The following is a 72,089-nucleotide window of genomic DNA, read 5'->3' as shown; positions in this document are numbered from 1 at the left end:
TGTACCACACCCCCATCAGACACCCAGCACACCGCACACCACTGACAGTACACAATGTACCGCACCCCCATCAGACACCCAGCACACCGCACACCACTGACAGTACACAATGTACCACAGCCCCATCAGACACCCAGCACCACACACCACTGACAGTACACAATGTACCACACCCACATCAGACACCCAGCACACCGCAAACCACTGACAGTACACAATGTACCACACCCCCATCAGACACCCAGCACCACACACCACTGACAGTACACAATGTACCACACCCCCATCATACACCCAGCACAACGCACACCACTGACAGTACACAATGTACCACAGCCCCATCAGACACCCAGCACACCACACACCACTGTCAGTACACAATGTACCACACCCCCATCGGACACCCAGCACACCACACACCACTGTCAGTACACAATGTACCACACCCCCATCAGACACCCAGCACACCACACACCACTGACAGTACACAATGTACCACAGCCCCATCAGACACCCAGCACACCACACACCACTGACAGTACACAATGTACCACAGCCCCATCAGGCACCCAGCACACCGCACACCACTGTCATTACACAATGTACCACAGTCCCATCAGACACCCAGCACACCGCACACCACTGACAGTACACAATGTACCACACCCCCATCAGACACCCAGCACACCGCACACCACTGACAGTACACAATGTACCACAGCCCCATCAGACACCCAGCACACCGCACACCACTGACAGTACACAATGTACCACAGCCCCATCAGACACCCAGCACACCACACACCACTTACAGTACACAATGTACCACACCCCCATCAGGCACCCAGCACACCGCACACCACTGACAGTACACAATGTACCACACCCCCATCAGACACCCAGCACCACACACCACTGACAGTACACAATGTACCACACCCCCATCAGACACCCAGCACACCGCACACCACTGATAGTACACAATGTTCCACAGTCCCATCAGACACCCAGCACACCACACACCACTGACAGTACACAATGTACCACACCCCCATCAGGCACCCAGCACACCGCACACCACTGACAGTACACAATGTACCACACCCCCATCAGACACCCAGCACACCGCACACCACTGACAGTACACAATGTACCGCACCCCCATCAGACACCCAGCACACCGCACACCACTGACAGTACACAATGTACCAGACCCCCATCAGACACCCAGCACACCACACACCACTGACAGTACACAATGTACCACACCCCCATCAGACACCCAGCACACGGCACACCACTGACAGTACACAATGTACCACACCCCATCAGACACCCAGCACGCCACACACCACTGACAGTACACAATGTACCACACCCCCATCAGACACCCAGCACACCACACACCACTGACAGTACACAATGTAGCACACCCCCATCGGACACCCAGCACACCGCACACCACTGACAGTACACAATGTACCACACCCCCATCAGACACCCAGCACACCACACACCACTGACAGTACACAATGTACCACACCCCCATCAGACACCCAGCACACCGCACACCACTGACAGTACACAATGTACCACACCCCCATCAGACACCCAGCACACCGCACACCACTGACAGTACACAATGAACCACACCCCCATCAGACACCCAGCACACCGCACACCACTGACAGTACACAATGTACCACACCCCCATCAGACACCCAGCACACCGCACACCACTGACAGTACACAATGTACCACACTCCCATCAGACACTCAGCACACCGCACACCACTGAAAGTACACAATGCACCACACCCCCATCAGACACCCAGCACACCGCACACCACTGACAGTACACAATGTACCACACCCCCATCAGACACCCAGCACACCGCACACCACTGACAGTACACAATGTACCACAGCCCCAACAGACACCCAGCACACCGCACACCACTGACAGTACGCAATGTATCACAGTCCCATCAGACACCCAGCACACAGCACACCTCTGACAGTACGCAATTTACCACACCCCCATCAGACACCCAGCACACCACACACCACTGTCAGTACACAATGTACCACACCCCCATCGGACACCCAGCACACCACACACCACTGACAGTACACAATGTACCACACCCCCATCAGACACCCAGCACAACACACACCACTGACAGTACACAATGTACCACATCCCCATCAGACACCCAGCACACCACACACCACTGTCAGTACACAATGTACCACACCCCCATCGGACACCCAGCACACCACACACCACTGTCAGTACACAATGTACCACACCCCCATCAGACACCCAGCACACCACACACCACTGGCAGTACACAATGTACCACAGCCCCATCAGACACCCAGCACACCGCACACCACTGACAGTACACAATGTACCACACCCCCATCAGACACCCAGCACACCGCACACCACTGACAGTACACAATGTACCACAGCCCCAACAGACACCCAGCACACCGCACACCACTGACAGTACACAATGTACCACAGCCCCATCAGGCACCCAGTACACCGCACACCACTTTCAGTACACAATGTACCACACCCCCATCAGACACCCAGCACACCGCACACCACTGACAGTACACAATGTACCACACCCCCATCAGACACCCAGCACACCGCACACCACTGACAGTACACAATGTACCACACCCCCATCAGACACCCAGCACACCGCACACCACTGACAGTACACAATGAACCACATCCCCATCAGACACCCAGCACACCGCACACCACTGACAGTACTCAATGTACCACACCCCCATCAGACACCCAGCACACCGCACACCTCTGACAGTACACAATGTACCACACCCCCATCAGACACCCAGCACACCGCACACCACTGACAGTACACAATGTACCACACCCCCATCAGACACCCAGCACACCGCACACCACTGACAGTACACAATGTACCACACCCCCATCAGACACCCAGCACACCACACACCACTGACAGTTCACAATGTACCACACCACCATCAGACACCCAGCACACCACACACCACTGACAGTACACAATGCACCACACCCCCATCAGACACACAGCACACCACAAACCACTGACAGTACACAATGTATCACACCCCCATCAGGCAACCAGCACACCGCACACCACTGACAGTACACAATGTACCACACCCCCATCAGACACCCAGCACACTGCACACCACTGACAGTACACAATGAACCACACCCCCATCAGACACCCAGTACACCACACACCACTGACAGTACACAATGTACCACACCCCCATCAGACACCCAGCACACCACACACCACTGACAGTACACAATGTACCACACCCCCACCAGACACCCAGCACACCACACACCACTGACAGTACACAATGTACCACAGCCCCATCAGGCACCCAGCACACCGCACACCACTGACAGTACACAATGTACCAGACTCCCATCAGACACCCAGCACACCGCACACCACTGACAGTACACAATGTACCACACCCCCATCAGACACCCAGCACACCGCACTCCACTGACAGTACACAATGTACCACACCCCCATCAGACACCCAGCACACCGCACACCACTGACAGTACACAATGTACCACACCCCCATCAGACACCCAGCACACCACACACCACTGACAGTACACAATGTACCACACCCCCACCAGACACCCAGCACACCACACACCACTGACAGTACACAATGTACCACAGCCCCATCAGACACCCAGCACAACGCACACCACTGACAGTACACAATGTACTACACCCCCATCAGGCACCCAGCACACCGCACACCACTGACAGTACACAATGTACAAAACCCCCATCAGACACCCAGCACACCGCACACCACTGACAGTACACAATGTACCACACCCCCATCAGACACCCAGCACACCGCACACCATTGACAGTACACAATATACCACACCTCCATCAGGCACCCAGCACACCACACACCACAGACAGCAGACAATGTACCACACCCCCATCAGACACCCAGCACACAGCACACCACTGACAGTACACAATTTACCGCACCCCCATCAGGCACCCAGCACACCGCACACCACTGACAGTACACAATGAACCACAGCCCCATCAGACACCCAGCACACCACACACCACTGACAGTACACAATATACCACACCCCCATCAGGCACCCAGCACACCGCACACCACTGACAGTACACAATGTACCACACCGCCATCAGACACCCAGCACACCACACACCACTGACAGTACACAATGTACCACACCCCCATCAGACACCCAGCACACCGCACACCACTGACAGTACCACACCCCCATCAGACACCAGGCACACCGCACACCACTGACAGTACACAATGTACCACACCCCCATCAGGCACCCAGCACACCGCACACCACTGACAGTGCACAATGTACCACAGCCCCATCAAACACCCAGCACACCACACACCACTGACAGTACACAATGTACCACAGACCCATCAGACACCCAGCACACCACACACCACTGACAGTATACAATATAGCACACCCCCATCAGACACCCAGAACACCACACACCACTGACAGTACACAATGTACCACAGCCCCATCAGACACCCAGCACACCGCACACCACTGACAGTAGACAATGTACCACATCCCCAACAGACACCCAGCACACCGCACACCACTGACAGTACGCAATGTATCACAGTCCCATCAGACACCCAGCACACAGCACACCTCTGACAGTACGCAATTTACCACACCCCCATCAGACACCCAGCACACCACACACCATTGTCAGTACACAATGTACCACACCCCCATCGGACACCCAGCACACCACACACCACTGACAGTACACAATGTACCACACCCCCATCAGACACCCAGCACACCACACACCACTGACAGTACACAATGTACCACAGCCCCATCAGACACCCAGCACACCACACACCACTGTCAGTACACAATGTACCACACCCCCATCGGACACCCAGCACACCACACACCACTGTCAGTACACAATGTACCACACCCCCATCAGACACCCAGCACACCACACACCACTGGCAGTACACAATGTACCACAGCCCCATCAGACACCCAGCACACCGCACACCACTGACAGTACACAATGTACCACACCCCCATCAAACACCCAGCACACCACACACCACTGACAGTACACAATGTACCAGAGCCCCATCAGACACCCAGCACACCGCACACCACTGACAGTACACAATGTACCACACCCCCATCAGACACCCAGCACACCGCACACCACTGACAGTACACAATGTACCACACCCCCATCAGATACCCAGCACACCGCACACCACTGACAGTACACAATGTACCACAGCCCCATCAGACACCCAGCACACCGCACACCACTGACAGTACACAATGTACCACAGCCCCATCAGACACCCAGCACACCGCACACCACTGACAGTACACAATGTACCCACACCCCCATCAGGCACCCAGCACACAGCACACCACTGACAGTACACAATGTACCACACCCCCATCAGACACCCAGCACACCGCACACCACTGACAGTGCACAACGAACCACATCCCCATCAGACACCCAGCACACCGCACACCACTGACAGTACTCAATGTACCACACCCCCATCAGACACCCAGCACACCGCACACCTCTGACAGTACACAATGTACCACACCCCCATCAGACACGCAGCACACCGCACACCACTGACAGTACACAATGTACCACACCCCCATCAGACACCCAGCACACCGCCCACCACTGACAGTACACAATGTACCACACCCCCATCAGACACCCAGCACACCACACACCACTGACAGTTCACAATGTACCACACCACCATCAGACACCCAGCACACCGCACACCACTGACAGTACACAATGCACCACACCCCCATCAGACACACAGCACACCACAAACCACTGACAGTACACAATGTACCACACCCCCATCAGGCACCCAGCACACCGCACACCACTGACAGTACACAATGTACCACACCCCCATCAGACACCCAGCACACTGCACACCACTGACAGTACACAATGAACCACACCCCCATCAGACACCCAGTACACCACACACCACTGACAGTACACAATGTACCACACCCCCATCAGACACCCAGCACACCACACACCACTGACAGTACACAATGTACCACACCCCCACCAGACACCCAGCACACCACACACCACTGACAGTACACAATGTACCACAGCCCCATCAGGCACCCAGCACACCGCACACCACTGACAGTACACAATGTACCACACTCCCATCAGACACCCAGCACACCGCACACCACTGACAGTACACAATGTACCACACCCCCATCAGACACCCAGCACACCGCACTCCACTGACAGTACACAATGTACCACACCCCCATCAGACACCCAGCACACCGCACACCACTGACAGTACACAATGTACCACACCCCCATCAGACACCCAGCGCACCACACACCACTGACAGTACACAATGTACCACACCCCCACCAGACACCCAGCACACCACACACCACTGACAGTACACAATGTACCACAGCCCCATCAGACACCCAGCACAACGCACACCACTGACAGTACACAATGTACCACACCCCCATCAGGCACCCAGCACACCGCACACCACTGACAGTACACAATGTACAAAACCCCCATCAGACACGCAGCACACCGCACACCACTGACAGTACACAATGTACCACACCCCCATCAGACACCCAGCACACCGCACACCATTGACAGTACACAATATACCACACCCCCATCAGGCACCCAGCACACCACACACCACAGACAGCACACAATGTACCACACCCCCATCAGGCACCCAGCACACCACATACCACTGACAGTACACAATGTATCACAGACCCATTAGGCAAACAGCACGCCGCACACCACTGACAGTACACAATGTACCACAGCCCCATCAGACACCCAGCACACCACACACCTCTGACAGTACACAATGTCCCACACCCCCAGCAGACACCCAGCACACCGCACACCACTGACAGTACACAATGTACCACACCCCCATCAGACACCCAGAACACCACACACCACTGACAGTACACAATGTACCACAGCCCCATCAGACACCCAGCACACCACACACTACTGACAGTACACAATGTACCACACCCCCATCAGACACCCAGCACACCACACACCACTGACAGTACACAATGTACCACACCCCCCATAAGACGCCCAGCACACCACACACCACTGACAGTAAACAATGTACCACACCCCCATCAGACACCCAGCACACCGCACACCACTGACAGTAAACAATGTACCACAACCCCCATCAGACACGCAGCACACCACACACCACTCACAGTACACAATGTACCACAGCCCCATCAGACACCCAGCACACCGCACACCACTGACAGTACACAATGTACCACACCCCCATCAGGCACTCAGCACAGCACACACCACTGACATGACACAATGTACCGCACCCACATCTGACACCCAGCACACCACACACCACTGACAGTACACAATGTACCACACCCCCAACAGACACCCAGCACACCAAACACCACTGACAGTACACAATGTACCACACCCCCATCAGGCACTCAGCACACCGCACTCCACTGACAGTACACAATGTACCACAGCCCCATCAGACACCCAGCACATCACACACCACTGACAGTACACAATGTACCACACCCCCATCAGGCACCCAGCACACCGCACACCACTGACAGTACACAATGTACCATAGCCCCATCAGACACCCAGCTCACCGCACACCACTGACAGTACACAATGTACCACAGCCCCATCAGGCACCCAGCACACCGCACACCACTGACAGTACACAATGTACCACAGCCCCATCAGGCACCCAGCACACCACACACCACTGACAGTACACAATGTACCACACCCCCATCAGGCACCCAGCACACCGCACACCACTGACAGTACACAATGTACCACACCCCCTTCAGGCACCCAGGACATCGCTCACCACTGTCAGTACACAATGTACCACACCCCTATCAGACACCCAGCACACCAAACACCACTGACAGTACACAATGTACCACAGCCCCATCAGGAACCCAGCACACCGCACACCACTGACAGTACACAATTTACCACACCCCCATCAGGCACACAGCACACCGCACACCACTGACAGTACACGATGTACCACAGCCCCATCAGGCACCCAGCATACCACACACCACTGACAGTACACAATGTACCACAACCCCATCAGGCACCCAGCAGACCGCACACCACTGACAGTACACAATGTACCACACCCCCATCAGACACCCAGGACACCGCACACCACTGTCAGTACACAATGTACCACACCCCCATCAGACACCCAGCACACCAAACACCAATGACAGTACACAATGTACAACACCCCCATCAGGCACCCAGCACACCGCACATCACTGACAGTACACAATGTACCACAGTCCCATCAGGCACCCAGCACACCACACACCACTGACAGAACACAATGTACCACAGTCCCATCAGACACCCAGCACACCGCACACCACTGTCAGTACACAATGTACCACAGCCCCATCAGACACCCAGCACACCGCACACCACTGACAGTACACAATGTACCACAGCCCCATCAGGCACCCAGCTCACCGCACACCACTGACAGTACACAATGTACCACACTCCCATCAGACACCCAGCACACCGTACACCACTGACAGTACACAATGTACCACACCCCCATCAGGCAACCAGCACACCGCACACCACTGACAGTACACAATGTACCACACCCCCATCAGGCACCCAGCACACCGCACACCACTGACAGTACACAATGTACCACACCCCCATTAGACACCCAGCACACCGCACACCACTGACAGTACACAATGTACCACAGTCCCATCAGACACCCAGCACACCGCACACCACTGACAGTACACAATGTACCACACGCCCATCAGACACCCAGCACACCGCACACCACTGACAGTACACAATGTACCTCACCCCCATCAGACACGCAGCACACCGCACACCACTGACAGTACACAATGTACCTCAGCCCCATCAGACACCCAGCACACCGCACACCACTGACAGTACACAATGTACCACACCCCCCATAAGACGCCCAGCACACCACACACCACTGACAGTAAACAATGTACCACACCCCCATCAGACACCCAGCACACCGCACACCACTGACAGTAAACAATGTACCACACCCCCCATCAGACACGCAGCACACCACACACCACTCACAGTACACAATGTACCACAGCCCCATCAGACACCCAGCACACCGCACACCACTGACAGTACACAATGTACCACACCCCCATCAGGCACTCAGCACAGCACACACCACTGACATGACACAATGTACCGCACCCCCATCTGACACCCAGCACACCACACACCACTGACAGTACACAATGTACCACACCCCCATCAGACACCCAGCACACCAAACACCACTGACAGTACACAATGTACCACACCCCCATCAGGCACTCAGCACACCGCACTCCACTGACAGTACACAATGTACCACAGCCCCATCAGACACCCAGCACATCACACACCACTGACAGTACACAATGTACCACACCCCCATCAGGCACCCAGCACACCGCACACCACTGACAGTACACAATGTACCATAGCCCCATCAGACACCCAGCTCACCGCACACCACTGACAGTACACAATGTACCACAGCCCCATCAGGCACCCAGCACACCGCACACCACTGACAGTACACAATGTACCACAGCTCCATCAGGCACCTAGCACACCACACACCACTGACAGTACAAAATGTACCACACCCCCATCAGGCACCCAGCACACCGCACACCACTGACAGTACACAATGTACCACACCCCCTTCAGGCACCCAGGACACCGCACACCACTGTCAGTACACAATGTACCACACCCCTATCAGACACCCAGCACACCAAACACCACTGACAGTACACAATGTACCACAGCCCCATCAGGAACCCAGCACACCACACACCACTGACAGTACACAATGTACCACACCCCCATCAGGCACACAGCACACCGCACACCACTGACAGTACACAATGTACCACAGCCCCATCAGGCACCCAGCATACCACACACCACTGACAGTACACAATGTACCACACCCCCATCAGGCACCCAGCACACCGCACACCACTGACAGTACACAATGTACCACACCCCCATCAGACACCCAGGACACCGCACACCACTGTCAGTACACAATGTACCACACCCCCATCAGACACCCAGCACACCAAACACCACTGACAGTACACAATGTACAACACCCCCATCAGGCACCCAGCACACCGCACACCACTGACAGTACACAATGTACCACAGTCCCATCAGGCACCCAGCACACCACACACCACTGACAGAACACAATGTACCACAGTCCCATCAGACACCCAGCACACCGCACACCACTGACAGTACACAATGTACCACAGCCCTATCAGACACCCAGCACACCGCACACCACTGACAGTACACAATGTACCACAGCCCCATCAGGCACCCAGCTCACCGCACACCACTGACAGTACACAATGTACCACACTCCCATCAGACACCCAGCACACCGTACACCACTGACAGTACACAATGTACCACACCCCCATCAGGCAACCAGCACACCGCACACCACTGACAGTACACAATGTACCACACCCCCATCAGGCACCCAGCACACCGCACACCACTGACAGTACACAATGTACCACACCCCCATTAGACACCCAGCACACCGCACACCACTGACAGTACACAATGTACCACAGTCCCATCAGACACCCAGCACACCGCACACCACTGACAGTACACAATGTACCACACGCCCATCAGACACCCAGCACACCGCACACCACTGACAGTACACAATGTACCTCACCCCCATCAGACACGCAGCACACCGCACACCACTGACAGTACACAATGTACCTCAGCCCCATCAGACACCCAGCACACCGCACACCACTGACAGTACACAATGTACCACACCCCCATCAGGCACCCAGCACACCACACACCACTGACAGTACACAATGTACCACACCCCCATCAGACACCCAGCACACCACACACCACTGACAGAACACAATGTACCACACCCCCATCAGACACCCAGCACACCGCACACCACTGACAATACACAATGTACCTCAACCCCATCAGACACGCAGCACACCGCACATCACTGACAGTATACAATGTACCACAACCCCATCAGACACCCAGCACACCGCACACCACTGACAGTGCACAATGTACCACACCCCCATCAGACACCCAGCACACCGCACACCACTGACAGTACACAATGTACCATAGCCCCATCAGACACCCAGCACACCGCACACCACTGACAGTACACAATGAACCACAGCCCCAACAGTCACCCAGCACACCGCACCCCACTGACAGTACACAATGTACCACACCCCCATCAGACACCCAGCACACCGCACACCACTGACCGTACACAATGTACCACACCCACATCAGACACCCGGCACACCGCACACCACTGACAGTACACAATGTACCACACCCCCATCAGGCACCCAGCACACCGCACACCACTGACAGTATACAATGTACCACAGCCCCATCAGGCACCCAGCACACTGCACACCACTGACATTACACAATGTACCACAGCCCCATCAGACACCCAGCGCACCACACACCACTGACAGTACACAATGTACCACACCCTCATCGGTCACCCATCACACCGCACACCACTGACAGTACACAATGTACCACAGCCCCATGAGACACCCTGCACACCGCACACCACTGACAGTACACAATGTACCACACCCCCATCAGCTACCCAGCACACCGCACACCACTGACAGTACACAATGTACAACCGTCCCATCAGACACCCAGCACACCGCACACCACTGACAGTACACAATGTACCACACCCCCATCAGACACCCAGCACACCGCACACCACTGACAGTACACAATGTACCACACCCCCATCAGGCACCCAGCACACCGCACAGAACTGACAGTACACAATGTACCACAGCCCCATCAGACACCCAGCACACTGCACACCACTGACAGTACACAAAGTACCACACCCCCATCAGGCACCCAGCACACCGCACACCACTGACAGTACATAATGTACCACAGCCCCATCAGACACCCAGCACACCGCACAACACTGACAGTACACAATGTACCATATCCCCATCAGGCACCCAGCACACCACACATCCCTGACAGTACGCAATGTACCACACCCCCATCAGACACCCAGCACACCGCACACCACTGACAGTACACAATGTACCACCCCCCCATCAGGCACCCAGCACACCGCACACCACTGACAGTACACAATGTACCACACCCCCATCAGACACCCAGCACACCGCACACCACTGACATTACACAATGTACCACACCCTCATCAGACACCCAGCACACCACACACCACTGACATTACACAATGTACCACAGCCCCATCAGGCACCCAGCTCACCGCACACCACTGACAGTACACAATGTACCACAACCCCATCAGACACCCAGCACACCACACACCACTGACAGTACACAATGTACCACAGTCCCATCAGACACCCAGCACACCGCACACCACTGACAGTACACAATGTACATCACCCCCATCAGACACCCAGCTCATCGCACACCACTGACAGTACACAATGTACCACAGTCCCATCAGACACCCAGCACACCGCACACCACTGACAGTACACAATGTACCACACCCCCTTCAGACAGCCAGCACACCACACACCACTGACAGTACACAATGTACCACACCCCCATCAGGGACACAGCACACCACACACCACAGACAGTACACAATGTACCACACCCCCATCAGACACCCAGCACACCACACACCACTGACAGTACACAATGTACCACACTCCCATCAGACACCCAGCACACCACACACCACTGACAGTACACAATGTACCACACCCCCATCAGGCACCCAGCTCACCGTACACCACTGACAGTACACAATGTACCACACCCCCATCAGACAGCCAGCACACCGCACACCACTGACAGTACACAATGTACCACAGCCCCATCAGACACCCAGCACACCGCACACCACTGACAGTACACAATGTACCACACCCCCATCAGACACCCAGCACACCACACACTACTGACAGTACACAATGTACCACAGCCCCATCAGACACCCAGAACACCACACACCACTGACAATACACAAAGTACCACACCCCCATCAGACACACAGCACACTGCACACCACTGAAAGTACACAATTTACCACACCCCCATCAGACACCCAGCACACCGCACACCACTGACAGTACACAATGTACCACACCCCCATCAGACACTCAGCACACTGCACACCACTGACAGTACACAATGTACCACACCCACATCAGACACCCAGCACACCACACACCACTGACAGTACACAATGTACCACACACCCATCAGAAACCCAGCACACCACACACCACTGACAGTACATAATGTACCACACCCCCATCAGACACCCAGCACACCGCACACCACTGACAGTACACAATGTACCACACCCCCATCAGACACCCAGCACACCACACACCTCTGACAGTACACAATGTACCACACCCCCATCAGGGACACAGCACACCACACACCACTGACAGTACACAATGTACCACACCCCCATCAGACACCCAGCACACCACACACCACTGACAGCACACAATGTACCACACTCCCATCAGACACCCAGCACACCACACACCACTGACAGTACACAATTTACCACACCCCCATCAGGCACCCAGCTCACCGTACACCACTGACAGTACACAATGTACCACACCCCCATCAGACACCCAGCTCACCGCATACCACTGACAGTACACAATGTACCACACCCCCATCAGGCAGCCAGCACACCGCACACCACTGACATTACACAATGTACCACAGCCCCATCAGACACCCAGCGCACCACACACCACTGACAGTACACAATGTACCACACCCCCATCAGACACCCAGCACACCGCACACCACTGACAGTACACAATGTACCACAGCCCCATCAGACACCCAGAACACCACACACCACTGACAGTACACAATGTACCACACCCCCATCAGGTACTCAGCACACCACACACCACTGACAGTACACAATGTACCACACCCCCATCAGATACCAAGCACACCACACACCACTGACAGTACACAATGTACCACAGCCCCATCAGATACCTAGCACACCGCACACCACTGACAGCACACAATGTACCACACCGCCATCAGACACCCAGCACACCGCACACCACTGACAACACACAATGTACCACACCCCCATCAGGCACCCAGCACACCGCACACCACTGACAGCACACAATGTACCACACCCCCATCAGACACCCAGCACACCACACACCACTGACAGTACACAATGTACCACACCCCCATCAGACACCCAGCACACCGCACACCACTGACAGTACACAAAGTACCACACCCCCATCAGACACCCAGCACACCGCACACCACTGACAGTACACAATGTACCACAGCCCCATCAGACACCCAGCACACCGCACACCACTGACAGTACACAATGTACCACAGCCCCATCAGACACCCAGCACACCGCACACCACTGACAGTACACAATGTACCACAGCCCCATCAGACACTCAGCACACCACACACCACTGACATTACACAATGTACCACACCCCCATCAGACACCCAGAACACCACACACCACTGACAGTACACAATGTACCACTCCCCCATCACGCACACAGCTCACCGCACACCACTGACAGTACACAATGTACCACACCCCCATCAGACACCCAGCACACCACACACCACTGACAGTACACAATGTACCACACCCCCATCAGACACCCAGAACACCGCACACCACTGACAGTACACAATGTACCGCACCCCCATCAGACACCCAGCACACCACACACCACTGACAGTACACAATGTACCACACCCCCATCAGACACCCAGCACCCCGCACACCACTGACAGTACACAATGTACCACAACCCCACCAGACACCCAGCACACCACACACCACTGACAGTACACAATGTACCACACCCACAATCAGGCACCCAGCACACCACACACCACTGACAGTACACAATGTACCACACCACCATCAGACACCCAGCACACGACACACCACTGACAGTACACAATGTACCACAGCCCCATCAGACACCCAGCACACCGCACACCACTGACAGTACACAATGTACCACACCCCCATCAGACACCCAGCACACCGCACACCACTGACAGTACACAATGTACCACACCCCCATCAGGCACCCAGCACACCACACACCACTGACAGTACACAATGTACCACACCCCATCAGACACCCAGAACACCGCACACCACTGACAGTACACAATGTACCACACCCCCATCACGCACACAGCTCACCACACACCACTGACAGTACACAATGTACCAGAGCCCCATCAGACACCCAGCACACCACACACCACTGACAGTCCACAATGTACCACACCCCCATCAGGCACCCAGCACACCGCACACCACTGACAGCACACAATGTACCACACCCCCATCAGACACCCAGCACACCGCACACCACTGACAGTGCACAATGTACCACACCCCCATCAGGCACCCAGCACACCACACACCACTGACAGTACACAATGTACCACAGTCCCATCAGACACCCAGCACACCGCACACCACTGACAGTACACAATGTACCTCACCCCCATCAGACACCCAGCTCACCGCACACCACTGACAGTACACAATGTACCACAGTCCCATCAGACACCCAGCACACCGCAAACCACTGACAGTACACAATGTACCACACCCCCATCAGACACCCAGCACACCACACACCACTGACAGTACACAATGTACCACACCCCCATCAGGGACACAGCACACCACACACCACTGACAGTACACAATGTACCACACCCCCATCAGACACCCAGCACACCACACACCACTGACAGTACACAATGTACCACACTCCCATCAGACACCCAGCACACCACACACCACTGACAGTACACAATGTACCACACCCCCATCAGGCACCCAGCTCACCGTACACCACTGACAGTACACAATGTACCACACACCCATCAGACACCCAGCACACCACACACCACTGACAGCACACAATGTACCACACCCCCATCAGGGACACAGCACACCACACACCACTGACAGTACACAATGTACCACACCCCCATCAGACACCCAGCACACCACACACCACTGACAGTACACAATGTACCACACTCCCATCAGACACCCAGCACACCACACACCACTGACAGTACACAATGTACCACACCCCCATCAGACACCCAGCACACCACACACCACTGACAGTACACAATGTACCACAGCCCCATCAGACACCCAGAACACCACACACCACTGACAGTACACAAAGTACCACACCCCCATCAGACACCCAGCACACCGCACACCACTGACAGTACACAATGTACCACACCCCCATCAGACACCCAGCACACCGCACACCACTGACAGTACACAATGTACCACACCCCCATCAGACACTCAGCACACTGCACACCACTCACAGTACACAATATACCACACCCACATCAGACACCCAGCACACCACACACCACTGACAGTACACAATGTACCACACACCCATCAGAAACCCAGCACACCACACACCACTGACAGTACACAATGTACCACACCCCCATCAGACACCCAGCACACCGCACACCACTGAGTGTCTGTGTGTGCATTACAGTGTGTGTGTGTGTTAGTGTCTGTGTGTGTGTGAGTGTATTACTGTCTCTGTCTGTGTGTGTAAGTGTATTACTGTATGTGTGTGTGTGAGTGTGTGTCAGTGTCTGTGTTTGTGTTAGTGTCTGTGTGCGTGTGTGTGAGTGTATTACTGTGTGTGTGTGTTACTGTCTCTGTATGTGTGTGTTTGTGTGTCAGTGTCTGTGTTTGTGTTAGTGTCTGTGTGCGTGTGTGTGAGTGTATTACTGTGTGTGTGTGTTACTGTCTCTGTATGTGTGTGTTTGTGTGTCAGTGTCTGTGTGCGTGTGTGTGTTACTGTCTCTGTGAGTGTGCGAGTGTGTGTGTTACTGTCTGTGTGTGTGTGTCAGTGTGTGTGTGTTACTGTCTCTGTCTGTGTGTGTGCAAGTGTATTACTGTATGTGTGTGTGTGAGTGTGTGTCATTGTCTGTATGTGTGAGTGTGTTTTTGTCTGTGTGTGTGAGTGTATTACTGTGTGTGTGTGTGTGTTAGTGCCTGTGTGTGTGTCAGTGTATTACTGTGTGTGTGTGTGAGTGTGTCAGTGTCTGTGTGTGTGTTACTGTCTCTGTATGTATGTGTGTGTGTGTGTGTGTGAGTGTGTTACTGTCTCTGTATGTATGTGCGTGTGTGTGTATGTGTGTTACTGTCTCTGTATGTGTGTGTTTGTGTGTCAGTGTCTGTGTGTGTGTGTGTGTTACTGTCTCTGTATGTATGTCTGTGTGTGTGAGTGTGTGTTACTGTCTCTGTGTGTGTGTGTGAGTGTGTTACTGTCTCTGTGTGTGTGTGTGTGTGTGTGTTAGTATATATTTATTTGATTCCCTCAACACCACGCCGACCATACTTGTGATGTCTTTCCCAGGCTGATGTATAATTTCATTGTGTATTTCCCTTCCTCACAGTGAACCTCATCACAATTGTGGTCCTGAAGAGAAGAAACTGTGGGCTGTCCAAATGTGTGACTTGTTACCTGTTGGCCATGGCAGTGGGGGATCTCCTGGTCGTGATTCTCGACCTGATATTCAGACACATTCCCATTGTTTTTAGGGAACAGTTTTATTTCCTGCGGTCCATCCCCGTGTGTAATATCCACGCCGCCCTGCTTTATGCAGCCACTGACTGTTCTGTCTGGTTCACCGTCACTTTCACCTTTGATCGATTTGTGGCCATTTGTTGCCCGAGGCTGAAAAGTAAATATTGCAGCGAGAAAGCGGCGGCTGTGGTTCTGGGAACAGTGGCTGTGCTGAACTGTCTGAAGGACATTTCCTGGGGGGTGATGCTGACCGGTGGGTATCAGCTGGAGAACCGCCCCTGGTTTTGTCATGTCCCAGGGGATGTTATGTTCTCTCCGGTCTGGACAACAATCGAGTTCCTCCACAACATTCTAACCCCGGGTGTTCCATTCGCCCTGATTCTGCTGCTCAATGTTCTCACCGTCAGACACATTGTCCTGAGCAGCAGGGCCCGCAGGAGACTCCGGGCTCACAGCAGTGGGGAGAGTCCCAGAGACCCAGAGATGGAGAGTCGGAGGAAATCCATCATGTTACTCTTCATTATCTCCGCCAACTTCATCCTGTTATGGTCAACGTTAATGGTTTATTCTATATGGAACCGGATGTCGTTTCTGGGGTATGGGTCTGTATCGTTAGATAATTATGTTATGGAATTGGGCTTCATGCTGCAGCTCCTGAGTTGCTGCACAAACACTGCGATTTACGCCGTGACACAGACTCAGTTCAGGCAGCAGTTGAAAAATGTGCTGAAAGTTCCCTTTAGTTCAATTATTCAATTCATTAAATCCTGAGAGGAAAACCCAGCCACAGGGCATCTCTCTCCTCGCACTGCCGGTAAAACTGACCAGCCCCAGCCAGACTCACCCTGATTTACCATTCTGCATTACCAGGACTATCGGTGGGTACAAAGAACAAAGAACAAAGAAATGTACAGCACAGGAACAGGCCCTTCGGCCCTCCAAGCCCGTGCCGACCAAGCTGCCCCACTAAACTACAATCTTCTACACTTCCTGGGTCCATATCCTTCTATTCCCATCCTATTCATATATTTCTCAAGATGCCCCTTAAATGTCCCTATCGTCCCTGCTTCCACCACCTCCTCCGGTAGCGAGTTCCAGGCACCCACTACCCTCTGCGTAAAAAACTTGCCTCGTACATCTACTCTAAACCTTGCCCCTCTCACCTTAAACCTATGCCCCCTAGTAATGGACCCCTCTACCCTGGGGAAAAGCCTCTGACTATCCACTCTGTCTATGCCCCTCATAATTTTGTATACCTCTATCAGGTCTCCCCTCAACCTCCTTCGTTCCAGTGAGAACAAACCGATTTTATTCAACCGCTCCTCATAGCTAATGCCCTCCATACCAGGCAACATTCTGGTAAATCTCTTCTGCACCCTCTCTAAAGCCTCCACATCCTTCTGGTAGTGTGGCGACCAGAATTGAACACTATACTCCAAGTGTGGCCTAACTAAGGTTCTATACAGCTGCAACATGACTTGCCAATTCTTATACTCAATGCCCCGGCCAATGAAGGCAAGCATGCCGTATGCCTTCTTGACTACCTTCTCCACCTGTGTTGCCCCTTTCAATGACATGTGGACCTGTACTCCTAGGGGTAGGTGTGACTCCCCCCATGGCCAATCAACTGGATATGTACTTCACCCCCCCCCATAGCCGATCAGCGGGGAGTGAGCTTCCCCCCATTGCCGATCAGCGGAGTGTGTGCTTCCCCGCATTGCTGATCAGCTGAGACTGTTCTTCCCCCCCATTGCCGATCAGCTGGGGGTGTGCTTCCCCCCATTGCCGATCAGCTGGGTGTGTGCCACCCCCCATTGCCGATCAGCTGGGTGTGTGCTTCCCCCCATTGCCGATATGCTGGGTGTGTGCCACCCCCCATTGCCGATCAGCTGGGTGTGTGCTTCCCCCCATTGCCGATATGCTGGGTGTGTGCTTCCCCCCATGGCCGATCAGCTGGGTGTGTGACTCCTCCATTGCCGATCAGCTGGGTGTGTGCTTCCCCGCATTGCCGATCAGCTGGGAGTGTGCTTCCCCGCATTGCCGATCAGCTCGTGTGTCCTTCCCCCCCCCATGGCCGATCAGCTGGGAGTGTGCTTCCCCGCATTGCCGATCAGCTCGTATGTCCTTCCCCCCCCCATGGCCGATCAGCTGGGTGTGTGCTTCCCCGCATTGCCGATCAGCTGGGAGTGCGCTTCCCCCCATTGCCGATCAGCTGGGTATGTGCTTCCCCGCATTGCCGATCAGCTGGGTGTGTGCCTCCCCCCATTGCCGATCAGCTGAGTGTGCGCTTCCACCGATTGCCGATCAGCTGGGTATGTGCTTCCCCGCATTGCCGATCAGCTGGGTGTCCTTCCCCCCCCCGCCCCATGGCCGATCAGCTGGGAGTGTGCTTCCCCGCATTGCCGATCAGCTCGTATGTCCTTCCCCCCCCCCATGGCCGATCAGCTGGGTCTGTCCTTCCCCCTATTGCCGGTCAGCTTGGAGTGTGCATCCCCTCATTGCCGATCAGCTGGGTGTGTGTTTCCCCACATTGCCGATCAGCTGGGTGAGTGCCTCCCCCCATTGCCGATCAGCTGGGTGTGTCCTTCCCCGCATTGCCGATCAGCTGGGAGTGTGCTTCCCCGCATTGCCGATCAGCTGGGTGTGTGCTTCCCCGCATTGCCGATCAGCTGGAAGTGTGTTTCCCTCCATTGCCGATCAGCTGGGTGTGTGCTTCCCCGCATTGCCGATCAGCTGGGTGTGTGCTTCCCCGCATTGCCGATCAGCTGGGTATGTGATTCCCCGCATTGCCGATCAGCTGGGTGTGTGCTTCCCCCCATTGCCGATCAGCTTGGTGTGTGCTTCCCCACATTGCCGATCAGCTGGGAGTGTGTTTCCCTCCATTGCCGATCAGCTGGGTGTGTGCTTCCCCGCATTGCCGATCAGCTGGGAGTGTGCTTCCCCGCATTGCCGATCAGCTGGGTGTGTGCTTCCCCGCATTGCCGATCAGCGGGGAGTGTGCTTCCCCCCATTGCCGATCAGCTGGGTGTGTGCTTCCCCCCATTGCCGATCAGCTGGGTGTGTGCTTCCCCCCATTGCCGATCAGCTGGGTCTGTCCTTCCCCGCATTGCCGATCAGCTGGGTCTGTCCTTCCCCGCATTGCCGATCAGCTGGGAGTGTGCTTCCCCCCATTGCCGATCAGCTGGGTGTGTGCTTCCCCACATTGCCGATCAGCTGGGAGTGTGCTTCCCCGCATTGCCGATCAGCTGGGTGTGTCCTTCCCCCCATTGCCGATCAGCTGAGTGTGTGCTTCCCTGCATTGCCGATCAGCTGGGTCTGACCTTCCCCACATTGCCGATCAGCTGGGAGTGTGCTTCCCCCCATTGCCGATCAGCTGGGTGTGCTTCCCCCCATTGCCGATCAGCTGGGAGTGTGCTTCCCCGCATTGCCGATCAGCTGGGTCTGTCCTTCCCCGCATTGCCGATCAGCTGGGAGTGTGCTTCCCCCCATTGCCGATCAGCTGGGTGTGTGCTTCCCCACATTGCCGTTCAGCTGGGAGTGTCCTTCCCCGCATTGCCGATCAGCTGGGAGTGTCCTTCCCCGCATTGCCAATCAGCTGGGTGTGTGCTTCCCCCCATTCCCGATCAGCGGGGAGTGTCCTTCCCCGCATTGCCGATCAGCTGGGTGTGTTCTTCCCCGCATTGCCGATCAGCTGGGTCTATCCTTCCCCCCCATTGCCGATCAGCTTTGTGTGTCCTTCCCCCCATTGCCGATCAGCTGGGTGTGTCCTTCCCCACATTGCCGATCTGCTGGAAGTGTGCTTCCCCCCATTGCTGATCAGCTGGGTGTGTGCTTCCCCGCATTGCCGATCAGCTAGGTGTGTCCTTCCCCCCATTGCCGATCAGCTGGGAGTGTGCTTCCCCACATTGCCGATCAGCTGGGAGTGTGCTTCCCCGCATTGCCGATCAGCTGGGTGTGTCCTTCCCCCCATTGCCGATCAGCTGGGTGTGTGCTTCACCCCATTGCCGATCAGCTGGGTCTGTCCTTCCCCTCCATTGTCGATTAGCTGGGAGTGTGCTTCCCCACATTGCCGATCAGCTGGGAGTGTGCTTCCCCGCATTGCCGATCAGCTGGGTGTGTCCTTCCCCCCATTGCCGATCAGCTGAGTGTGTGCTTCCCCGCATTGCCGATCAGCTGGGTCTGACCTTCCCCACATTGCCGATCAGCTGGGAGTGTGCTTCCCCCCATTGCCGATCAGCTGGGTGTGCTTCCCCCCATTGCCGATCAGCTGGGAGTGTGCTTCCCCGCATTGCCGATCAGCTGGGAGTGTGCTTCCCCCCATTGCCGATCAGCTGGGAGCGTGCTTCCCCCCATTGCCGATCAGCTGGGTGTGTGCTTCCCCGCCATTGCCGATCAGCTGGGAGTGTCCTTCCCCGCATTGCCGATCAGCTGGGTGTGTGCTTCCCCCCATTGCCGATCAACTGGGTGTGTGCTTCCCCGCATTGCCGATCAGCTGGGTCTGTCCTTCCCCCCATTGCCGATCAGCTGGGTGTGTCCTTCCCCACATTGCCGATCAGCTGGAAGTGTGCTTCCCCCCATTGCTGATCAGCTGGGTGTGTGCTTCCCCGCATTGCCGATCAGCTGGGTATGTCCTTCCCCCCATTGCCGATCAGCTGAGAGTGTGCTTCCCCACATTGCCGATCAGCTGGGAGTGTGCTTCCCCGCATTGCCGATCAGCTGGGTGTGTCCTTCCCCCCATTGCCGATCAGCTGGGTGTGTGCTTCCCCACATTGCCGATCAGCTGGGAGTGTGCTTCCCCACATTGCCGATCAGCTGGGAGTGTGCTTCCCCGCATTGCCGATCAGCTGGGTCTGTCCTTCCCCGCATTGCCGATCAGCTGGGTGTGTGCTGCCCCGCATTGCCGATCAGCTGGGCCTGTCCTTCCCCCGCATTGCCGATCAGCTGCGTGTGTGCTTCCCCCCATTGCCGATCAGCTGGGTGTGTGCTTCCCCGCATTGCCGATCAGCTGGGTGTGTGCTTCCCCCATTGCCGATCAGCTGGGTGTGTCCTTCCCCCCATTGCCGATCAGCTGGGTGTGTCCTTCCCCGCATTGCCGATCAGCTGGGTCTGTCCTTCCCCCCACTGCCGATCAGCTGGGTGTGTGCTTCCCCGCACAGCCGATCAGCTGGGAGTGTGCTTCCCCACATTGCCGATCAGCTGGGAGTGTGCTTCCCCACATTGCCGATCAGCTGGGAGTGTGCTTCCCCACATTGCCGATCAGCTGGGAGTGTGCTTCCCCACATTGCCGATCAGCTGGGAGTGTGCTTCCCCGCATTGCCGATCAGCTGGGTCTGTCCTTCCCCCCATTGCCGATCAGCTGGGTGTGTCCTTCCCCCCCATTGCCGATCAGCTGGGTGTGTCCTTCCCCGCATTGCCGATCAGCTGGGAGTGTCCATCCCCGCATTGCTGATCAGCTGGGTGTGTGCTTCCCCCCATTGCCGATCAGCTGGGTGTGTGCTTCCCCCGCATTGCCGATCAGCTGGGAGTGTGCTTCCCCCCACTGCCGATCAGCTGGGTGTGTGCTTCCCCCCATTGCCGATCAGCTGGGTGTGTGCTTCCCCCTTTTGCCGATCAGCTGGGAGTGTGCTTCCCCGCATTGCCGATCAGCTGGGTCTGTCCTTCCCCCCATTGCCGATCAGCTGGGTGTGTCCTTCCCCCCCATTGCCGATCAGCTGGGTGTGTGCGTCCCCGCATTGCCGATCAGCTGGGTGTGTGCTTCCCCCCATTGCCGATCTGCTGGGTGTGTGCTTCCCCCCTTTGCCGATCAGCTGGGTCTGTGCCTTCCCCCATTGCCGAACAGCTGGGTGTGTGCTTCCCCGCATTGCCGATCAGCTGGGTGTGTGCTTCCCCCCATTGCCGATCAGCTGGATGTGTCCTTCCCCCCATTGTCGATCAGCTGGGTGTGTCCTTCCCCGCATTGCAGATCACCTGGTAGTGTGCTTCCCCGCATTGCCGATCAGCTGGGAGTGTGCTTCCCCGCATTGCCGATCAGCTGGGTGTGTCCTTCCCCCCATTGCCGATCAGCTTGGTGTGTGCTTCCCCCCATTGCCGATCAGCTGGGTCTGTCCTTCCCCTCCATTGTCGATTAGCTGGGAGTGTGCTTCCCCACATTGCCGATCAGCTGGGAGTGTGCTTCCCAGCATTGCCGATCAGCTGGGTGTGTCCTTCCCCCCATTGCCGATCAGCTGAGTGTGTGCTTCCCCGCATTGCCGATCAGCTGGGTCTGACCTTCCCCACATTGCCGATCAGCTGGGAGTGTGCTTCCCCCCATTGCCGATCAGCTGGGTGTGCTTCCCCCCATTGCCGATCAGCTGGGAGTGTGCTTCCCCGCATTGCCGATCAGCTGGGAGTGTGCTTCCCCCCATTGTCGATCAGCTGGGAGCGTGCTTCCCCCCATTGCCGATCAGCTGGGTGTGTGCTTCTCCGCCATTGCCGATCAGCTGGGAGTGTCCTTCCCCGCATTGCCGATCAGCTGGGTGTGTGCTTCCCCCCATTGCCGATCAACTGGGTGTGTGCTTCCCCGCATTGCCGATCAGCTGGGTCTGTCCTTCCCCCCATTGCCGATCAGCTGGGTGTGTCCTTCCCCACATTGCCGATCAGCTGGAAGTGTGCTTCCCCCCATTGCTGATCAGCTGGGTGTGTGCTTCCCCGCATTGCCGATCAGCTGGGTATGTCCTTCCCCCCATTGCCGATCAGCTGGTAGTGTGCTTCCCCGCATTGCCGATCAGCTGGGAGTGTGCTTCCCCGCATTGCCGATCATCTGGGTGTGTCCTTCCCCCCATTGCCGATCAGCTGGGTGTGTGCTTCCCCCCATTGCCGATCAGCTGGGTCTGTCCTTCCCCTCCATTGTCGATTAGCTGGGAGTGTGCTTCCCCACATTGCCGATCAGCTGGGAGTGTGCTTGCCCGCATTGCCGATCAGCTGGGTGTGTCCTTCCCCCCATTGCCGATCAGCTGAGTGTGTGCTTCCCCGCATTGCCGATCAGCTGGGTCTGACCTTCCCCACATTGCCGATCAGCTGGGAGTGTGCTTCCCCCCATTGCCGATCAGCTGGGTGTGCTTCCCCCCATTGCCGATCATCTGGGAGTGTGCTTCCCCGCATTGCCGATCAGCTGGGAGTGTGCTTCCCCCCATTGCCGATCAGCTGGGAGCGTGCTTCCCCCCATTGCCGATCAGCTGGGTGTGTGCTTCTCCGCCATTGCCGATCAGCTGGGAGTGTGCTTGCCCGCATTGCCGATCAGCTGGGTGTGTCCTTCCCCCCATTGCCGATCAGCTGAGTGTGTGCTTCCCCGCATTGCCGATCAGCTGGGAGTGTCCTTCCCCGCATTGCCGATCAGCTGGGTGTGTGCTTCCCCCCATTGCCGATCAACTGGGTGTGTGCTTCCCCGCATTGCCGATCAGCTGGGTCTGTCCTTCCCCCCATTGCCGATCAGCTGGGTGTGTCCTTCCACACATTGCCGATCAGCTGGAAGTGTGCTTCCCCCCATTGCTGATCAGCTGGGTGTGTGCTTCCCCGCATTGCCGATCAGCTGGGTATGTCCTTCCCCCCATTGCCGATCAGCTGGTAGTGTGCTTCCCCGCATTGCCGATCAGCTGGGAGTGTGCTTCCCCGCATTGCCGATCAGCTGGGTGTGTCCTTCCCCCCATTGCCGATCAGCTGGGTGTGTGCTTCCCCCCATTGCAGATCAGCTGGGTCTGTCCTTCCCCTCCATTGTCGATTAGCTGGGAGTGTGCTTCCCCACATTGCCGATCAGCTGGGAGTGTGCTTGCCCGCATTGCCGATCAGCTGGGTGTGTCCTTCCCCCCATTGCCGATCAGCTGAGTGTGTGCTTCCCCGCATTGCCGATCAGCTGGGTCTGACCTTCCCCACATTGCCGATCAGCTGGGAGTGTGCTTCCCCCCATTGCCGATCAGCTGGGTGTGCTTCCCCCCATTGCCGATCAGCTGGGAGTGTGCTTCCCCGCATTGCCGATCAGCTGGGAGTGTGCTTCCCCCCATTGCCGATCAGCTGGGAGCGTGCTTCCCCCCATTGCCGATCAGCTGGGTGTGTGCTTCTCCGCCATTGCCGATCAGCTGGGAGTGTGCTTGCCCGCATTGCCGATCAGCTGGGTGTGTCCTTCCCCCCATTGCCGATCAGCTGAGTGTGTGCTTCCCCGCATTGCCGATCAGCTGGGTCTGACCTTCCCCACATTGCCGATCAGCTGGGAGTGTGCTTCCCCCCATTGCCGATCAGCTGGGTGTGCTTCCCCCCATTGCCGATCAGCTGGGAGTGTGCTTCCCTGCATTGCCGATCAGCTGGGAGTGTGCTTCCCCACATTGCCGATCAGCTGGGAGCGTGCTTCCCCCCATTGCCGATCAGCTGGGTGTGTGCTTCTCCGCCATTGCCGATCAGCTGGGAGTGTCCTTCCCCGCATTGCCGATCAGCTGGGTGTGTGCTTCCCCCCATTGCCGATCAACTGGGTGTGTGCTTCCCCGCATTGCCGATCAGCTGGGTCTGTCCTTCCCCCCATTGCCGATCAGCTGGGTGTGTCCTTCCCCACATTGCCGATCAGCTGGAAGTGTGCTTCCCCCATTGCTGATCAGCTGGGTGTGTGCTTCCCCGCATTGCCGATCAGCTGGGTGTGTCCTTCCCCCCATTGCCGATCAGCTGGGTGTGTGCTTCCCCACATTGCCGATCAGCTGGGAGTGTGCTTCCACACATTGCCGATCAGCTGGGAGTGTGCTTCCCCGCATTGCCGATCAGCTGGGTCTGTCCTTCCCCGCATTGCCGATCAGCTGGGTGTGTGCTGCCCCGCATTGCCGATCAGCTGGGCCTGTCCTTCCCCCGCATTGCCGATCAGCTGCGTGTGTGCTTCCCCCCATTGCCGATCAGCTGGGTGTGTGCTTCCCCGCATTGCCGATCAGCTGGGTGTGTGCTTCCCCCATTGCCGATCAGCTGGGTGTGTCCTTCCCCCCATTGCCGATCAGCTGGGTGTGTCCTTCCCCGCATTGCCGATCAGCTGGGTCTGTCCTTCCCCCCATTGCCGATCAGCTGGGTGTGTCCTTTCCCGCATTGCCGATCAGCTGGGTGTGTCCTTCCCCCCATTGCCGATCAGCTGGGTGTGCCCTTCCCCCCATTGCCGATCAGCTGGGTGTGTGCTTCCCCGCATTGCCGATCAGCTGGGAGTGTCCTTCCCCGCATTGCCGATCAGCTGGGTCTGTGCTTCCCCCCATTGCTGATCAGCTGGGTGTGTGCTTCCCCGCATTGCCAATCAGCTGGGTGTGTGCTTCCCCGCACAGCCGATCAGCTGGGAGTGTGCTTCCCCACATTGCCGATCAGCTGGGAGTGTGCTTCCCCACATTGCCGATCAGCTGGGAGTGTGCTTCCCCACATTGCCGATCAGCTGGGAGTGTGCTTCCCCACATTGCCGATCAGCTGGGAGTGTGCTTCCCCGCATTGCCGATCAGCTGGGTCTGTCCTTCCCCCCATTGCCGATCAGCTGGGTGTGTCCTTCCCCCCCATTGCCGATCAGCTGGGTGTGTCCTTCCCCGCATTGCCGATCAGCTGGGTGTGTGCTTCCCCGCATTGCCGATCAGCTGGGAGTGTCCATCCCCGCATTGCTGATCAGCTGGGTGTGTGCTTCCCCCCATTGCCGATCAGCTGGGTGTGTGCTTCCCCCGCATTGCCGATCAGCTGGGAGTGTGCTTCCCCCCCACTGCCGATCAGCTGGGTGTGTGCTTCCCCCCATTGCCGATCAGCTGGGTGTGTGCTTCCCCCCTTTGCCGATCAGCTGGGAGTGTGCTTCCCCGCATTGCCGATCAGCTGGGTCTGTCCTTCCCCCCATTGCCGATCAGCTGGGTGTGTCCTTCCCCCCCATTGCCGATCAGCTGGGTGTGTGCGTCCCCGCATTGCCGATCAGCTGGGTGTGTGCTTCCCCCCATTGCCGATCTGCTGGGTGTGTGCTTCCCCCCTTTGCCGATCAGCTGGGTGTGTGCCTCCCCCCATTGACGAACAGCTGGGTGTGTGCTTCCCCGCATTGCCGATCAGCTGGGTGTGTGCTTCCCCCCATTGCCGATCAGCTGGATGTGTCCTTCCCCCCATTGTCGATCAGCTGGGTGTGTCCTTCCCCGCATTGCAGATCAGCTGGTAGTGTGCTTCCCCGCATTGCCGATCAGCTGGTAGTGTGCTTCCCCGCATTGCCGATCAGCTGGGTGTGTCTTTCCCTCCTTTACCGATCAGCTGGGTCTGTCCTTCCCCCCATTGCCGATCAGCTGGGTGTGTGCTTCCCCGCATTGCCGATCAGCTGGATGTGTCCTTCCCCCCATTGCCGATCAGCTGGGTGTGTGCTTCCCCCCATTGCCGATCAGCTGGGTGTGTGCTTCCCCCGCATTGCCGATCAGCTGGGAGTGTGCTTCCCCCCACTGCCGATCAGCTGGGTGTGTGCTTCCCCCCATTGCCGATCAGCTGGGTGTGTGCTTCCCCCCTTTGCCGATCAGCTGGGTGTGTGCTTCCACGCATTGCCGATCAGCTGGGAGTGTCGTTCCCCGCATTGCTGATCAGATGGGTGTGTGCTTCCCCCCATTGCCGATCAGCTGGGTATGTGCTTCACCCCATTGCCGATCAGCTGGGTGTGTGCCTCCCCCCATTGCCGATCAGTTGGGTGTGTGCTTCCCCCCATTGCCGATCAGCTGGGAGTGTCCTTCACCCAATTGCCGATCAGCTGGGTGTGTGCTTCCCCCCATTGCCGATCAGCTGGGTGTGTGCTTCCCTCCATTGCCGATCAGCTGGGTGTGTGCTTCCCTGCATTGCCGAACAGCTGGGAGTGTCCTTCCCCGCATTGCTAATCAGCTGGGTGTGTGCTTCCCCCCATTGCCAATCAGCTGAGTGTGTGCTGCACCCCATTGCCGATCAGCTGGGTCTGTCCTTCCCCCCATTGCCGATCAGCTGGGTCTGTCCTTCCCCCATTGCCGATCAGCTGGGTGTGTGCTTCCCCCCATTGCCGATCAGCTGGGTGTGTCCTTCCCCGCATTGCCGATCAGCTTGGTGTGTGCCCCCCCCCCATTGCCGATCAGCTGGGTGTGTGCTTCCCCCCATTGCCGATCATCTGGGTGTTTGCCTCCCCCCCATTGCCGATCAGCTGGGTGTGTCCTTCCCCGCATTGCCGATCAGCTGGGTGTGTCCTTCCCCCCATTGCCGATCAGCTGGGTGTGTGACACCCACCATTGCCGATCAGCTGGGTGTGTGCTTCCCCCCATTGCCGATCAGCTGGGTGTGTGCCCCCCCCCCATTGCCGATCAGCTGGGTGTGTCCTTCCCCGCATTGCCGATCAGCTCATGTGTCCTTCCCCCCATGGCCGATCAGCTGGGTGTGTGCTTCCCCGCATTGCCGATCAGCTGGGAGTGTGCATCCCCGCATTGCCGATCAGCTGTGTCTGTCATTTCCCCCATTGCCGATCAGCTGGGTGTGTGCCTCCCCCCATTGCCCATCAGCTGGGATTGTGCTTCCCCCCATTGCCGATCAGCTGGGTGTGTGCCTCCCCCCATTGCTGATCAGCTGGGAGTGTGCTTCCCCCCAATGTCGATCAGCTGGGTGTGTGCTTCCCCCCATTGCCGTCCAGCTGGGTCTGTCCTTCCCCCATTGCTGATCAGCTGGGTGTGTGCTTCCCCCCATTGCCGATCAGCTGGGTGTGTCCTTCCCCGCATTGCCGATCAGCTTGGTGTGTGCCCCCACCCATTGCCGATCAGCTGGGTGTGTGACACCCACCATTGCCGATCAGCTGGGTGTGTGCTTCCCCCCATGGCCGATCAGCTGGGAGTGTCCTTCACCCAATTGCCGATCAGCTGGGTGTGTGCTTCCCCACATTGCCGATCAGCTGGGTGTGTGCTTCCCTCCATTGCCGATCAGCTGGGTGTGTGCTTCCCCGCATTGCCGATCAGCTGGGAGTGTCCTTCCCCGCATTGCTAATCAGCTGGGTGTGTGCTTCCCCCCATTGCCAATCAGCTGAGTGTGTGCTGCACCCCATTGCCGATCAGCTGGGTCTGTCCTTCCCCCCATTGCCGATCAGCTGGGTCTGTCCTTCCCCCATTGCCGATCAGCTGGGTGTGTGCTTCCCCCCATTGCCGATCAGCTGGGTGTGTCCTTCCCCGCATTGCCGATCAGCTTGGTGTGTGCCCCCCCCCATTGCCGATCAGCTGGGTGTGTGACACCCACCATTGCCGATCAGCTGGGTGTGTGCTTCCCCCCATTGCCGATCATCTGGGTGTGTGCCTCCCCCCCATTGCCGATCAGCTGGGTGTGTCCTTCCCCGCATTGCCGATCAGCTGGGTGTGTCCTTCCCCCCATTGCCGATCAGCTGGGTGTGTGACACCCACCATTGCCGATCAGCTGGGTGTGTGCTTCCCCCCATTGCCGATCAGCTGGGTGTGCGCCCCCCCCCATTGCCGATCAGCTGGGTGTGTCCTTCCCCGCATTGCCGATCAGCTCATGTGACCTTCCCCCCATGGCCGATCAGCTGGGTGTGTGCTTCCCCGCATTGCCGATCAGCTGGGAGTGTGCATCCCCGCTTTGCCGATCAGCTGTGTCTGTCATTTCCCCCATTGCCGATCAGCTGGGTGTGTGCCTCCCCCCATTGCCCATCAGCTGGGATTGTGCTTCCCCCCATTGCCGATCAGCTGGGTGTGTGCCTCCCCCCATTGCTGATCAGCTGGGAGTGTGCTTCCCCCCAATGTCGATCAGCTGGGTGTGTGCTTCCCCCCATTGCCGTCCAGCTGGGTCTGTCCTTCCCCCATTGCCGATCAGCTGGGTGTGTGCTTCCCCCCATTGCCGATCAGCTGGGTGTGTCCTTCCCCGCATTGCCGATCAGCTTGGTGTGTGCCCCCCCCCATTGCCGATCAGCTGGGTGTGTGACACCCGCCATTGCCGATCAGCTGGGTGTGTGCTTCCCCCCATGGCCGATCAGCTGGGTGTGTGCTTCCCTCCATTGCCGATCAGCTGGGTCTGTCCTTCCCCCATTGCCGATCAGCTGGGTGTGTGCTTCCCCCCATTGCCGATCAGCTGGGTGTGTCCTTTCCCCCATTGCCGATCAGCTGGGTGTGTGCCTCCCCCATTGCCGATCAGCTGGGATTGTGCTTCCCCCCATTGCCGATCAGCTGGGTGTGTGCCTCCCACCATTGCCGATCAGCTGGGTGTGTCCTTCCCCGCATTGCCGATCAGCTGGGTGTGTCCTTCCCCCCATTGCCTATCAGCTGGGAGTGTGCATCCCCGCATTGCCGATCAGCTGTGTCTGTCCTTTTCCCCATTGCCGATCAGCTGGGTGTGTGCCTCCCCCCTTTGCCGATCAGCTGGGATTGTGCTTCCCCCCATTGCCGATCAGCTGGGTGTGTGCTTCCCCCCATTGCCGATCAGCTGGGTGTGTCCTTCCCCCCATTGCCGATCAGCTGGGTGTGTGACACCCACCATTGCCGATCAGCTGGGTGTGTGCTTCCCCCCATTGCCGATCAGCTGGGTGTGCGCCCCCCCCCATTGCCGATCAGCTGGGTGTGTCCTTCCCCGCATTGCCGATCAGCTCATGTGACCTTCCCCCCATGGCCGATCAGCTGGGTGTGTGCTTCCCCGCATTGCCGATCAGCTGGGAGTGTGCATCCCCGCTTTGCCGATCAGCTGTGTCTGTCATTTCCCCCATTGCCGATCAGCTGGGTGTGTGCCTCCCCCCATTGCCCATCAGCTGGGATTGTGCTTCCCCCCATTGCCGATCAGCTGGGTGTGTGCCTCCCCCCATTGCTGATCAGCTGGGAGTGTGCTTCCCCCCAATGTCGATCAGCTGGGTGTGTGCTTCCCCCCATTGCCGTCCAGCTGGGTCTGTCCTTCCCCCATTGCCGATCAGCTGGGTGTGTGCTTCCCCCCATTGCCGATCAGCTGGGTGTGTCCTTCCCCGCATTGCCGATCAGCTTGGTGTGTGCCCCCCCCCATTGCCGATCAGCTGGGTGTGTGACACCCGCCATTGCCGATCAGCTGGGTGTGTGCTTCCCCCCATGGCCGATCAGCTGGGTGTGTGCTTCCCTCCATTGCCGATCAGCTGGGTCTGTCCTTCCCCCATTGCCGATCAGCTGGGTGTGTGCTTCCCCCCATTGCCGATCAGCTGGGTGTGTCCTTTCCCCCATTGCCGATCAGCTGGGTGTGTGCCTCCCCCATTGCCGATCAGCTGGGATTGTGCTTCCCCCCATTGCCGATCAGCTGGGTGTGTGCCTCCCACCATTGCCGATCAGCTGGGTGTGTCCTTCCCCGCATTGCCGATCAGCTGGGTGTGTCCTTCCCCCCATTGCCTATCAGCTGGGAGTGTGCATCCCCGCATTGCCGATCAGCTGTGTCTGTCCTTTTCCCCATTGCCGATCAGCTGGGTGTGTGCCTCCCCCCTTTGCCGATCAGCTGGGATTGTGCTTCCCCCCATTGCCGATCAGCTGGGTGTGTGCTTCCCCCCATTGCCGATCAGCTGGGTGTGTCCTTCCCCGCATTGCGGATCAGCTTGGTGTGTGCCCCCCCCATTGCCGATCAGCTGGGTGTGTGACACCCACCATTGCCGATCAGCTGGGTGTGCGCTTCCCCCCATGGCCGATCAGCTGGGTGTGTGCTTCCCCGCATTGCCGATCAGCTGGGAGTGTGCATCCCCGCATTGCCGATCAGCTGTGTCTGTCCTTTCCCCCATTGCCGATCAGCTGGGTGTGTGCCTCCCCCCATTGCCGATCAGCTGGGATTGTGCTTCCCCCCATTGCCGATCAGCTGGGTGTGTGCCTCCCCCCCATTGCCGATCACCTGGGTGTGTCCTTCCCCGCATTGCCGATCAGCTGGGTGTGTCCTTCCCCCCATTGCCGATCAGCTGGGTGTGTGACACCCACCATTGCCGATCAGCTGGGTGTGTGCTTCCCCCCATTGCCGATCAGCTGGGTGTGTGCCACCCCCCCCCCATTGCCGATCAGCTGGGTGTGTCCTTCCCCGCATTGCCGATCAGCTCATGTGTCCTTCCCCCCATGGCCGATCAGCTGGGTGTGTGCTTCCCCGCATTGCCGATCAGCTGGGAGTGTGCATCCCCGCATTGCCGATCAGCTGTGTCTGTCCTTTTCCCCATTGCCGATCAGCTGGGTGTGTGCCTCCCCCCATTGCCGATCAGCTGGGATTGTGCTTCCCCCCATTGCCGATCAGCTGGGTGTGTGCCTCCCCCCATTGCCGATCAGCTGGGAGTGTGCTTCCCCCCATTGTCGATCAGCTGGGTGTGTGCTTCCCCCCATTGCCGTCCAGCTGGGTCTGTCCTTCCCCGCCTTGCCGATCAGCTGGGTGTGTGCTTCCCTCCATTGCCGATCAGCTGGGTGTGTGCTTCCCCCCCAATTGCCGATCAGCTGGCAGTGTGCTTCCCCCCATTGCCGATCAGCTGGGTGTTTGCTTCCCCGCATTGCCGATCAGCTGGGGATGTGCCTCACCCCCATTGACGATCAGCTGGGAGTGTGCTTCCCCCCATTGCCGATCAGCTGGTTCTGTCCTTCCCCCCATTGCCGATCAGCTGGGTCTGTCCTTCCCCCCATTGCCGATCAGCTGGGATTAAGCTTCCCCCCAATGCCGATCAGGTGTGTTTGCCCCCCCCCCATTGCCGATCAGCTGGGTGTGTCCTTCCCCCCATTGCCGATCAGCTGGGTGTGTCCTTCCCCCCATTGCCGATCAGCTGGGTGTGTCCTTCCCCCCATTGCCGATCAGCTGGGTGTGTCCTTCCCCCCATTGCCGATCAGCTGGGTGTGTGCTTCGCCCCATTGCCGATCAGCTGGGTGTGTGCTTCCCCGCATTGCCGATCAGCTGGGTGTGTGCTTCCCCCCATTGCCGATCAGCTGGGTGTGTGCTTCCCCGCTTTGCCGATCAGCTGGGTCTGTCCTTCCCCCCATTGCCGTTCAGCTGGGAGTGTGCTTCCCCCCATTGCCGATCAGCTGGGAGTGTCCTTTCCTGCATTGACGATCAGATGGGTGTGTGCTTCCCCCCATTGCCGATCAGCTGGGTGTGTGCTTCCCCCCCATTGCCGATCAGCTGGGTGTGTGCCTCCCCCCATTGCCGATCAGCTGCGTGTGTGCTTCCCCCCATTGCCGATCAGCTGGGAGTGCCGTTCAGCCAATTGCCGATCAGCTGGGTGTATGCTTCCCCCCATTGCCGATTAGCTGGGTGTGTGCTTCCCCGCATGGGCGATCAGCTGGGAGTGTCCTTCCCCGCATTGCCGATTAGCTGGGTGTGTGCTTCCCCGCATTGCTGATCAGCTGGGTGTGTGCTTCCCCGCATTGCCGATCAGCTGGGTGTGTGCTTCCCCGCATTGCCGATCAGCTGGGTGTGTCATTTCCCCCCCCATTGCCGATCAGCTGGGTGCGTGCCTCCCCCCATTGCCGAACAGCTGGGTGTGAGCTTCCCCGCATTGCCGATCAGCTGGGTCTGTCCTTCCCCCCATTGCCGATCAGCTGGATGTGTCCTTCCCCCCATTGTCGATCAGCTGGGTGTGTCCTTCCCCGCATTGCCGATCAGCTGGTAGTGTGCTTCCCCGCATTGCCGATCAGCTGGGTGTGTCCTTCCCCCCCAGTGCCGATCAGCTGGTTCTGTCCTTCCCCCCATTGCCGATCTGCTGGGTGTGTGCTTCCCCGCATTGCCGATCAGCTGGGTGTGTCCTTCCCCCCATTGCCGATCAGCTGGGTGTGTGCTTCCCCCCATTGCCGATCAGCTGGGTGTGTGCTTCCCCCGCATTGCCGATCAGCTGGGTGTGTCCTTCCCCGCATTGCCGATCAGCTGGGAGTGTGCTTCCCCCCACTGCCGATCAGCTGGGTGTGTGCTTCCCCCCATTGCCGATCAGCTGGGTGTGTGCTTTCCCCTTTGCCGATCATCTGGGTGTGTGCTTCCACGCATTGCCGATCAGCTGGGAGTGTCCTTCCCCGCATTGCTGATCAGATGGGTGTGTGCTTCCCCCCATTGCCGATCAGCTGGGTGTGTGCTTCCCCCCCATTGCCGATCAGCTGGGTGTGTGCCTCCCCCCCCATTGCCGATCAGCTGGATGTGTGCTTCCCCCCATTGCTGATCAGCTGGGAGTGTCCTTCACCCAATTGCCGATCAGCTGGGTGTGTGCTTCCCCCAATTGCCGATCAGCTGGGTGTGTGCTTCCCCCCATTGCCGATCAGCTGGGTGTGTGCTTCCCCGCATTGCCGATCAGCTGGGAGTGTCCTTCCCCGCATTGCTGATCAGCTGGGTGTGTGCTTCCCCCCATTTGCAATCAGCTGAGTGTGTGCTGCACCCCATTGCCGATCAGCTGGGTCTGTCCTTCCCCCCCATTGCCGATCAGCTGGGTCTGTCCCTCCCCATTGCCGATCAGCTGGGTCTGTCCTTCCCCCATTGCCGATCAGCTGGGTCTATCCTTCCCCCCATTGCCGATCAGCTGGGTCTGTCCTTCCCCCATTGCCGATCAGCTGGGTCTATCCTTCCCCGCATTGCCGATCAGCTGGGTCTGTCCTGCCGCCCATTGCTGATCAGCGGGGTGTGTGCTTCCCCGCATTGCCGGTCAGCTGGGTCCGTCGTTCCCCCCCATTGCCGATCAGCTGGGTGTGTGCCACCCACCATTGCCGATCAGCTGGGTGTGTGCCTCCCCCATTGCCGATCTGCTGGGTGCGTGCCCCCCACCCATTGCCGATCAGCTGGGTGTGTCCTTCCCCGCATTGCCGATCAGCTCGTGTGTCCTTCCCCCCATGGCCGATCAGCTGGATGTGTGCTTGCCCGCATTGCCGATCAGCTGGGAGTGTGCATCCCCGCATTGCCGATCAGCTGGGTCTGTCCTTTCCCCCATTGCCGATCAGCTGGGTGTGTGCTTCCCCCAATTGCCGATCAGCTGGGTGTGTGCCTCCCCCCATTGCCGATCAGCTGGGTTGTCATTCCCCCCATTGCCGATCAGCTGGGTGTGTCCTTCCCCCCATTGCCGATCAGCTGGGGGTGTGCTTCCCCACATTGTCGATCAGCTGGGTCTGTCATTCCCCCCATTGCCGATCAGCTAGATGTGTCCTTCCCCCCATTGCCGATCAGCTGGGAGTGTGCTTCCCCTCATTGCCGATCAGCTGGGTCTGTCATTCCCCCCCCTTGCCAATCAGCTGGGTCTGTCCTTCCCCCCATTGCCGATCAGCTGGGTCTGACCTTCCTCCCATTGCCCATCAGCTGGGTCTGTCCTTCCCCCCCATTGCCGATCAGCTGGGTGTGTGCTTCCCCGCATTGTCGATCAGCTGGGTGCGTACTTGCCCCCCATTGCCGATCAGCTGGGAGTGTGCGTCCCCCAATTGCCGATCAGCTGGGTATGTGCTTCCCCCATTGCCGATCAGCTGGATATGTGCCTCTCCCCATTGCCGATCAGCTGGGTGTTTATGACTCCCCCAATGCCGATCAGCTGGGTGTGTGCCTCACACTTAAACACAGTCTGTGCAGCAGAATGTGCCCCAGACAGAGACAGAGACTGAGACACAGACAGACACAGAGACACAGACAGAGCCACATACAGAGACAGGGACACAGGCAGAGACACAGACAGAGACATAGACACAGACAGAGGCAGAGACAGAGACACAGACAGAGACACAGACAGAGACACAGAAAGAGACACACACACAGAAACAGACAGAGACAGAGGCAGTGACACAGACAGAGACACAGACAGAGATACAGAGACAGACACAGACACAGGCAGAGACACAGACAGAGACACAAACACAGAAACAAACAGAGACAGAGACACAGGCACAGACACAGACAGTGACACAGACAGAGACACAGACAGAGATACAGAGACAGACACAGACAGATGAAGAGACACAGACAGAAACACAGACAGAGATACAGATTGAGACACAGATAGAGACACAGCCACAACAGGGACACAGGCACAGAGAGAGAGATACAGACACAGACAGAGACATAGACAGAGAAATAGACACAGATGGAGACAGAGACACAGACAGAGACAGAATCACAGACAGAGACACAGACACAAACAGCGACACAGAAAAAGACACAGGCACAAACAGAGACTCAGATAGAGACAGAGACACAGCCACAGGCACAGACACGGGCAGAGACACAGGCAGAGACACAGGCAGAGACACAGACGGAGACACAGACACAGACAGAGACAGAGACAGAGACACAGACAGATACACAGGCACAGACAGAGAAAGGGACACAGACAGAAACACAGTCAGACACAGACCGAGAGAGAGAAAAATACACAGGCAGAGAAACAGACAGAAGCGCAGTCAGATTCGAAGACACAGACAGAGACCCAGGCTGAGACACAGACAGATACAGGGACACAGGCAGACACAGACACAGACAGAGACAGGGACACAGACAGATACACAGACAGAGACAGAGACACAGGCAGACACAGCGACGCAGACAGAGACACACACAGAGACAGCGACACAGACAGAGACTCAGACAGAAACACAGACAGACACAGACCGAGAGAGAGAAAAAAGCACAGGCAGAGACACAGACAGAAACGCAGTCAGATTCAGAGACACAGACAGAGACAAAGGCTGAGAAACAGACAGATACAGGAACACAGGCACACACAGAGACACCGACACAGACACCGACACAGATGGAGACACAGACAGAGACAGCGACAGAGACAGACACAGACAGAGACACAGACACAGACACAGACAGAGACACAGACAGAGACAGGGACACAGGGACACAGGCACAGACAGAGACACAGACACAGACACAGACACAGACACAGCCACAGATATAGACAGAGACACAGACACAGACATAGACAGAGAAACAGACAGAAACAGAGACAGCGACAGAGACAACGACAGAGATAGCGGCACAGACAGACACAGACAGAGACAGGGACACAGGCACAGACAGAGACACAGGCACAGATATAGACAGAGACACAGACATAGACAGAGAAACAGACAGAAACAGCGACAGAGACACAAACAGAGACAGGGACACAGGCACATATAGACACACAGGCACAGACAGAGACACAGGGACAGACAGAGACACAGGCACAGATACAGGCAGAGACACAGGCAGAGACACAGGCAGAGACAGACACAGGCAGATAAACAAACAGAAACACAGACAGAAACACAGATAGAGAGAGAGATGGACAGATACAGGCAGAGACACAGACACAGACATAGACAGAGAAACAGACAGAAACAGCGACAGAGACACAAACAGAGACAGGGACACAGGCACAGACAGAGACACAGGCACAGACACAGGGACAGACAGAGACACAGGCACAGATACAGGCAGAGACACAGGCAGAGACACAGGCAGAGACAGACACAGGCAGATAAACAAACAGAAACACAGACAGAAACACAGATAGAGAGAGAGATGGACAGATACAGGCAGAGACACAGACACAGACATAGACAGAGAAACAGACAGAAACAGCGACAGAGACACAAACAGAGACAGGGACACAGGCACAGACAGAGACACAGGCACAGACACAGGGACAGACAGAGACACAGGCACAGATACAGGCAGAGACACAGGCAGAGACACAGGCAGAGACAGACACAGGCAGATAAACAAACAGAAACACAGACAGAAACACAGATAGAGAGAGAGATGGACAGATACAGGCAGAGACACAGGCAGAGATTTACCATTCTGCATTACCAGGAGAGACTGTCGGTGGGTGGGTGTGACTCCCCCATGGCCGATCAGCTGGTCCAGTGTGACTCCCCCATGGCCGATCAGCTGGATGTGTGCCTCTCCCCATTGCCGATCAGCTGGCTGTGTGTGCCTCTCCCCAATGCCGATCAGCTGGGTGTGTGCCTCACACTTAAATACAGTCTGTGCAGCAGAATGTGCCCCAGACAGAGACAGAGACACAGACAGACACAGAGACACAGACAGAGACACAGACAGACACACAGACACAGACAGAGGTACAGAGAGACACAGACAGAGACAGGGGCACAGACCTAAACACAGACAGAGATACAGACAGAGACAGAGACACAGACAGAGGCACAGACAGAGACAGGACACAGACAGAGACAGAGACACAGACAGAGACACAGACAGAGATACAGACAGAGACAGAGACAGAGATACAGACAGAGACAGAGACACAGACAGACAGACACAGAGACAGAGATCTAGACAGAGACACAGACAGAGATACAGACAGAGACAGGGACACAGACAGAGACACAGACAGAGATACAGACAGAGACAGGGACACAGACAGAGACACAGACAGAGACACAGACAGAGATACAGACAGAGACACAGACAGAGATACAGACAGGGACACAGACAGACACAGAGACAGAGATCTAGACAGAGACACAGACAGAGATACAGACAGAGACAGGGACACAGACAGAGACAGACTCAGCCCCACCCGCACTCACTGCTTACCAGCTGCTGCCCCCTTCCCTGCCGCCAGAGGCCGCTGTCCCACCGCCGCTGGCAACAAAAGATGGCCACCTGGAGTCTCCCCTGGCAACACAAGATGGCCACCTGGAGTCTCCCCTGGCAACACAAGATGGCCACCTGGAGTCTCCCCTGGCAACACAAGATGGCCACCTGGTGTCTCCCCTGGCAACACAAGATGGCCACCTGGAGTCTCCCCTGGCAACACAAGATGGTCGCGGGGTGTCTCCTCTGGCAACACAGGATGGTCGCGGGGACTCTCCCCTGGCAACACAAGATGGCTCCCGCGAGACGCCCCTGGCAACACAAGATGGCTGCCGTGAGTCTCCCATGGCAACAGAAGATGGCTACCGGGAGTCTCACATGGCAACACAAGATGGCTGTCGGTGGTCCCCCTGATAAGACAAGATGGGTGCCGCCGGCATGCAGGGCATGCTGGGATGGGTGTGACAGAGGCGCAGTGGCGGCTTCTGCTGCCCGTTGGCCCCATTGGTGGACTTCTGGATTGATGTGTCTCAATAGGCACCGCAGCACCGCCCCTCCCCACCCCGGAAACCCCCTCCCAATATCACACCCACTCCGATATCACCACCTCCCCGATATCACCCCCTCCCCGAAATCACACCCACCCCGATATCACCCCTTCCCCGATATCACACCCACTCCGATATCACCCCTCCCCATATCACCCCCACCCCGATATCACCCCATCCCCGATATCACCCCATCCCCGATATCACCCCTTCCCCGATATCACACCCACTCCGATATCACCCCTCCCCATATCACCCCCACCCCGATATCACCCCATCCCCGATATCACCCCCACCCCGATATCACCCCTTCCCCGATATCACCCCCTCCCCGATATCACCCCCTCCCCGATATTACCACCACCCCGATATTACCCCCTCCCCGATATCACCCCCTCTCCGATATCACCCACTCCCCGATATCACCCTCACCCCGATATCACCGCCTCCCCGATATCACCCCCTCCCCGAAATCACACCCTCCCCGATATCACCCCCTCCCCGATATCACCACTTCCCCGATATAACCCCCACCCCGATATCACGCCCACCCCAAAATCACCCCATCCCCGATATCACCCCCACCCCGATATCACTCCCACCCCGATATCACCCCCACCCCGATATCACCCCCTCACCAATACCACCCCCTCCCCGATATCACCCCCTCCCCGAAATCTCCCCAGCCCCGATATCACCCCCAGCCCGATATAACCCCCTCCCCGATATCACTCCCTCAACGATATCACCCCCTCCCCGATATCACCCCCACCCCGATATCACCCCCACCCCGATATCACCGCCTCCCCGATATCACTCCTTCCCCGATATAACCCCCTCACCAACACCACCCCCTCCCCGATATCACCCCCTCCCCGATATCACCCCCACAGCGATATTAACCCCTCCCCGATATCACCCCCTCCCCGATACCACCCCCAGCCCGATATCACCCCCTCCCCGATATCACCCCCTCCCCGATATCACCCCCTCCCCGATATCACCCCCTCCCCGATATCACCACCTCCCCAATATCACACCCTCCCCGTTATCACCCACTCCCCGATATCACCCCCGCCCCGATATCATCCCCTCCCCGATATCACCCCCGCCCCAATATCACCCCGTCCCCGATATCACCCACCCCAATATCACCCCCACCCCGATATCACCACCTCACACCGAAATCACCCCCTCCCCGATATCACCCCTTCCCCGATATCAGCCCCTCCCCGATATCACCTCCCCGATTTCACACCCTCCCCGACATCACACCCTCCCCGATATCACCCCCTCCCCGATACCAGCCCCAACCCGATACCACCCCCAACCCGATATCACCCCACCCCGAAATCTCCCCCACCCCGATATCACCCCCCTCCCCGACATCACCCCTTCCCCGCTATCACCCCCACCCCGATATCACCCCCTCCCCAATACCACCCCCACCCTGATATCACCCCTCCCTGATATCACCCCCTCCCCGATATCACCCCTCCCCAATACCACCTCCTCCCCGATATCACCCCCTGCCTCATATCACCCCACCCCGATATCACCCACTCCCCAATATCACCCCCTCCCCGATATCACCCCCTCCCGATATCACCCCACCCCGATATCACCCCGATATCACCCCCACCCCGATATCACCCCCACCCCGATATCACCCCTCCCCGATATCACCCCCTCCCCAATATCACCCCCACCCCGTTATCACCCACTCCCCGATATCACCTCCACCCCAAAATCACCCACACCCCGATCTCACCACCTCCCCGATATCACCCCCACCCCGATATCACCCCCACCCCGATATCACCCCCTCCCCGATATCACACCCACCCCAATATCACCCACCGGCAGATGTCACTACTCTTGGACTACTCCACCGGAGATCACCCCCGCCCACCAAATGTCACCCCTCCCAACCGGATATCACCCCCTTAAATATCCCCCCTCTTATGTCAGTCCCCAGATATAACGACCCTCGATATTATCACCCTGATTAACACCCAGAACCTCCGGATGCCCCCAGCAAGGTATCATTCTGCCCGATGACACCCCCCCCCCTCGAACCAGCCCAACATGGGCTGGTTTAGCTCAGTGGGCTAAATAGCTGGCTTGCAGTGCAGAACAATGCGAGTAGCGAGGGATCAATTCCCGTGCCGGCCTCAAGAACAGGCGCCGGACAATGGCGACTAGGGGCTTTTCACAGTAACTTCAGTAAAATATACTTGTGACAATAAGCGATTATTATTAATATATCACCCCCCCCCCCCTCGGATATGAACCCAGCCTGGAATTGATGCCCCCCGCCAAACATCACCGCAGAACGGATATCAGCACCCACCGGATATCACCCCCCCCATATCACCCAACCCCAGATATCAACCAACCCCAGATACCACCCAACCCCAGATATCGCCCAACCCCAGAGTTCACCCAACACCAGATATCACCCAACCCCAGAATTCACCCAACCCTAGATATCACCCAACCCCAGATATCACCAAACCCCAGGGAGACCCAACCCCAGATATCACCCAACCCCAGAGATCACCCAATCCCAGAGATCACCCAACCCCAGAGATCACCCAACCGCAGAGATCACCCAATCCCAGAGATCACCCAACCCCAGAGATCACCCAACCCCAGATATCACCCTATCCAGATATCATCCAACCCCAGATATCACCCAACCCCAGGGAGACCCAACCCCAGATATCACCCAAACTCAGATATCACCCAACCCCAGAGATCACCCAACCCCAGAGATCACCCAACCCCAGAGATCACCCAACCGCAGAGATCACCCAATCCCAGATATCACCCAACCCCAGATATCACCCAATCTCAGATATCACCCAACCCCAGAGATCACCCAACCCCAGATATCACCCAACCCCAGATATCACCCAACCCCAGATATCACCCAACCCCAGATATCACCCAACCCCAGATATCACCCAACCCCAGATATCACCCAATCTCAGATATCACCCAACCCCAGATATCACCCAGCCCCAGATATCACCCAACGGCAGAGATCACCCAACCCCAGATATCACCAAAGCCCAGATATCAACCAACCCCAGAGATCACCCAACCCCAGATATCACCCAACCCCAGATATCACCCAACGGCAGAGATCACCCAACCCCAGATATCACCCAAGCCCAGATATCACACAACCCCAGAGAGGAGTGAGTGGGCTGCGGGATTTGGAGACAACATCAGTCACTGCAGCAGGTCCCTTTTCAAATGTCCTTTCGGTGGGATTGTCCTGAGGGCCAACACATTTTATACTGCTTGGATTCCGTATAAAAGTGAAGAGCAAATTCTTCATCAGTCCAAGAGTAAAAGTAACTAACTTTTAATCATTACACCCAATAATCTAAGCGAATATGGAAGAACTAGCTGTTAAAATGGCTCAGATATTTTAATCAATGATTGCCAGTTTCCCAACATTAAATGTCTTTAAACTGGTGAAATTCTGACGGATCTGGTGCTTTTTACTTGAATTATTTAATTATTTTTTGTGAAGATTAATCACCTGTTAACATAGTTCATCCCAATAATCAGAGTGAATTTGAATTGATTGTTTGGTCCAATAAACAATTATCTCATTCATTCAGTGCGAGGTTGAATTAAATCAGTGAACAGCTCATTATGTTAAAGTCCAACAAGCATTACACAACTAATTATTATTTGTGCAACATTGAGAGAAAATACCAAATTAGTTTTCAGTCCATTAAACACAGCAAATAACTGAAAACATTTCATTGCATCTTTCACTGTGATTGACAAAGGATTGTTCATTGCAATAATCACAGGCGTTTCTAATTATTGTTCAGACCATAATAATTAACTTCCCACAATAATATGTATTGGGAAATATTTCCCATGTCTATGATACCAGCAATTATATCTCAGGATTTAATTTCATTAATCAGAGTTGTGCCATGACTGAATGGTGTGAGGATTCTCTCTGCCTGTTTCTCCCAAAGAAAGCTGAGCAAATCGGGCAGCACGGTAGCATAGTGGTTACCACTACGACGTCACACCGCCAGGGTCCCAGGTTCGATTCCCGCGTGCGTCACTGTCTGTGCAGAGTCTGCACGTTCTCGCCGTGTCTGCGTGGGTTTCCTCCGGGTGCTCTGAGGATTACTCTCAGGATTACTCCCTGTGCCCCGTGACAGTGAGGCCAGAAATAAGAGGATAGTACAGCTAAACTGGTGGTGTAGGAGGGAGGGTTTCAGATTTCTGGGCCATTGGGCTATCTTCCGGGACAGGTGGGACCTGGACAAGAAGGGCGGGCAGCATCTGAACTGGAGGGGCATCACTATCCTCGCTGGGAGGTTTGTTAGTGTCACCTGGGAGAATTGAAACTAATATGAAAGGGGGTGGGAACCAGAGCGGTAGCTCAGCAGGTGTAATAACTGAAGGGGAAATGGAGAACTCAAATACCTGAACAACATCACCCTCAGGCAGAGCAAACAAGGTGACAAGTGTGAGAAGGGAGGTGCTCAATGCAGGATTGAGGGTGATGGACCTAAATGTGCGCAGTATCGTGGACTCGCCAACACGAAGGACATTCAAATGGTCATTGGGTAGACAAATGGACAATAAGGGAATAGTGTAGATGGGCTTTAGAGTGGTTTCACAGGTCGGCGCAACATCGAGGGCCGAAGGGCCTGTACTGCGCTGTAATGTTCTATGTATACGGAACAAGGTAAATTTGCATGTTGCGCACATTGATATTGGCTGGTACGATTTGGTGGGAATCACAGGGACGTGATCAGGGCTGGATTCAAAATATGCAAGTGTTCTATCGAAAGGAAAATCAGATGGGCAAAGGGGGCAGCACGGCAGCATTGTGGATAGCACAATTGCTTCACAGCTCCAGGGTCCCAGGTTCGATTCCGACTTGGGTCACTGTCTGTGTGGAGTCTGCACATCCTCCCCGTGTGTGCGTGGGTTTCCTCCGGGTTCTCCGGTTTCCTCCCACAGTCCAAAGATGTGCAGGTTAGGTGGATTGGCCATGATAAATTGCCCTTAGTGTCCAAAATTGCCCTTAGTGTTGGGTGGGGATAGGGTGCAGGTGTTGACCTTGGGTTGGGTGCTCTTTCCAAGAGCTGGTGCAGTCTTGATGGGCCGAATGGCCTCCTTCTGCACTGTACATTCTATGTTAGTATGGAATTAAGTTAAATCGATAGCGAGGAGCGATATAGGATCAGAAGGCATAGATTCTCTGTGGACAGAGTTGAGGAATGGAGTCGATAAAACGACCCTGATGGGAGTTATTTGCAGGATCCCGAGCAGTAAATAAATCAGGAGATAGAAAAGGCATGTAAAAAAGGCAATGTTATAATAATCATGGGGACTTCAATATGCAGGTGGACTGGGAAAATCAGATTGGTCGTGGATCTCAAGAAAAGGAATATGAGGAAAGTCTCAGAGATTTTCTTTGGAGCAGCTTGTGACAGAGCCGACTGGGGAACAGGCAATTCTGGATTTGGTGATGTGTCATGAAGCAGACTTGATTAGTGAACATAAGGTGAAGTAATAATAGGCAACAAAGAAATGGCAGGCCAACTAAGGAGAAGGTTCTGGGGAAACTGAAAGGTCTGAAGGTGGATGAATGACCTGGACGGATGGACTACATCCCAGGGTTCTAAAAGAGATAGCTGAGGAGGTTGTGGAGGCAGTGGTGGTGATCTTTCAGGAATCACTGGAGGCAGAAAGGGTCCCAGAGGACGGGAAAGCGGCTGATGTAGCACCGCTGGTTAAGAAGGGAGGGAGGCAGAAGACGGGGAATTATCGGCCGGTTAGCCTGACTTCGGTCATTGGTAAGATTTTAGATCCATTATTAAAGATGAGATTGCGGAGTACTTGGAAGTGCATGGTAAAATAGGACTGAGTCAGCACGGCTTCGTCAAGGGGAGGTCACGCCTGACAAATCTGGTAGAGTTCTCTTTGAGGAAGTAACAAGGAAGTTAGACAAGGGAGAACCAGCGGCAAGATTTATTTAGATTTCCGGGAGGCATTTGAGATGGTGCCGCACAGGAGGCTGTTAAATTGGTTAAGAGCCCATGGTGTTCAGGGTAAGATCCTGGGATGGAAAAAGAATTGGCTGACTGGCAGAGGCAGAGAGTGGGGATAAAGGGGTCTTTTTCAGGATGGCAGCCGTGTCTAGTGGTGTGCCCCAGGGGTCTGTGCTGGGACCACAACTTTCCACAATATACATTAATGATCTGGAAGAAGGAACTGAAGGCTCTGTTGCTGAGTTTGCAGATGATACAAAGATCTGTAGAGGGACAGATAGTATTGAGGAAGCGGTGGCGGGGTGGGGGGGGGGGGGGGGGGGGTGGAGGGCTGCAGAAGGACTTTGAGACTCGGAGATTCTGCAAAGACGTGGCAGATGGAATACAATGTGGAAAAGTGTGAGGTTATGCACTTTAGAACGAGGAATTGACTATTCTCTAAATGGGGAAATGCTTCGGAAATCAGGAGCACAAAGGGACTTGGGAGGCCTTGTTCACGATTCTCTTATGGTTAACGGGCAGGTTCAGTCGGCAGTTAGGAAGGCAATTGCAATGTTAGCATTCATGTCGAGAGGGCGAGAGTACAAGACCAGGAATGTACTTCTGAGGCTGTATAAGGCTCTGGTCAGATCCCATTTGGAGTATTGTGAGCAGTTTTGGGCCCCGTATCTGAAGAAGGGCATGCTTCCCTTGGAAAGGGTCCACAGGAGGTTCAGTGGAACGATGCCTGGAATGAAGAGCTTGTCGTATGAGGAACGGTTGAGGACTCTGGGTCTGTACTCGTGGAGTTTCGAAGGATGAGGGGGGATCTTACTGAAACTTCCAGGATACTGCGAGTCCTGGACAGAGTGGACGTGGAGAGGATGTTTCCACTTGTAGGAAAAACTAGAATCAGAGGACACAATCTCAGACTAAAGGCACAATGCTTTAAAGCAGAGCTGAGGAGGAATTTATTCAGCCAGAGGGTGGTGAATCTGTGGAACTCTTTGCCGCAGAAGGCTGTGGAGGCCAAATCACTGAGCGTCTTTAAGACAGAGATAGATAGGTTCTTGGTTAATAAGGAGGTCAGGGGTTCTGGGGAGAAGGTGAGAAGGTAGGAGAATGAGGATGAGAAACATATCAGCCATGATTGAATGAGCAGGCTCGATGGGCCTAGTGACCAAGTTCAGCTCCTTTGTCTTATGGTCTTATGGCCGTAAATGTCCAACTCGGTTTGAAATGTTGCTTTGGGTGTCAGCCTCCATTATTCTTACAGAACATAGAACATAGAACGATACAGCGCAGTACAGTCCCTTTGGCCCACGATGTTGCACCGAAACAAAAGCCATCTAACCTACACTATACCATTATCATCCATATGTTTATCCAATAAACTTTTAAATGCCCTCAATGTTGGCGAGTTCACTACTGTAGCAGGTAGGGCATTCCACGGCCTCACTACTCTTTGCGTAAAGAACCTACCTCTGACCTCTGTCCTATATCTATTACCCCTCAGTTTAAGGCTATGTCCCCTCGTGCTAGCCATTTCCATCCGCAGGAGAAGGCTCTCACTGTCCACCCTATCTAACCCACTGATCATTTTGTATGCCTCTATTAAGTCTCCTCTTAACCTTCTTCTCTCTAACGAAAACAACCTCAAGTCCATCAGACTTTCCTCGTAAGATTTTCCCTCCATACCAGGCAACATCCTGGTAAATCTCCTCTGCACCCGTTCCAAAGCCTCCACGTCCTTCCTATAATGCGGTGACCAGAACTGTACGCAATGCTCCAAATGCGGCTGTACCAGAGTTCTGTACAGCTGCAACATGACCTCCTGACTCCGGAACTCAATCCCTCTACCAATAAAGGCCAACACTCCATAGGCCTTCTTCACCACCCTATCAACCTGGGTGGCAACTTTCAGGGATCTATGTACATGGACACCTAGATCCTTCTGCTCATCCACACTTTCAAGAACTTTTCCATTAGCCAAATATTCCACATTCCTGTTATTCCTTCCAAAGTGAATCACCTCACACTTCTCTACATTAAACTCCATTTGCCACCTCTCAGCCCAGCACTGCAGCTTATCTATATCCCTCTGTAACCTGCTACTTCCTTCCACACTATCGACAACACCACCGACTTTAGTATCGTCTGCAAATTTACTCACCCACCCTTCTGCGCCTTCCTCTAGGTCGTTGATAAAAATGACAAACAGCAACGGCCCCAGAACAGGTCCTTGTGGTACTCCACTTGTGACAGAACTCCATTCTGAACATTTCCCATCAACCACCACCCTCTGTCTTCTTTCAGCTAGCCAATTTCTGATCCACATCTCTAAATCACCCTCAATCCCCAGCCTCCGTATTTTCTGCAATAGCCTACCGTGGGGAACCGTATCAAACGCTTTGCTGAAATCCATATACACCACATCAACTGCTCTACCCTCGTCTACCTGTTCAGTCACCTTCTCAAAGAACTCGATAAGGTTTGTGAGGCATGACCGACCCTTCACAAAGCCATGCTGACTATCCCTGACCATATTATTCCTATCTAGATGATTATAAATCTTGTCTCTTATAATCCCCTCCAAGACTTTACCCACTACAGACGTGAGGCTCACCGGTCTATAGTTGCCGGGGTTGTCTCTGCTCCCCTTTTTGAAAAAAGGGACCACATTTGCTATCCTCCAGTCCTCTGGCACTATTCCTGTAGCCAAAGATGACATAAAAATCAAAGCCAATGGTCCAGCAATCTCTTCCCTGGCCTCCCAGAGAATCCTAGGATAAATCCCATCAGGTCCCGGGGACTTATCTATTTTCAGCCTGTCCAGAATTGCCAACACCTCTTCCCTACGTACCTCAATGACATCTAATCTATTTACCTGGAGCTCAGCATTCTCCTCCACAACATTATCTTTTTCTTGAGTGAATACTGACGAAAAATATTCATTTAGTATCTCGCCTATCTCTTCAGACTCTACACACAACTTCCCATCCCTGTCCTTGACTGGTCCTACTCTTTCCCTAGTCATTCGCTTATTCCTGACATACCTATAGAAAGCTTTTGGGTTTTCCTTGATCCTCCCTGCCAAATACTTCTCATGTCCCCTCCTTGCTCGTCTTAGCTCTCTCTTTAGATCCTTCCTCGCTACCTTGTAACTATCCATCGCCCCAACTGAAACTTCACACCTCATCTTCACATAGGCCTCCTTCTTCCTCTTAACAAGAGATTCCACTTCTTTGGTAAACCACGGTTCCCTCGCTCTGCACCTTTCTCCCTGCCTGACCGGTACATACTTATCAAGAACACGCAGTAGCTGATCCTTGAACAAGCCCCACTTATCCAGTGTGCCCAACACTTGCAGTCTACTTCTCCACCTTATCCCCCTCCCCCCCCAAGTCACGTCTAATGGCATCATAATTGCCCTTCCCCAGCTATAACTCTTGCCCTGCGGTGTATACTTATCCCTTTCCATCCTTAATGTAAACGTCACCGAATTGTGGTCACTGTCCCCAAAGTGCTCACCTACCTCCAAATCCAACACCTGGCCTGGTTCATTACCCAAAACCAAATCCAATGTGGCCTCGCCTCTTGTTGGCCTGTCAACAAACTGTGTCAGGAAACCCTCCTGCACACACTGTACAAAAAACGACCCATCTAATGTACTCGAACTATATCTTTTCCAGTCAATATTTGGAAAGTTAAAGTCTCCCATAATAACTACCCTGTTACTTTCGCTCTTATCCAGGATCATCCTCGCCATTCTTTCCTCTACATCCCTAGAACTATTTGGAGGCCTATAGAAAACTCCCAACAGTGTGACCTCTCCTTTCATGTTTCTAACCTCAGCCCATACTACCTCGGAAGATGCGTCCCCATCTAGCATCCTCTCCGCCACCGTAATACTGCTCTTGACTAGCAGCGCCACACCACCCCCTCTTTTGCCTCCTTCTCTGAGCTTACTAAAACACCTAAACCCCGGAACCTGCAACATCCATTCCTGTCCCTGCTCTATCCATGTCTCCGAAATGGCCACAACATCGAAGTCCCAGGTACCAGCCCATGCTGCCAGTTCCCCTACCTTATTTCGTATACTCCTGGCATTGAAGCAGACACACTTCAAACCACCTACCTGAACACCGGCCCCCTCCTGCGACGTCAAATCTGAGCTCCTGACCTCTATACTCTCATTCTCCCTTACCCTAAAACTACAATCCAGGTTCCCATGCCCCTGCTGCATTAGTTTAAACCCCCCCCAAAGAGCACTAACAAATTTCCCCCCCAGGATATTTGCGCCCCGCAGGTTCAGATGTAGACCATCCTGTCTGTAGAGGTCCCACCTTCCCCAGAAAGAGCCCCAGTTATCCAGAAATCTGAATCCCTCCCGCCTGCACCATCCCTGTAGCCACGTGTTTAATTGCTCTCTCTCCCTATTCCTCATCTCACTATCACGTGGCACGGGCAACAACCCAGAGATGACAACTCTGTTTGTTCTAGTTCTGAGCTTCCATCCTAGCTCCCTGAAAGCCTGCCTGACATCCTTATCCCCTTTCCTACCTATGTCGTTAGTGCCAATGTGGACCACGACTTGGGGCTGCTCCCCCTCCCCCTTAAGGGCCCGGAAAACACGATCCGAGACATCACGTACCCTTGCACCTGTAAGGCAACATACCAAACGTGAGTCTCTCACGCTCCCACAAAATCTCCTATCTGTGCCCCTGAATATAGAGTCCCCAATTACTAATGCTCTGCTCCTCTCCCCCTTCCCTTTTGAGCAACAGGGACAGACTCCGTGCCAGAGGCCCGTACCCCATGGCTTACCCCTGGTAAGTCGTCCCCCCCACAAGTATCCAAAGCGGTATACTTGTTTCTCAGGGGAACGACCGCAGGGGATCCCTGCACTGACTGTTTTGCACCATTTAAGTTGTGAATAACTGACAGAGTGTGATAGGTCAGTTATTGTGCAGAGCTGGAATAGAACTTGTCTTTCCCCACAGAGAGAGCGAGGGACACAGAGAGTGAGGGACACAGAGAGAAAGGGACACAGAGAGAGAGTGAGGGACACAGAGAGTGAGGAACACAGAGAGCGAGGGAAACAGAGAGAGCGAGGGGCACAGAGAGAGCGAGGGACACAGAGAGCGAGGGACACAGAGAGCGAGGGACACAGAGAGTGAGGGACACAGAGAGTGAGGGACACAGAGAGCGAGGGTCACACAGAGAGAGTGAGGGACACAGAGAGTGAGGAACACAGAGAGCGAGGGAAACAGAGAGAGCGAGGGGCACAGAGAGCGTGAGGGACACTGAGCGAGGGACACAGACAGAGCGAGGGACACAGAGAGAGCGAGGGACACACAAAAAGGGAGGGACACAGAGAGAGTGAGGGACACAGAGAGCGCGAGTGACACAGAGAGAGCGAGGACACAGAGAGCGAGGGACACAGAGAGCGAGGGACACACAGAGATAGTGAGGGACACAGAGAGTGAGGGACACACAGAGAGAGTGTGGGACACAGAGAGAGTGAGTGACAGAGAGAGAGAGTGTGGGACACAGAGAGTGAGGGACACACAGACAGAGCCAGAGACAAAGAGAGAGCGAGGGACACAGAGAGCGAGGGACACACACAGAGAGCGAGGGACACACAGAGAGAGCGAGGGATACAGAGGGCGAGGGACACACAGAGAGATTGTGGGACACAGAGAGAGTGAGGGACACAGAGAGAGTGAGTGACACACAGAGAGCGAGGAACACAGAGAGAGCGAATGACACAGAGAGCGAGGGACACATAGAGCGAGGGACACAGAGAGTGAGGGACACAGAGAGTGAGGGACACAGAGAGAGTGAGAGACCCAGAGGGAGCGAGGGACCCAGAGAGAGCGAGGGACGCAGAGAGCGCGAGGGACACAGTGAGTGAGGGACACATAGAGAGTGAGGGGCACAGAGAGTGAGGGACACAGAGAGCGAGGGACACACAGAGAGAGCGAGAGACACAGAGAGTGAGGGACACAGAGATTGAGGGACGCAGAGAGCGAGGGACACACAGAGAGAGCGTGTGACACAGACAAAGCCAGGGACACAGAGAACGAGGCACACGCAGAAAGGGAGGGACACAGAGAGTGAGGGACACAGAGAGAGCGAGGGACACACAGAAAGGGAGGGACACAGAGAGAGTGAGGGACACAGAGAGAGCGAGGGACACACAGAAAGGGAGGGACACAGAGAGAGTGAGGGACACAGAGAGAGCGAGGGGCACACAGAAAGGGAGGGACACGGAGAGCGAGGGACACAGAGTGAGCGAGGGACACAGACAAAGCCAGGGACACAGAGAGAGCGAGGGACACACAGAAAGAGAGCGACACAGAGAGAGTGAGGGACACAGAGAGAGCGAGGGACACAGAGAGAGCGAGGGGCACAGAGAGCGAGGGGCACAGAGAGCGAGGGACACACAAAGGGAGCGAGTGACACAGACAAAGCCAGGGACACAGAGAGAGCGAGGGACACAGAGAGAGTGAGGGACACAGAGAGAGCGAGGGACACACAGAAAGGGAGGGACACAGAGAGCGAGGGACACAGAGAGAGCGAGGGACACAGACAAAGCCAGGGACACAGAGAGAGCGAGGGACACACAGAAAGAGAGGGACACAGAGAGAGTGAGGGACACAGAGAGAGCGAGGGACACAGAGAGAGCGAGGGGCACAGAGAGCAAGGGACACAGAGAGCGAGGGGCACAGAGAGCGAGGGACACAAAGAGAGAGCGAGTGACACAGACAAAGCCAGGGACACAGAGAGAGCGAGGGACACAGAGAGAGCGAGGGGCACAGAGAGTGAGGGACACAGAGAGAGCGAGGGACACAGAGAGAGCGAGGGACACAGACCGAGGGACACAGAGAGAGCGAGGGACACAGAGAGAGTGAGGGACACACAGAAAGGGAGGGACACAGAGAGAGTGAGGGACACAGAGAGCGAGGGGCACAGAGAGCGAGGGACACAGAGAGCGAGGGACAAAGAGAGCGAGGGGCACAGAGAGAGCGAGGGGCACAGAGAGCGAGGGGCACAGAGAGCGAGGGACACACAGAGAGAGCGAGTGACACAGACAAAGCCAGGGACACAGAGAGAGCGAGGGACACAGAGAGAGCGAGGGGCACAGAGAGCGAGGGGCACAGAGAGCGAGGGACACACAGAGAGAGCGAGAGGCACAGAGAGTGAGGGACACACAGAGAGCGTGGGACACACAGAGAGCGAGGAACACAGAGTGCCCGAGCGACAAAGAGAGCGCGATGGTCACAGAGAGCGCGAGGGACACACAGAAAGGTATGGACACAGACAGAGCGAGGGTCACAGACCGAGGGACTCAGACAGAGCGAGGGACACAGAGAGAGCGAGGGACACAGAGTGAGCGAGGGACACACAGAAAAGGCGGGACACAGAGAGAGTGAGGAACACAGAGAGAGCGAGGCACACAGAGAGAGCGAGGGACACAGAGAGCGAGGGACACAGAGAGCGAGGGACACAGAGAGCGAGGGACACAGAGAGCGAGGGACACAGAGAGAGAGCGAGGGACACAGACAGAGCGAGGGGCACAGAGAGAGCGAGGGGCACAGAGAGCGAGGGGCACAGAGAGCGAGGGACACACAAAGGGAGCGAGTGACACAGACAAAGCCAGGGACACAGAGAGAGCGAGGGACACAGAGAGAGTGAGGGACACAGAGAGAGCGAGGGACACACAGAAAGGGAGGGACACAGAGAGCGAGGGACACAGAGAGAGCGAGGGACACAGACAAAGCCAGGGACACAGAGAGAGCGAGGGACACACAGAAAGAGAGGGACACAGAGAGAGTGAGGGACACAGAGAGAGCGAGGGACACAGAGAGAGCGAGGGGCACAGAGAGCAAGGGACACAGAGAGCGAGGGGCACAGAGAGCGAGGGACACAAAGAGAGAGCGAGTGACACAGACAAAGCCAGGGACACAGAGAGAGCGAGGGACACAGAGAGAGCGAGGGGCACAGAGAGTGAGGGACACAGAGAGAGCGAGGGACACAGAGAGAGCGAGGGACACAGACCGAGGGACACAGAGAGAGCGAGGGACACAGAGAGAGTGAGGGACACACAGAAAGGGAGGGACACAGAGAGAGTGAGGGACACAGAGAGCGAGGGGCACAGAGAGCGAGGGACACAGAGTGCGAGGGACAAAGAGAGCGAGGGGCACAGAGAGAGCGAGGGGCACAGAGAGCGAGGGGCACAGAGAGCGAGGGACACACAGAGAGAGCGAGTGACACAGACAAAGCCAGGGACACAGAGAGAGCGAGGGACACAGAGAGAGCGAGGGGCACAGAGAGCGAGGGGCACAGAGAGCGAGGGACACACAGAGAGAGAGAGAGGCACAGAGAGTGAGGGACACACAGAGAGCGTGGGACACACAGAGAGCGAGGAACACAGAGTGCCCGAGCGACAAAGAGAGCGCGATGGTCACAGAGAGCGCGAGGGACACACAGAAAGGTATGGACACAGACAGAGCGAGGGTCACAGACCGAGGGACTCAGACAGAGCGAGGGACACAGAGAGAGCGACGGACACAGAGTGAGCGAGGGACACACAGAAAAGGCGGGACACAGAGAGAGTGAGGAACACAGAGAGAGCGAGGCACACAGAGAGAGCGAGGGACACAGAGAGCGAGGGACACAGAGAGCGAGGGACACAGAGAGCGAGGGACACAGAGAGAGAGCGAGGGACACAGACAGAGCGAGGGACACAGAGAGCGAGGGTACCACACAGAGAGAGCGAGGGACACAGAGAATGAGGGACACAGAGAATGAGGGACACAGAGAGAGAGAGCGAGGGACACAGAGTGGCGAAGGACACAGAGAGAGCAAGGGACACAGAGAGCGAGGGACACAGAGAGCGAGGGACAAAGAGAGCGAGGTACATAGAGAGTGAGGGACACAGAGAGCGAGGGACACAGAGAGCGAGGGACACAGAGAGCGAGGGACACAGAGAGCGAGGGACACAGAGAGAGCCAGGGACACAGAGAGCGCGAGGGGCAGAGAAAGAGCGAGGGAAACAGAGAGCGAGGGACACAGAGAGCGAGGGACACAGAGAGCCAGGGACACAGAGAGCGAGGGACACAGAGAGAGCCAGGGACACAGAGAGCGCGAGGGGCAGAGAAAGAGCGAGGGAAACAGAGAGCGAGGGACACAGAGAGCACGAGTGACACAGAGAGCGCGAGGGACACAGAGAGCGCGAGCGACACAGACACCGGGAGGGACACAGAGACCGCGAGGGACAGAGAGAGAGTGGGGGACACAGAGAGAGCGAGGGTCACAGAGAGCAAGGGACACAGAGAGCGAGGGACACTTAGAGAGTGAAGGATACAGAGAGTGAGGGACACACTGAGAGAGTGTGGGACACAGAGAGCGAGTGACACAGAGAGCGCGAGGGACACATAGAGCGCGAGGGACACAGAGAGCGAGGGACACAGAGAGTGTGGGACACAGAGAGAGAGAGGGACACAGAGAGCGAGGGACACAGAGAGCGAGGGACACAGAGAATGAGGGACACAGAGAGCGAGGGTCACACAGAGAGAGTGGGGGACACAGAGAGTGAGGAACACAGAGAGCGAGGGAAACAGAGAGAGCGAGGGGCACAGAGAGCGTGAGGGACACTGAGCGAGGGACACAGACAGAGCGAGGGACACAGAGAGAGCGAGGGACACACAGAAAGGGAGGGACACAGAGAGAGTAAGGGACACAGAGAACGCGAGTGACACAGAGAGAGCGAGGACACAGAGAGCGAGGGACACACAGTGATAGTGAGGGACACAGAGAGTGAGGGACACACAGAGAGAGTGTGGGACACAGAGAGAGTGAGTGACAGAGAGAGAGAGTGTGGGACACAGAGAGTGAGGGACACACAGACAGAGCCAGGGACACACAGAGAGCGTGGGACACAGAGAGCGAGGGACACACAGAAAGGGAGGGACACAGAGAGAGTGAGGGACACAGAGAGAGCGAGGGGCACAGAGAGAGCGAGGCACACAGAGAGAGCGAGGGACACAGAGAGCGAGGGACACAGAGAGCGAGGGACACAGAGAGCGAGGGACACAGAGAGAGAGCGAGGGACACAGACAGAGCGAGGGACACAGAGAGCGAGGGTACCACACACAGTGAGCGAGGGACACAGAGAATGAGGGACACAGAGAATGAGGGACACAGAGAGAGAGCGAGGGACACAGAATGGCGAGGGACACAGAGAGAGCAAGGGACACAGAGAGCGAGGGACACAGAGAGCGAGGGACACAGAGAGCGAGGTACATAGAGAGTGAGGGACACAGAGAGCGAGGGACACAGAGAGCGAGGGACACAGAGAGCGAGGGACACAGAGAGCGAGGGACACAGAGAGCGAGGGACACAGAGAGCGAGGGACACAGAGAGAGCCAGGGACACAGAGAGCGCGAGGGGGAGAGAAAGAGCGAGGGAAACAGAGAGCGAGGGACACAGAGAGCGAGGGACACAGAGAGAGCCAGGGACACAGAGAGCGCGAGGGGCAGAGAAAGAGCGAGGGAAACAGAGAGCGAGGGACACAGAGAGCACGAGTGACACAGAGAGCGCGAGGGACACAGAGAGCGCGAGCGACACAGACACCGGGAGGGACACAGAGACCGCGAGGGACAGAGAGAGAGTGGGGGACACAGAGAGAGCGAGGGTCAAAGAGAGCAAGGGACACAGAGAGCGAGGGACACTTAGAGAGTGAAGGATACAGAGAGTGAGGGACTCACTGAGAGAGTGTGGGACACAGAGAGCGAGTGACACAGAGAGCGCGAGGGACACATAGAGCGCGAGGGACACAGAGAGCGAGGGACACAGAGAGTGTGGGACACAGAGAGAGCGAGGGACACAGAGAGCGAGGGACACAGAGAGCGAGGGACACAGAGAATGAGGGACACAGAGAGCGAGGGTCACACAGAGAGAGTGAGGGACACAGAGAGTGAGGAACACAGAGAGCGAGGGAAACAGAGAGAGCGAGGGGCACAGAGAGCGAGAGGGACACTGAGCGAGGGACACAGACAGAGCGAGGGACACAGAGAGAGCGAGGGACACACAGAAAGGGAGGGACACAGAGAGAGTGAGGGACACAGAGAGCGCGAGTGACACAGAGAGAGCGAGGACAGAGAGAGCGAGGGACACACAGAGATAGTGAGGGACACAGAGAGTGAGGGACACACAGAGAGAGTGTGGGACACAGAGAGAGTGAGTGACAGAGAGAGAGAGTGTGGGACACAGAGAGTGAGGGACACACAGACAGAGCCAGCGACACACAGAGAGCGTGGGACACACAGAAAGGGAGGGACACACAGAAAGGGAGGGACACAGAGAGAGCGAGGGACACACAGAAAGGGAGGGACACAGAGAGTGAGGGACACAGAGAGAGCGAGGGACACTCAGAAAGGGAGGGACACAGAGAGAGGGAGGGACACAGAGAGAGCGAGGGACACACAGAAAGGGAGGGACACAGAGAAAGTGAGGGACACAGAGAGAGCGAGTGGCACACAGAAAGGGAGGGACACAGAGAGCGAGGGACACAGAGAGAGCGAGGGACACAGACAAAGCCAGGGACACAGAGAGCGCGAGCGACACAGACACCGGGAGGGACACAGAGACCGCGAGGGACAGAGAGAGAGTGGGGGACACAGAGAGAGCGAGGGTCACAGAGAGCAAGGGACACAGAGAGCGAGGGACACTTAGAGAGTGAAGGATACAGAGAGTGAGGGACACACTGAGAGAGTGTGGGACACAGAGAGCGAGGGTCACAGAGAGAGAGTGAGGGACACAGAGAGTGAGGAACACAGAGAGCGAGGGAAACAGAGAGAGCGAGGGGCACAGAGAGCGTGAGGGACACTGAGCGAGGGACACAGACAGAGCGAGGGGCACAGAGAGCGAGGGACACACAAAGGGAGCGAGTGACACAGACAAAGCCAGGGACACAGAGAGAGCGAGGGACACAGAGAGAGTGAGGGACACAGAGAGAGCGAGGGACACACAGAAAGGGAGGGACACAGAGAGCGAGGGACACAGAGAGAGCGAGGGACACAGACAAAGCCAGGGACACAGAGAGAGCGAGGGACACACAGAAAGAGAGGGACACAGAGAGAGTGAGGGACACAGAGAGAGCGAGGGACACAGAGAGAGCGAGGGGCACAGAGAGCAAGGGACACAGAGAGCGAGGGGCACAGAGAGCGAGGGACACAAAGAGAGAGCGAGTGACACAGACAAAGCCAGGGACACAGAGAGAGCGAGGGACACAGAGAGAGCGAGGGGCACAGAGAGTGAGGGACACAGAGAGAGCGAGGGACACAGAGAGAGCGAGGGACACAGACCGAGGGACACAGAGAGAGCGAGGGACACAGAGAGAGTGAGGGACACACAGAAAGGGAGGGACACAGAGAGAGTGAGGGACACAGAGAGCGAGGGGCACAGAGAGCGAGGGACACAGAGTGCGAGGGACAAAGAGAGCGAGGGGCACAGAGAGAGCGAGGGGCACAGAGAGCGAGGGGCACAGAGAGCGAGGGACACACAGAGAGAGCGAGTGACACAGACAAAGCCAGGGACACAGAGAGAGCGAGGGACACAGAGAGAGCGAGGGGCACAGAGAGCGAGGGGCACAGAGAGCGAGGGACACACAGAGAGAGAGAGAGGCACAGAGAGTGAGGGACACACAGAGAGCGTGGGACACACAGAGAGCGAGGAACACAGAGTGCCCGAGCGACAAAGAGAGCGCGATGGTCACAGAGAGCGCGAGGGACACACAGAAAGGTATGGACACAGACAGAGCGAGGGTCACAGACCGAGGGACTCAGACAGAGCGAGGGACACAGAGAGAGCGACGGACACAGAGTGAGCGAGGGACACACAGAAAAGGCGGGACACAGAGAGAGTGAGGAACACAGAGAGAGCGAGGCACACAGAGAGAGCGAGGGACACAGAGAGCGAGGGACACAGAGAGCGAGGGACACAGAGAGCGAGGGACACAGAGAGAGAGCGAGGGACACAGACAGAGCGAGGGACACAGAGAGCGAGGGTACCACACAGAGAGAGCGAGGGACACAGAGAATGAGGGACACAGAGAATGAGGGACACAGAGAGAGAGAGCGAGGGACACAGAGTGGCGAAGGACACAGAGAGAGCAAGGGACACAGAGAGCGAGGGACACAGAGAGCGAGGGACAAAGAGAGCGAGGTACATAGAGAGTGAGGGACACAGAGAGCGAGGGACACAGAGAGCGAGGGACACAGAGAGCGAGGGACACAGAGAGCGAGGGACACAGAGAGAGCCAGGGACACAGAGAGCGCGAGGGGCAGAGAAAGAGCGAGGGAAACAGAGAGCGAGGGACACAGAGAGCGAGGGACACAGAGAGCCAGGGACACAGAGAGCGAGGGACACAGAGAGAGCCAGGGACACAGAGAGCGCGAGGGGCAGAGAAAGAGCGAGGGAAACAGAGAGCGAGGGACACAGAGAGCACGAGTGACACAGAGAGCGCGAGGGACACAGAGAGCGCGAGCGACACAGACACCGGGAGGGACACAGAGACCGCGAGGGACAGAGAGAGAGTGGGGGACACAGAGAGAGCGAGGGTCACAGAGAGCAAGGGACACAGAGAGCGAGGGACACTTAGAGAGTGAAGGATACAGAGAGTGAGGGACACACTGAGAGAGTGTGGGACACAGAGAGCGAGTGACACAGAGAGCGCGAGGGACACATAGAGCGCGAGGGACACAGAGAGCGAGGGACACAGAGAGTGTGGGACACAGAGAGAGAGAGGGACACAGAGAGCGAGGGACACAGAGAGCGAGGGACACAGAGAATGAGGGACACAGAGAGCGAGGGTCACACAGAGAGAGTGGGGGACACAGAGAGTGAGGAACACAGAGAGCGAGGGAAACAGAGAGAGCGAGGGGCACAGAGAGCGTGAGGGACACTGAGCGAGGGACACAGACAGAGCGAGGGACACAGAGAGAGCGAGGGACACACAGAAAGGGAGGGACACAGAGAGAGTAAGGGACACAGAGAGCGCGAGTGACACAGAGAGAGCGAGGACACAGAGAGCGAGGGACACACAGTGATAGTGAGGGACACAGAGAGTGAGGGACACACAGAGAGAGTGTGGGACACAGAGAGAGTGAGTGACAGAGAGAGAGAGTGTGGGACACAGAGAGTGAGGGACACACAGACAGAGCCAGGGACACACAGAGAGCGTGGGACACAGAGAGCGAGGGACACACAGAAAGGGAGGGACACAGAGAGAGTGAGGGACACAGAGAGAGCGAGGGGCACAGAGAGAGCGAGGCACACAGAGAGAGCGAGGGACACAGAGAGCGAGGGACACAGAGAGCGAGGGACACAGAGAGCGAGGGACACAGAGAGAGAGCGAGGGACACAGACAGAGCGAGGGACACAGAGAGCGAGGGTACCACACACAGTGAGCGAGGGACACAGAGAATGAGGGACACAGAGAATGAGGGACACAGAGAGAGAGCGAGGGACACAGAATGGCGAGGGACACAGAGAGAGCAAGGGACACAGAGAGCGAGGGACACAGAGAGCGAGGGACACAGAGAGCGAGGTACATAGAGAGTGAGGGACACAGAGAGCGAGGGACACAGAGAGCGAGGGACACAGAGAGCGAGGGACACAGAGAGCGAGGGACACAGAGAGCGAGGGACACAGAGAGCGAGGGACACAGAGAGAGCCAGGGACACAGAGAGCGCGAGGGGGAGAGAAAGAGCGAGGGAAACAGAGAGCGAGGGACACAGAGAGCGAGGGACACAGAGAGAGCCAGGGACACAGAGAGCGCGAGGGGCAGAGAAAGAGCGAGGGAAACAGAGAGCGAGGGACACAGAGAGCACGAGTGACACAGAGAGCGCGAGGGACACAGAGAGCGCGAGCGACACAGACACCGGGAGGGACACAGAGACCGCGAGGGACAGAGAGAGAGTGGGGGACACAGAGAGAGCGAGGGTCAAAGAGAGCAAGGGACACAGAGAGCGAGGGACACTTAGAGAGTGAAGGATACAGAGAGTGAGGGACTCACTGAGAGAGTGTGGGACACAGAGAGCGAGTGACACAGAGAGCGCGAGGGACACATAGAGCGCGAGGGACACAGAGAGCGAGGGACACAGAGAGTGTGGGACACAGAGAGAGCGAGGGACACAGAGAGCGAGGGACACAGAGAGCGAGGGACACAGAGAATGAGGGACACAGAGAGCGAGGGTCACACAGAGAGAGTGAGGGACACAGAGAGTGAGGAACACAGAGAGCGAGGGAAACAGAGAGAGCGAGGGGCACAGAGAGCGAGAGGGACACTGAGCGAGGGACACAGACAGAGCGAGGGACACAGAGAGAGCGAGGGACACACAGAAAGGGAGGGACACAGAGAGAGTGAGGGACACAGAGAGCGCGAGTGACACAGAGAGAGCGAGGACAGAGAGAGCGAGGGACACACAGAGATAGTGAGGGACACAGAGAGTGAGGGACACACAGAGAGAGTGTGGGACACAGAGAGAGTGAGTGACAGAGAGAGAGAGTGTGGGACACAGAGAGTGAGGGACACACAGACAGAGCCAGCGACACACAGAGAGCGTGGGACACACAGAAAGGGAGGGACACACAGAAAGGGAGGGACACAGAGAGAGCGAGGGACACACAGAAAGGGAGGGACACAGAGAGTGAGGGACACAGAGAGAGCGAGGGACACTCAGAAAGGGAGGGACACAGAGAGAGGGAGGGACACAGAGAGAGCGAGGGACACACAGAAAGGGAGGGACACAGAGAAAGTGAGGGACACAGAGAGAGCGAGTGGCACACAGAAAGGGAGGGACACAGAGAGCGAGGGACACAGAGAGAGCGAGGGACACAGACAAAGCCAGGGACACAGAGAGCGCGAGCGACACAGACACCGGGAGGGACACAGAGACCGCGAGGGACAGAGAGAGAGTGGGGGACACAGAGAGAGCGAGGGTCACAGAGAGCAAGGGACACAGAGAGCGAGGGACACTTAGAGAGTGAAGGATACAGAGAGTGAGGGACACACTGAGAGAGTGTGGGACACAGAGAGCGAGGGTCACAGAGAGAGAGTGAGGGACACAGAGAGTGAGGAACACAGAGAGCGAGGGAAACAGAGAGAGCGAGGGGCACAGAGAGCGTGAGGGACACTGAGCGAGGGACACAGACAGAGCGAGGGACACAGAGAGAGCGAGGGACACACAGAAAGGGAGGGACACAGAGAGAGTGAGGGACACAGAGAGCGCGAGTGACACAGAGAGAGCGAGGACACAGAGAGCGAGGGACACACAGAGATAGTGAGGGACACAGAGAGTGAGGGACACACAGGGAGAGTGTGGGACACAGAGAGAGTGAGTGACAGAGAGAGAGAGTGTGGGACACAGAGAGTGAGGGACACACAGACAGAGCCAGGGACACACAGAGAGCGTGGGACACAGAGAGCGAGGGACACACAGAAAGGGAGGGACACAGAGAGAGTGAGGGACACAGAGAGAGCGAGGGACACACAGAAAGGGAGGGACACAGAGAGTGAGGGACACAGAGAGAGCGAGGGACACACAGAAAGGGAGGGACACAGAGAGAGTGAGGGACACAGAGAGCGAGGGAAACAGAGAGAGCGAGGGGCACAGAGAGAGCGAGGGACACAGTGAGAGCGAGGGACATAGAGAGTGTGGGACACAGAGAGAGCGAGGGACACAGAGAGTGTGGGACACAGAGAGAGCGAGGGACACAGAGAGCGAGGGACACAGAGAGCGAGGGACACAGAGAGTGAGGGACACAGAGAGTGAGGGACACAGAGAGCGAGGGTCACACAGAGAGAGTGAGTCTGGAGAAGGGGGTGTAGATAGCCTGGGTCACATTGTGATCCAAAAAGACGAGGTGTTGGGTGTCTTAAAAAATATTAAGGTAGATAAGTCCCCAGGGCCGGATGGGATCTACCCCAGAATACTGAAGGAGGCTGGAGAGGAAATTGCTGAGGCCTTGACAGAAATCTTTGGATCCTCGCTGTCTTCAGGGGATGTCCCGGAGGACTGGAGAATAGCCAATGTTGTTCCTCTGTTTAAGAAGGGTGGCAGGGTTAATCCCGGGAACTACAGGCCGGTGAGCCTTACTTCAGTGGTAGGGAAATTACAAGAGAGAATTCTTCGAGACAGATCTACTCCCATTTGGAAGCAAATGGACGTATTAGTGAGAGGCAGCACGGTTTTGTGAAGGGGAGGTCGTGTCTCACTAACTTGATAGAGTTATTCGAGGAGGTCACTAAGATGATTCATGCAGGTAGGGCAGTAGATGTTGTCTATATGGACTTCAGTAAGGCCTTTGACAAGGTCCCTCATGGTAGACTAGTACAAAAGGTGAAGTCACACGGGATCAGGGGTGAACTGGCAAGGTGGATACAGAACTGGCTAGGCCATAGAAGGCAGAGGGTAGCAATGGAGGGATGCTTTTCTAATTGGAGGGCTGTGACCAGTGGTGTTCCACAGGGATCAGTGCTGGGACCTTTGCTCTTTGTAGTATATATAAATGATTTGGAGGAAAATGTAACTGGTCTGATTAGTAAGTTTGCAGACGACACAAAGGTTGGTGGAATTGCGGATAGCGATGAGGACTGTCTGAGGATACAGCAGGATTTAGATTGTCTGGAGACTTGGGCGGAGAGATGGCAGATGGAGTTTAACCTGGACAAATGTGAGGTAATGCATTTTGGAAGGGCTAATGCAGGTAGGGAATATACGGTGAATGGTAGAACCCTCAAGAGTATTGAAAGTCAAAGAGATCTAGGAGTACAGGTCCACAGATCACTGAAAGGGGCTACACAGGTGGAGAAGGTAGTCAAGAAGGCATACGGCATGCTTGCCTTCATTGGCCGGGGCATTGAGTATAAGAATTGGCAAGTCATGTTGCAGCTGTATAGAACCTTAGTTAGGCCACACTTGGAGTATAGTGTTCAATTCTGGTCGCCACACTACCAGAAGGATGTGGAGGCTTTAGAGAGGGTGCAGAAGAGATTTACCAGAATGTTGCCTGGTATGGAGGGCATAAGCTATGAGGAGCGATTGAATAAACTCGGTTTGTTCTCACTGGAACGAAGGAGGTTGAGGGGCGACCTGATAGCGGTATACAAAATTATGAGGGGCAAAGACAGAGTGGATAGTCAGAGGCTTTTCCCCAGGGTAGAGGGGTCAATTACTAGGGGGCATAGGTTTAAGGTGAGAGGGGCAAGGTTTAGAGTAGATGTACGAGGCGAGTTTTTTACGCAGAGGGTAGTGGGTGCCTGGAACTCACTACCGGAGGAGGTAGTGGAGGCAGGGACGATAGGGACATTTAAGGGGCATCTTGACAAATATATGAATAGGATGGGAATAGAAGGATACGGACCCAGGAAGTGTAGAAGATTGTAGTTTAGTCGGGCAGTATGGTCGGCACGGGCTTGGAGGGCCGAAGGGCCTGTTCCTGTGCTGTACATTTCTTTGTTCTTTGTTCTTTGAGTGAGGGACACAGAGAGTGAGGAACACAGAGAGCGAGGGAAACAGAGAGAGCGAGGGGCACAGAGAGCGTGAGGGACACTGAGCGAGGGACACAGACAGAGCGAGGGACACAGAGAGAGCGAGGGACACACAGAAAGGGAGGGACACAGAGAGAGTGAGGGACACAGAGAGCGCGAGTGACACAGAGAGAGCGAGGACACAGAGAGCGAGGGACACAGAGAGCGAGGGACACACAGAGATAGTGAGGGACACAGAGAGTGAGGGACACACAGAGAGAGTGTGGGACACAGAGAGAGTGAGTGACAGAGAGAGAGAGTATGGGACACAGAGAGTGAGGGACACACAGACAGAGCCAGGGACAAAGAGAGAGCGAGGGACACAGAGAGCGAGGGACACACACAGAGAGCGAGGGACACACAGAGAGAGCGAGGGACACAGAGGGCGAGGGACACACAGAGAGATTGTGGGACACAGAGAGAGTGAGGGACACAGAGAGAGTGAGTGGCACACAGAGAGCGAGGAACACAGAGAGAGCGAATGACACAGAGAGCGAGGGACACAGAGAGCGAGGGACACAGAGAGTGAGGGACACAGAGAGTGAGGGACACAGAGAGAGTGAGGGACCCAGAGGGAGCGAGGGACCCAGAGAGAGCGAGGGACGCAGAGAGCGCGAGGGACACAGTGAGTGAGGGACACATAGAGAGTGAGGGGCACAGAGAGTGAGGGACAGAGAGAGCGAGGGACACACAGAGAGAGCGAGAGACACAGAGAGTGAGGGACACAGAGATTGAGGGACGCAGAGAGCGAGGGACACACAGAGAGAGCGGGTGACACAGACAAAGCCAGGGACACAGAGAACGAGGGACACGCAGTAAGGGAGGGACACAGAGAGAGTGAGGGACACAGAGAGAGCGAGGGACACACAGAAAGGGAGGGACACAGAGAGAGTGAGGGACACAGAGAGAGCGAGGGACACACAGAAAGGGAGGGACACAGAGAGAGTGAGGGACACAGAGAGAGCGAGGGGCACACTGAAAGGGAGAGACACAGAGAGCGAGGGACACAGAGAGAGCGAGGGACACAGACAAAGCCAGGGACACAGAGAGAGCGAGGGACACACAGAAAGAGAGGGACACAGAGAGAGTGAGGGACACAGAGAGAGCGAGGGACACAGAGAGAGCGAGGGGCACAGAGAGCGAGGGGCACAGAGAGCGAGGGACACACAGAAGGAGCGAGTGACACAGACAAAGCCAGGGACACAGAGAGAGCGAGGGACACAGAGAGAGTGAGGGACACAGAGAGAGCGAGGGACACACAGAAAGGGAGGGACACAGAGAGCGAGGGACACAGAGAGAGCGAGGGACACAGACAAAGCCAGGGACACAGAGAGCGAGGGACACACAGAAAGAGAGGGACACAGAGAGAGTGAGGGACACAGAGAGAGCGAGGGACACAGAGAGAGCGAGGGGCACAGAGAGCGAGGGACACAGAGAGCGAGGGGCACAGAGAGCGAGGGGCACAAAGAGAGAGCGAGTGACACAGACAAAGCCAGGGACACAGAGAGAGCGAGGGACACAGAGAGAGCGAGGGGCACAGAGAGTGAGGGACACAGAGAGAGCGAGGGACACAGACAGAGCGAGGGACACAGACCGAGGGACACAGAGAGAGCGAGGGACACAGAGAGAGTGAGGGACACACAGAAAGGGGGGGACACAGAGAGAGTGAGGGACACAGAGAGCGAGGGGCACAGAGAGCGAGGGACACAGAGAGCGAGGGACAAAGAGAGCGAGGGGCACAGAGAGAGCGAGGGGCACAGAGAGCGAGGGGCACAGAGAGCGAGGGACACACAGAGAGAGCGAGTGACACAGACAGAGCGAGGGACACAGAGAGCGAGGGTACCACACAGAGTGAGCGAGGGACACAGAGAATTAGGGACACAGAGAATGAGGGACACAGAGAGAGAGAGCGAGGGACACAGAGTGGCGAGGGACACAGAGAGAGCAAGGGACACAGAGAGCGAGGGACACAGAGAGCGAGGGACACAGAGAGCGAGGTACATAGAGAGTGAGGGACACAGAGAGCGAGGGTCCCAGAGAGCAAGGGACACAGAGAGCGAGGGACACTTAGAGAGTGAAGGATACAGAGAGTGAGGGACACACTGAGAGAGTGTGTGACACAGAGAGCGAGGGTCACAGAGAGAGAGTGAGGGACACAGAGAGTGAGGAACACAGAGAGCGAGGGAAACAGAGAGAGCGAGGGGCACAGAGAGCGTGAGGGACACTGAGCGAGGGACACAGACAGAGCGAGGGACACAGAGAGAGCGAGGGACACACAGAAAGGGAGGGACACAGAGAGAGTGAGGGACACAGAGAGCGCGAGTGACACAGAGAGAGCGAGGACACAGAGAGCGAGGGACACACAGAGATAGTGAGGGACACAGAGAGTGAGGGACACGCAGAGAGAGTGTGGGACACAGATAGAGTGAGTGACAGAGAGAGAGAGTGTGGGACACAGAGAGTGAGGGACACACAGACAGAGCCAGGGACACACAGAGAGCGTGGGACACAGAGAGCGAGGGACACACAGAAAGGGAGGGACACAGAGAGAGTGAGGGACACAGAGAGAGCGAGGGACACACAGAAAGGGAGGGACACAGAGAGTGAGGGACACAGAGAGAGCGAGGGACACACAGAAAGGGAGGGACACAGAGAGAGTGAGGGACACAGAGAGCGAGGGAAACAGAGAGAGCGAGGGGCACAGAGAGAGCGAGGGACACAGTGAGAGCGAGGGACATAGAGAGTGTGGGACACAGAGAGAGCGAGGGACACAGAGAGTGTGGGACACAGAGAGCAAGGGACACAGAGAGCGAGGGACACTTAGAGAGTGAAGGATACAGAGAGTGAGGGACACACTGAGAGAGTGTGTGACACAGAGAGCGAGGGTCACAGAGAGAGAGTGAGGGACACAGAGAGTGAGGAACACAGAGAGCGAGGGAAACAGAGAGAGCGAGGGGCACAGAGAGCGTGAGGGACACTGAGCGAGGGACACAGACAGAGCGAGGGACACAGAGAGAGCGAGGGACACACAGAAAGGGAGGGACACAGAGAGAGTGAGGGACACAGAGAGCGCGAGTGACACAGAGAGAGCGAGGACACAGAGAGCGAGGGACACACAGAGATAGTGAGGGACACAGAGAGTGAGGGACACACAGAGAGAGTGTGGGACACAGATAGAGTGAGTGACAGAGAGAGAGAGTGTGGGACACAGAGAGTGAGGGACACACAGACAGAGCCAGGGACACACAGAGAGCGTGGGACACAGAGAGCGAGGGACACACAGAAAGGGAGGGACACAGAGAGAGTGAGGGACACAGAGAGAGCGAGGGACACACAGAAAGGGAGGGACACAGAGAGTGAGGGACACAGAGAGAGCGAGGGACACACAGAAAGGGAGGGACACAGAGAGAGTGAGGGACACAGAGAGCGAGGGAAACAGAGAGAGCGAGGGGCACAGAGAGAGCGAGGGACACAGTGAGAGCGAGGGACATAGAGAGTGTGGGACACAGAGAGAGCGAGGGACACAGAGAGTGTGGGACACAGAGAGAGCGAGGGACACAGAGAGCGAGGGACACAGAGAGCGAGGGACACAGAGAGTGAGGGACACAGAGAGTGAGGGACACAGAGAGCGAGGGTCACACAGAGAGAGCGAGTCTGGAGAAGGGGGTGTAGATAGCCTGGGTCACATTGTGATCCAAAAAGACGAGGTGTTGGGTGTCTTAAAAAATATTAAGGTAGATAAGTCCCCAGGGCCGGATGGGATCTACCCCAAAATACTGAAGGAGGCTGGAGAGGAAATTGCTGAGGCCTTGACAGAAATCTTTGGATCCTCGCTGTCTTCAGGGGATGTCCCGGAGGACTGGAGAATAGCCAATGTTGTTCCTCTGTTTAAGAAGGGAGGCAGGGATAATCCCGGGAACTACAGGCCGGTGAGCCTTACTTCAGTGGTAGGGAAATTACAAGAGAGAATTCTTCGAGACAGATCTACTCCCATTTGGAAGCAAATGGACGTATTAGTGAGAGGCAGCACGGTTTTGTGAAGGGGAGGTCGTGTCTCACTAACTTGATAGAGTTATTCGAGGAGGTCACTAAGATGATTCATGCAGGTAGGGCAGTAGATGTTGTCTATATGGACTTCAGTAAGGCCTTTGACAAGGTCCCTCATGGTAGACTAGTACAAAAGGTGAAGTCACACGGGATCAGGGGTGAACTGGCAAGGTGGATACAGAACTGGCTAGGCCATAGAAGGCAGAGGGTAGCAATGGAGGGATGCTTTTCTAATTGGAGGGCTGTGACCAGTGGTGTTCCACAGGGATCAGTGCTGGGACATTTGCTGTTTGTAGTATATATAAATGATTTGGAGGAAAATGTAACTGGTCTGTTTAGTAAGTTTGCAGACGACACAAAGGTTGGTGGAATTGCGGATAGCGATGAGGACTGTCTGAGGATACAGCAGGATTTAGATTGTCTGGAGACTTGGGCGGAGAGATGGCAGATGGAGTTTAACCTGGACAAATGTGAGGTAATGCATTTTGGAAGGGCTAATGCAGGTAGGGAATATACGGTGAATGGTAGAACCCTCAAGAGTATTGAAAGTCAAAGAGATCTAGGAGTACAGGTCCACAGATCACTGAAAGGGGCTACACAGGTGGAGAAGGTAGTCAAGAAGGCATACGGCATGCTTGCCTTCATTGGCCGGGGCATTGAGTATAAGAATTGGCAAGTCATGTTGCAGCTGTATAGAACCTTAGTTAGGCCAAACTTGGAGTATAGTGTTCAATTCTGGTCGCCACACTTCCAGAAGGATGTGGAGGCTTTAGAGAGGGTGCAGAAGAGATTTACCAGAATGTTGCCTGGTATGGAGGGCATAAGCTATGAGGAGCGATTGAATAAACTCGGTTTGTTCTCACTGGAACGAAGGAGGTTGAGGGGCGACCTGATAGAGGTATACAAAATTATGAGGGGCAAAGACAGAGTGGATAGTCAGAGGCTTTTCCCCAGGGTAGAGGGGTCAATTACTAGGGGGCATAGGTTTAAGGTGAGAGGGGCAAAGTTTAGAGTAGATGTACGAGGCAAATTTTTTACGCAGAGGGTAGTGGGTGCCTGGAACTCACTACCGGAGGAGGTAGTGGAAGCAGGGACGATAGGGACATTTAAGGGGCATCTTGACAAATATATGAATAGGATGGGAATAGAAGGATACGGACCCAGGAAGTGTAGAAGATTGTAGTTTAGTCGGGCAGTATGGTCGGCACGGGCTTGGAGGGCCGAAGGGCCTGTTCCTGTGCTGTACATTTCTTTGTTCTTTGTTCTTTGTTCTTTGAGTGAGGGACACAGAGAGTGAGGAACACAGAGAGCGAGGGAAACAGAGAGAGCGAGGGGCACAGAGAGCGTGAGGGACACTGAGCGAGGGACACAGACAGAGCGAGGGACACAGAGAGAGCGAGGGACACACAGAAAGGGAGGGACACAGAGAGAGTGAGGGACACAGAGAGCGCGAGTGACACAGAGAGAGCGAGGACACAGAGAGCGAGGGACACAGAGAGCGAGGGACACACAGAGATAGTGAGGGACACAGAGAGTGAGGGACACACAGAGAGAGTGTGGGACACAGAGAGAGTGAGTGACAGAGAGAGAGAGTATGGGACACAGAGAGTGAGGGACACACAGACAGAGCCAGGGACAAAGAGAGAGCGAGGGACACAGAGAGCGAGGGACACACACAGAGAGCGAGGGACACACAGAGAGAGCGAGGGACACAGAGGGCGAGGGACACACAGAGAGATTGTGGGACACAGAGAGAGTGAGGGACACAGAGAGAGTGAGTGGCACACAGAGAGCGAGGAACACAGAGAGAGCGAATGACACAGAGAGCGAGGGGCACAGAGAGCGAGGGACACAGAGAGTGAGGGACACAGAGAGTGAGGGACACAGAGAGAGTGAGGGACCCAGAGGGAGCGAGGGACCCAGAGAGAGCGAGGGACGCAGAGAGCGCGAGGGACACAGTGAGTGAGGGACACATAGAGAGTGAGGGGCACAGAGAGTGAGGGACACAGAGAGCGAGGGACACACAGAGAGAGCGAGAGACACAGAGAGTGAGGGACACAGAGATTGAGGGACGCAGAGAGCGAGGGACACACAGAGAGAGCGGGTGACACAGACAAAGCCAGGGACACAGAGAACGAGGGACACGCAGAAAGGGAGGGACACAGAGAGAGTGAGGGACACAGAGAGAGCGAGGGACACACAGAAAGGGAGGGACACAGAGAGAGTGAGGGACACAGAGAGAGCGAGGGACACACAGAAAGGGAGGGACACAGAGAGAGTGAGGGACACAGAGAGAGCGAGGGGCACACAGAAAGGGAGAGACACAGAGAGCGAGGGACACAGAGAGAGCGAGGGACACAGACAAAGCCAGGGACACAGAGAGAGCGAGGGACACACAGAAAGAGAGGGACACAGAGAGAGTGAGGGACACAGAGAGAGCGAGGGACACAGAGAGAGCGAGGGGCACAGAGAGCGAGGGGCACAGAGAGCGAGGGACACACAGAGGGAGCGAGTGACACAGACAAAGCCAGGGACACAGAGAGAGCGAGGGACACAGAGAGAGTGAGGGACACAGAGAGAGCGAGGGACACACAGAAAGGGAGGGACACAGAGAGCGAGGGACACAGAGAGAGCGAGGGACACAGACAAAGCCAGGGACACAGAGAGAGCGAGGGACACACAGAAAGAGAGGGACACAGAGAGAGTGAGGGACACAGAGAGAGCGAGGGACACAGAGAGAGCGAGGGGCACAGAGAGCGAGGGACACAGAGAGCGAGGGGCACAGAGAGCGAGGGGCACAAAGAGAGAGCGAGTGACACAGACAAAGCCAGGGACACAGAGAGAGCGAGGGACACAGAGAGAGCGAGGGGCACAGAGAGTGAGGGACACAGAGAGAGCGAGGGACACAGACAGAGCGAGGGACACAGACAGAGCGAGGGACACAGAGAGAGCGAGGGACACAGAGAGAGTGAGGGACACACAGAAAGGGAGGGACACAGAGAGAGTGAGGGACACAGAGAGCGAGGGGCACAGAGAGCGAGGGACACAGAGAGCGAGGGACAAAGAGAGCGAGGGGCACAGAGAGAGCGAGGGGCACAGAGAGCGAGGGGCACAGAGAGCGAGGGACACACAGAGAGAGCGAGTGACACAGACAGAGCGAGGGACACAGAGAGCGAGGGTACCACACAGAGTGAGCGAGGGACACAGAGAATGAGGGACACAGAGAATGAGGGACACAGAGAGAGAGAGCGTGGGACACAGAGTGGCGAGGGACACAGAGAGAGCAAGGGACACAGAGAGCGAGGTACATAGAGAGTGAGGGACACAGAGAGCGAGGGACACAGAGAGCGAGGGACACAGAGAGCGAGGGACACAGAGAGCGAGGGACACAGAGAGAGCCAGGGACACAGAG

Source organism: Scyliorhinus torazame, chromosome 23 (genome assembly GCF_047496885.1).
Source record: "Scyliorhinus torazame isolate Kashiwa2021f chromosome 23, sScyTor2.1, whole genome shotgun sequence".
In the NCBI taxonomy this organism is placed as follows: Eukaryota; Metazoa; Chordata; class Chondrichthyes; order Carcharhiniformes; family Scyliorhinidae; genus Scyliorhinus; species Scyliorhinus torazame.
The sequence above is the reverse complement of the archived record's forward strand: the minus strand, read 5'-3'. Positions refer to the sequence as shown.